The following is a 60,948-nucleotide window of genomic DNA, read 5'->3' as shown; positions in this document are numbered from 1 at the left end:
ATACAAAACATGACACAATGTCATCCTATCTCCGATAGAGCGGCTGGTCTGAGTTGAACGAACACATCGGGAGGAGAATGAATGAATGAAATGAACCTGATGTAAACAAGACAAAAGTCTTTCTCTGGTCTGCATCGAAGCAGGCACCACTGCTGTTGTAATTGTCTGGTAATAGCTGTTTCGAGTGTTGATTATTGGGTTGTTGTCGTCGCAGACTCTCTGCATGTTCAATTTGCGGCTCTGTCTTCATATCTCACGGCCGGCAGTCAAGTGAAAGTCCATGCCGCGCGGCAACACACAGGGCAGCGGCAGCAGCAGCGGTGGATAGGGGGGCGCGTCACGTGGGCCCGGGGTCGCGGCCAATCAGAGGAACCCGGAAACCGAAATCCGAGTAAATCCGTTGCGGAAGTGATACACGCAGGCGGGACAGTTTCCCCCCACGCTGCAGTTGCGTAGCAACAACAGACAGGAAATTGACTTCGAGAATCGGTTATGCTTAGAGTGTATCTTTAGAGCAGGGTGATGGACCACCAGCCCTGATTCCAAACTCTAAGCAAAACAGACTTCGAAAGTGGGCGACTTCGAAAGAGGTTCGAAACAAGGCGGACATTAATAAAATGTTCAATCAATCAATCCAATAACACACGCTCACTTAAAACAGCGCACCTCCGAGCTGCTTCTATAGAAAGTAGGTTTGTACCCAAAGCTGTAAAGGAATGTAAATCACTACCCACCTTCAAAAACACTCTCAAAGAACACCTACGGGAGACTGCAATTCAAAACTGGCCCCTACAAATGTCCTAACCCAGTTGTACAATAAAGACCAAGCATGGCTTTGTCAGTATTCCAATGTACTACAGCCCCACCCAACCCAACACCTACCCAACCTCCTCCAATGTACAGTTTCCATGTCAAATGTATGTCAGTATTCCAATGTACAGTGTCCCCCCCCCCCTACCTCCAATGTACAGCCCCACCCCACCTACCCAACCTCCCCCAATGCACAGTTTCTATGTCAAATGTATATACTCTTCTTCTGGATTTTTTTTAGTATCACAAACAGTACTGTATTTGAAAATCTGGTATGTCATAAATGTATAGATGTAGCAGTACTGTCTATCTGTATGTCATGTATGTCATATGATGAATTGAAAATGGGGGACCCTGATGGAAACAAGACGAAAGTCTTTCTCAGGTCTGCATCCTCTTAACAATTGTGTGTATTGAGCTGTACTGTACTGTACCCATTCTGCAATCTGTTAATAAACTTTTCAATCAATCAATCAATCGTGGCTGCCACAGGCTTGCCCAGTGAGAGGATACTCCGGCGCTGCAGCTGGACCCTATTGCTGGGATTCAGAACCCGGAAGTGTCGCGGTAGTCTGTCGCCGTTCGGCACGCATGCGCACTGTAACCACATAAGGAGCTGCGTCATCATTCCTCCTCTAGGACCGCGGCCTGCGGACCTACACTCCTTTACCATCACTTATCTTTTATCAAACTGGATAATGCCAGGTAGGCAATGTTTTAAAATGTCTTACACCTTTTACAAGTGATGCTATACTGGTGTTTCTGCTGTATTGACATAACTGGTAACACGCCACGCACGCGCGCGGGTACGTGCATGCGCACAGAACAGATTTTTTTCTTTTGAAATAGCGAAGCTGAAAAAGGTAGCAGGAACATTTAAAACGGAGAACATTAGAACATATACAATTAGTCAACTGAATGCTTTGTATCTTGTTTGCTAATTCAGGTTAAAGACAGCCGATTTAACCAGCATATGAGCATGTCTTATCTGGTGTATGTTACGATGAATTGAAAATGGGGGACCCTGATGTAAACAAGAAAGTCTTTCTCTGGTCTGCATCCCCTTAACAATTGTATGCATGTATTGAGCTGTACTGTACTGTACCCGGGCGTTGGAGGTCGTGCAGGTATAGCGAAACTAAGTTTGCTTTGGATAAGCTGAAGCTGCAACTTTCTTCTCTTGGGGAGCGGCGGTGGCATTGATTGATTGATTGATTGATTGAAAAGTTTATTAACAGATTGCAGAATGGGTACAGTACAGTACAGCTCAATACATACAATTGTTAAGAGGATGCAGACCTGAGAGACTTTCGTCTTGTTTCCATCAGGGTCCTCCATTTTCAATTCATCATATGACACACACGGCATACAGATAGACAGTACTGCTACATCTATACATTTATGACATACCAGATTTTCAAATACAGTACTGTTTGTGATACTAAAAAAAATCCAGAAAAAGAGTGTATATACATTTGACATAGAAACTGTGCATTGGGGGAGGTTGGGTAGGTGGGGTGGGGCTGTACATTGGAGGTGGGGGGGGGGGGGGGGGGGTTGGGTAGGGGGGGAGGACACACTGTACATTGGAATACTGACCTACATTTGACATAGAAACTGTACATTGGAGGAGGTTGGGTAGGTGGGGTGGGGTTGGGTGGGGCTGTACATTGGAGGGGGGGGGGGTTGGGTACATTGGAATACTGACAAAGCCATGCTTGGTCTTTATTGTACAACTGGGTTAGGACATTTGTAGGGGCCAGTTTTGAATTGCAGTCTCCCGTAGGTGTTCTTTGAGTGTTTTTGAAGGTGGGTAGTGATTCACATTCCTTTACAGCTTTGGGTAGGGCGTTCCACATTGTTGTGGCATAATTGCGAAACGTGTTTAGTCCCTTGTTTGAGCCGAATCTGGGTTTTACATGATTTGTGGAACTCCCTCTGGTGTTGTGATCGTGGTATTCACTGACCTTTGGGAAGTATTTTGACATGTACATGGGTACCTTGGTCGTGTAGTGTATCTTGTAGACCAGGCCCATTGCAAGTTGCTGTACTCTGTCGTCTACTCTAAGCCATCCTAGGTTGGCAAAGTGTGCAGGGGTGAGGTGGGTTCTAGGAGTCAGGTCAAGCAGTAGTCTGACTAGTTTGTTTTGAGATGTTTGTAATTTGGTTTTTAGTGCCTTTGAGGTGCTTTGGTACCATGAGGTGCAAGCATAGTCGTAGTACCCTTGAATGAGTGCTCCTGCCAGAGTCTTCTTCAGGGTATTCTTGTTTACCAGGGAGGAGATCCGGTACAAGAATCAAGTTCGTTGATTGACTTTTTTTATTACATTGGATGCCATTTTGTCACAGGAAAGATTAGCCTCTAGGATGGAACCCAGGTAGGTAATTTCATCTTTCCTTGTGACAATATTGTCACCCACTGTAACTGAGAAGCCGTCGGTCTTGCTGAGTTTGTTATTTGAACCGAAGAGAATGGACTCTGTTTTGCCCATGTGTAATGATAGTTTGTTGTCGGCGAGCCATATGCAGATTTTGCCTAGTTCCGAGCTGAGGGTTTTTTCAACCTGTAACTTGTTCTTGTCAGAGACCAGCAGGGCTGAGTCGTCCGCAAACAGGAACAAGTTGCAGTCACAAGCTGACGACATGTCATTTGCATAAATTAGGAACAGTAGTGGTCCTAGTATGCTTCCTTGTGGAACACGACAGTTTACTGTGAGGGGGGGGGGGGATAGGGTACCGTTTACCTCTTCCAGTCCGTTACCATTTCCAGTTTGAAATCGTCTTTGTGGACGCCTAGGTTCTTGTAGTATGCTACTATGTGTTCTACCCCATACTGCCCTGAGTGGGAGGGTAGTTTGTTTACCAGTGTTGTGGCTATGTTTGTGAAGAAAGTGTTTAAGTAATTGGCTACATCCAGTTTGTCTGTGATGAGCGTGTTGTCCGTCTTTATGTTTATGTTTGAGAACCTGGTTTTAAGTTTTTTACTGCAGCCTAGTTGATTATTGAGTAATTTCCAAAGTTCACGTGGTTTATTTTTGTTTTCCTCAGTTTTGTCATTGATATTTTTTTTTGCAGTTTTTATCATGAAGTTTACGTCATTTCTTAGTCTGTTTCTTTCTAGTTTGAGTTCAGTCACGTGGGCTTGGAGTTCACTGCTCGTGCTTTTGGTAAGCTTTGACTGACTTTTACGAAATTCAGATAATTTTTTGTCTCTTTGTCCCTGGCATCGTTGGTTCAGGTTGCGTTGCAGGTAGGAACATGATACTGTTGTCAAATGATCTGTTTATATCTGTTTGTATTTGCGGGCAGGGGCGTGGTTGAAGACGCGCTTTTGTTATGGGTGGCCACTGGCCGGGTACTTAGCGCACAACGAATGGATAGAGCGCATCTTTGTGTGCGCGTACACACGAGTACACATCCGTGTGCGATCGCGCGTACTTCTGCCTCAGTGATCTAATAATACACCGTGTAACCGTGTGTGTGCACGACTGCACCCCTGACTACGTGTTGGTGGTGTTTAGGCTTTGGGTGATAGTTGTTAGCTTCAACAAATATGAGGTACTTTGAAATACCCAGTAACTAATAATCTATCACGAACCGATGCAAGTTGTAGAGTTTCCTGTTCCTTCGCTCTCCATGTTCAATGTAGAGGGTTCTGTTTCTTCGTCATCAGTGTTTGTTCAATGTAGAGGGTTCTGTTTCTTCGTCATCACGACTCATATCTTATCATGTATTTATCCACACAAAGAACGCCCAATCCGTTTTGTTTATTTTATGTGAATAGTTTATTTACAATAAGTGAACCAAACCACTGACAGCTAACTGATGACAGCTGACAGCTAGGTATACGTGCTCGGCTTCCCGCCACTGCGTCATACCGTCATGTCTTTACGTACTGCAAGTACAAAACACAAGACTTAGAATAGAGTTGCACCACATTTCCAATACAACACATGCATATGAACGTACTATAGCAGGGGTGGCCAACCAGTCAGAGACTAAGAGCCACAAAAAAATGACTGTGGTACCACAAAGAGCCACACCATATACCAGCGTTTCTCAACCTTTTTTTTCTGTCACGGCACCCTTCATGTGTTTATAGGTCTCACCCTCTGGCCTCTGAAGTTGCTAATGTCTTTTTTATTTGGGCCTCACAGGGTTAAAAGTACCCTGTGAGACCCACGGTTGCAAAATTACAAAATCACTTTTAGCCATTTAAAAAAATAATGTTTATTTAAAAAATGTTAAAGGGGAACTATTTTACTATTTCTTTCACTATTTGGGCACTTTTACACAATTCCTGTGAGTCTATGGAACACCTAGGTTTTTTTCAAAAAAAATGCATTGTTTTGTATTTCTAATCAAGTACTAAAAACCGCATTTTTCTACCTCAAGATCTTAAGCCGTTTTGAGGCTGGGCTCCAACCACTGTGTGGCCTGGTGCCAACTGCCACATCAACTGCCACATTATTATGCAGCTGAGAAATCTCTGACATCACAGATATGCACATTTTCAGATGACTCAGTTCAGTGAGGGTGAATATTGTGAGAGGAGAATTGGAAGAATTCGTCAATATGAGAATTAGAGACATATATCCTATTAATATAAGTCCACATAGCTAAGAAACAATGGTAAACACTGAAAAAAGCCATTTATAAGATAGTTCCCCTTTAAGCACATGTATAGTCAATTGGTCCTGTTGTTCAGCCTCACAATGCTATTTGATAGTAAATGTGTTTATATGTCCCACCCTCTGGCCTCTGAAGTTGCTAATTTCTTTTTAATTTGGGCCTCACAGGGTTAACCTCTTAAGCCCGAGATATACAGTAAAAGTGTATATTTTCAGCATTATGTTTGTTTACCAATTATTTTAACTGTTATTAGTGAAATATAAGATTATAGAAATCTCAGGGCATTGAGTCGGAAACCGGCGCATATTGACAGGAGGAAGTGGCACAGCCAAAAGTGAGTGTAGTCTTTTGAAGGAAGAGACTCAGGGCTTTCAAATTTCGAAAAACTACCCTACCCAGCTCACACCAGCCCCTGTCAATCATCTGACTTCTGGATTTACTTTTTAATTTCTCTTATTTTTTGGGATTATCTCCCACAAACCTGAACGTTATTGCCATAAAACAGAACGCAGTTAGTTTCTCTACCTTTCTGTGAACGTCTTGCAAAAAACGGTGTTGCAATATGATGAAGAATGGTGGAGAAATTTACATTATAAAAAAGATGGCAGAATTCAGTACTGTATCTACAAAACCTTCTGTTTAATCATCTTCCCTTTATTCATTTGCTTAGATTGTTCAGGTCTGGTCAATTTTAGCATGGTGTTATTTACAGTCAAAGATAATTTTTTTTTTAAATAGAATTGATATTCTCCTTTGGTTCATTACAATTTACTCAAGCCTAGTAACAGACACACTATTTCTGACACTGATCCATATATGTCCCTAGATTCAGATACCAAGAACATGCAAATGGACCATTTAAAAAAAAATTGTAAATGTTTATTCTACGTCCTTATGGAATGAGTGACATAAAAAAAAAAAAGTAAAAAAAAAAAAGGTAATTTTTTTTTTTTTTTTTTTTTTTTATGGATGGAAGAGCCGCACATTGACGGGCAAAGAGCCGCATGCGGCTCGCGAGCCGCGGGTTGGCCACCCCTGTACTATAGGCTACTCACTTTAACACAAAACATAACAACCATAACATACTGTATGATCCCATTTTCAACATATAACATATCAACACCCCCACTTGTTCTCATCATCTCAAGCCGAAAATGACGATACTCATGTTAGTTTCCAAAAAAGAAACTCTTTAATTTATTAAACTTGAACTTAACTACCGGTTTTGTAAGTGTCTGCAGCCATATCTTCTGTTGGGCAGTAAACAATATAAATGTTCCCTTCGGTGACTGCCTCACGAATAAAGTGATACTTTACATCAATGTGTTTGGACCTCTGTCTGTTCACTGGGTTCTTACTGAGTGCAATGGCCCCCTGGTTGTCTTCATGAATCTTTGTACAACGGTAGACTCTCTTATCCATGTCATTTAATAGTTGAGTTAGATACATGCTTTCCTGAGTAGTAGTAGCTAGACTGATGTATTCAGCCTCACATGTTGAGAGTGCTACTGTTGGGTTGTTTCTTTGACTTCCAGGATATTGCAGGGCCTTGTTTAGTCAGGCTAAAACAGTATCCTGTTGTACTTCGTCTATCTTCCACAGAAGATGCCCAGTCAGAATCACTGTAAGGCAAGCTATAAGACTTAAGTCTTCATCTGATTTCTTGAAGCACAACTCGTAGTCACTGGTTCCTTTTAGGTATCTCAAAACATGTTTAGCAGCTACTAAGTTCTCTGTTTTTGGATTTGCCAGTGTTTGTGATAATTTACTAACAATCCAGCTAATATCTGGTCGGGTACAAGTCATTGCATAGATCAAACTGCCTATGATCTCACGGTATTCTTTGGGATTGTTACGTACCCCTGTGGGGAGACGCAACACAAGGCCACAGACGGGGTAGGTGAGGGTGCAGTGACACTAAAACGCATGAGACAATTTGCAAAATAATAATATTTATTTTACAAAGTCAAGATCAGCAACACAGAGAGCACGGAGGACTTACCAGTGAGCACCAAATTAAATATAAAAAAGAAATAAAAACCCACCCCCCCTTACAGGCGCGGACGCCCCAAAGTACAGGTGGTGGTGCTCACTCTAAAGCTGGTGTCTTTAACAGTAGGTCACCTACGTGATGCAAAATGTAGACCCAGGGTATCTTCCTGCCCTCAATGTCCCTGTGTGCGAAACAAAAGGTTAAGAAGAAAAACAATCACCATAGGCTGGGTGGCACAAGGAATAAACAAATACACAAACAGGTTATGGGTAAAACAGAAATGTACAACAAACTAAAGAACACAAACACAATGGAGTGAACCAGAGCTTTCGCCAGCTCTACCAAATGTACCTCTACCTGGACATCTCTACCTGTACATAATAGAGCATTAACTAGCTCACACACCAAACATGAGAGCAATAGAGCATTAACTAGCTCACACACCAAACATGAGAGCAAATAGAGCATTAACTAGCTCAAATATACATACCCCACATACAGTGGCAAATGGCAAAACAGGGCCAACAGTATATATACCCCACACAGGGCCTTTTCCCTGCCATGGCCTGCGCACCGTCAGAGCAAAAGCCCACACAGTTCTCCCATTTCAGTCCATGTTCTGTCAGGTAACTGTCAATAATTTTGAAGAGCTCATCAGCTGTCGCTCTGTTTTTGACATATTTGCAAAACAGCAGATCTTCACTCAGTGACTGGGAATTTACAAAGCGAACATGGAAAATAAGCAAACAGTCTTTATTGCTGTCAGTCTTTGACAAGGCAACACGCATGTCATCCTCAAGGCTCAACTTGGCCCTATATTTTGTTTTCAGAGCTGTCATGGATGAAAAGCCAGCTTCACACATATGTGGTGCTGAATGGTATCAACACCTTAACTGCTGCATCATGAGATACTTGGTACTCAGCACCACACTCTGAAACTAGCTCTCCAGGTGGTATCAGATGAGATTTCAATGAGTTCTTCCAAGAGTTTGGATGGAGATGTGTCAGGAAGCTTTGTCTCAATATTGTCTGTAAAGTTTTCTTTTATCGAGTAACTTGGTGATCCTTTTCTGTGTTTTATTAAATAATGATTTTCAGATTTTGAGAAATTGTCAAACTTATCCAAATATGGTATTTTCATGGAGAACAGTGCAGCTGCAACAGATAGCACTTTAGTGATAATTTTCTGTAATCCAAAAAAGAAAAAGAAAAATTAAATCTCAAGGCCCCCCCTGTCATGCCTCTGCGCCCCCCCTGGGGGGCCCGCTCTAGATGATCATTTAGGAGTTTGTACCAGTTCCTTCCGGACTGTTTCAGACCATAAAGGGATTTCTTTAATTTACATACCAACTTCTTCCCAGTCTCCGATACCTCTTCATAACCAAATCAAAAATTAAAATCAAATCAAAAATAACCCTCAGGTTGTTCTAGGAATATGTCTTCCTCTATAGGAGCATGTAAGTATGCCGTTTTGACGTCCACGACAATGAGGTCATCTTGTACTGCGACCTGCATCAATGCCCTTACTGACGTAAGGTTTGCTGTTGGAGCAAACGTCTCATGGTAGTCTATGCCTTCTGTTTGGTTATAACCCTTAGCAACGTATCTAGCTTTATATATTTAGCCTCTTTCAGCATTTTCTTTAATGGCATAGACCCATCTACCCCCCACTGTGTTCCTGCCCTCAGGCAAAGAGGTCAGTTCAAAAGTGTCATTTTCTTTCAGTGAGTCGATCTCATCGTTCATCGCTTGTTCCCATCTGGGTGACTCTGGTGACCTCAGAGCTTGTCTATAGGTTTGAGGGACTCCACAAACCGCCCTGTAACAGTAATCGGTTACATCATCATCTGTAAAATCTGATACATAGTCGTGTAAGTATTGTGTTTCCTCCTCTCTCTTTTTGGATAGTGGCGTTTTTCACTAGGACTAGGTTTTGGATCTGCATCGTTTTCATCCTGTTGATCTGTATCTGTATTTACAGTCTTGTCGCTCCCCTCTAGAACCTGACTCTGTGTTCTCCTCACCCTGTGGCTGTGGTACATGAGTGCTGTTCTTACTACCAGACTCTCTGCCTTGTGTCAGGAATTCTGTATCATCCTCATCAGTTTGAGTCTGTTGTTCCACACTGTTCTTTCTAATGAATTTTACTAGCCTGTGTTTTGATACCTTTCCTGTATGCGGTTTGTATACTAGGTATGCCGGGCTGTTTTTACTGTATCTCACAAATATCCCCTTTTCACATCTGGGGTCGAGTTTCTTATGATCGTGTTTATATGCATAACACTCGGAGCCGAACACCCACATTTTTGAGAGGTCTGGTTTCTTTCCTGTTAACATGAAGTAAGGGGTATTTTTGGTCCTTTCGTTGTAGCATCTATTTCGCATGTGAGCTGCATTTTGTACAGCATCTTTGGTAATCTCTTTTCTAATAATTGGCACCTTCCCATTTCAAATAAAGTCCTAAACTGTCTCAGCTGTGCCGTTTTGATGAGGGGAATAGGGGCATGATGTCTCATGTCTTATCCCTCTATCTCTCAACAGTAACTGAAAGGAGTTGCTTGTGTATTCCGTACCGTTATCTGACCGTATGGTCTTGACTTGACCATATGGTGCACTATCTGCCAGGAATCTTTCAGTTGCTAATGTTGTTTCACCCTTGTTTTTGAGGAAATAAACAGACACTGCTCCTGAGAAATCATCTGTGAATGCGATTGCATATCTATGTCCATCTTGAGTAGTTGGGTCAATAGGCCCTGCTAAGTCAGTGTGAATTAACTCTAGGGGGGCACTAGCTTTTGCATCAGGTTTCCTATTTCTGTTGTTGGTCAATTTTCCTTCAGTACAGACACTACAGTCTATCTTAGTTATCTTCATACCCTCTACCACCTAGGGGTGGGAATCACCAGTTTCATCACGATACGATACAATATCGATTCTTTGGACAACGATACGATATTTTCTGATATCACAAAGTCTGCCACGATACGATACGATTAGATTCAGGTACCTGCGATCGATATGAGACGATATTATATGCCCATTTAACACAATCCGTAACATTTAAACCAACAAAAAAAAAGGCAATGGAAATATCATTTGACATTTTTATTTTTGATCTCTTCCAGACATTTAAATAAAAAACAATCTATTGTTTTTAATACAAATAGACCTCCTGTTCACTGTTTTTGGTTCGTTTTTCTTTTTTTTCTGATATTAATATCCTATTCAAGGCATATTGGGAGTCAGAAGGTGCAGTACCGGCCAGATCCTGGTAGTGGGGCTATCTCGAGAATGCAGTAACCCCCCTCCTTCCCAGTCCCTAGTGGACCTCTGCTGTTCTCTCTATCGCTCTATCAGCTTAGCTTAGTTAGCTTAAGCTAACGCAGCGTTCATTTCGGTATTTAACGCGACGTGGGCATAAAGGAATGGCGAGGATGGAAAGCATGTTAGATGCATTTGACCCCGTGTGGGGAAAAAAACAACAGGCACTTATTTCGGATCAAAATAGGCGGACTCTGAAGCAATGCTGTCTAACGTCTACACACGCTGAGCTGCGCTGAGCTACTGTTGTTGGTGCAGCCGGGGCGGATATGCTGACAAGGGGATTTTCAAAATAAGAGTATCGCAATATGAATCGATCTTTTTACATTGCATCGATCCTATTTGATGATTGATAATAGATCGATATATCGATCTGGATCGATGTATCGTCCCACCCCTACTACCACCTTTGGTAATTTCAACACATCATCTACGTTACAATGACCCATGATCTCATGCCAAGTTTTTACATCACAAGTTAAGCTCACTTTGTCTCTGGACATCATATCATTAATTGAATGATCAACACATGTTTCATTATTTACCGTTTCCAGGTAGTACAGTCTCTCATGCTGCTCTATGCGGAAAACAGCGCCATCTTTGTTGATGACCAGGTTCTGTCCTTCTTGGAATGTCACCTTGTCTGCTGTGGCTGCTTGTACGGAGAGTATGCTCTGTGGATACGATGGGATGAACAGCGCATTCCTCAGTGTGATTCTGACGCATCTTCCTTCAGAGTCCTGTAGGAATACCTCTGCATCGCCTCGTTTCATTTCCACATTGTTCATCCTGGTCCCGTCAGCTAGTTCCATGTAGTGTGACTTTGGGTCAAATGTCTCGTCAAATCTTGTGAATAGAGCTGCCGCGGTATTGCTGTTTTCCTTACCGCACAAATTTGCAAAATATTTCCTACCGCGCGGTTATTACCGCACGCACACAAAAAAAAAAAAAAAAAAAGTTTGAATGCATTTTTTTTTAGTAGTAGTCTACTCTTTATAGCATATAGCCTGCCTCTAGTCTAAATGTCTATCTTTAGAGGATGACTTTGCAGCATGAATATTGTTTGGGATTCGGCAAGCACGCATTAGTTATTGAAAGTGAAACTCTGGTCGTGCACAGTTCACTCGGTGTCGCGGGCAGGGCTGGTTACCCCCCCGACCCTTTCTTCTTATTATTACTATAAAGTTACTACTTTATAATAAAGGCATTCGTTTTGTGGCATTAACATTATATAGTTATACGTTCAATAACATCAGCGTATTTACCGGACGATAGCAAGGCAAGCAATACTCTATTCATATCTCAGTTCCTTTCTTTGCTCAGAGCGTGCTGAGTTGTCCCATTCTGCGGTCTGTTAATAAAGTTTTCAATCAGACAAGTGTATAGAACGAAGGGCTTTTCGAAGGGCACATTCATCTCCGATATCTTTCCGGTATCACGCTCAGCCAGACTGGGTTGCCCTCTTAGTCCCGGACTATTCGATCTATCATTAGAACCTTTAGCACAATTTATAAGACAATCCCAACACATAGAACCAATAGTAATCAAGGGCACACAACATAAAATTAGTTTATATGCGGACAACGTAATATTGTTCATGCAAAACCCCAACAACACATTGCCGCATATACTCAAGTTGATAGAGAACTTTGGTGATTTATCGGGATTTAAAATAAATTGGCCTAAGTCGGCTTTTCTTCCTCTTAACATCAGTGCAAAAAAAGACACAACCCTCCCAGGTGCGATACCCATGGTCAAACATTTTAGATGCTTGGGTGTGGAAATATTTCCCACCATAAGACAAACGGTGAAGCACAATTACACAAAAATACAGAACAAAATCAAAGACGACCTGGACAGGTGGGCAAAACTTAAAAACTCAGTACAGGCAAGGGTATCAATAGTTAAGATGGATGTATTACCAAGAATCAATTTCTTCAGCTCAATGCTTCCGTTACCTCCTCCAGAGGGCTACTGGAAAAGATTACAAACCTCCACATACAAATTTATTTGGAATAACAAACCACCTCGCATAAAAAGATCCACCGCACAGAGAAATAAAGCAGACGGTGGCATGGCAGTTCCAGATTTTTTACAATATTTTAAGGCCTTCACACAGGGAACAAACTTAACTTTTTGACTCACCAGCCATTTGGCTGGTAGATTTTTAAAAGTACCAGCCGGGCAGATTTTTTACTAGCCAAAAATTATAAATAGCTTTTTAGTATATCGCCATGTGTTATTATTACATATAATACTCTCATATGCTATTTTCAATTAATATCATAAACAACATAAGGAATATTAGCATAATTTTGAGTGAACTGAAGGAATGAGTCAGTGTTAATAGTTTTAAATGCAAATAATTTATTGAAACATAGAAGTGGGGTCGGGACACACATTTTATTTCTATTTTTTAACTGTTTTAACCATGTAGTGTAGCACTTTGGGATCCCAGTGAACAAAAAGTGCATTACAAATCCAATCTATTATTATTATTATTATGTGTGGCTGCCACCCTGGCGGACATCTGTGCAGCGCTCCGTGGGCATAGATGTCCGAGGGCTTGCAGCAAGCCAGAGTTTAACACAGTTTCAATCAATCAATCAATAACAACATTAACCAGACTCTCGTTGCGTCTATTCTGCCAACGCTAACGTTACCTCTCATTGTGTATTCTACCAAGCAAACCCGGGTTTAACGTTACCTCTCTATATCGGCTGACTGTAGTATTAGGCTAATAACAACAACAAACTTAACACATCAGCGATCTTGTTGTGACACTAAACTCTCCGCTCGTGGTAAATTGGGTTGATGTCGGTTGTTTCATCAATAAATAAGGCAGAATACACAGTGAATCCATTCTTTTTTGTTTATTGCACTTGGTTCTGTCGCAAACAAATCCTGAATGAAATGCATCCTTAGCGAGGCAGTAAAGATGGCGGCGCGGCGTTCTGTTCAGAGGCTACAAAGTGTGACGCGTCGAGTAGGGGGTATCTGCAGAGCCGCAGAGCCAGGCTGGACCAATAGGGTCGCTTGGAACCGAGTAGGGTATATCTGCAGAGCCGCAAGCCAACTTTATTATTATGATAAAAAACAGCGGTGACGCGGTATTCAGCCTAACTCTGCGGTGAGCGTGATGCAACAGCGATCGCGGCAGCTCTAGCCGACGCATGCAGTGGATTTTGTTGGCCGCCAGATGGCGCCCAGGCCTTAATTTATGACGGCCAAACATTAAATCTACAAGCCTGTGGCGGTCGGCGTGTGACTAATTTGTACCCTGCCTTCACATTAAGACCATTGAAGATATGGTTTGACCCCCAGGCTTTGGTATCTTGGAGAGAATTAGAAGAAAGCATAGTAGCCCCACAGAGACTGAAAGACATAGCACACACTAAACTTTCAATCAAGCATTGTGAGCGAGAATTTGGCCCAATAATTACCCATGCAATCAGAACATGGCGGGAAACACAAAAGAAATATCCTAACCCTCAAGAATGGCATAATCACACTCCCATATTCAATAACAATGCACTCTTAATGGGAAAACGCCCTATAAGATTCCCTATATGGGAAGAGCAAGGCATACACTCATTAGGGGATATTTTTAATAACCAGGGCCTCTGTAGTTATGTCGAAATATGCACAAAGTTTAACCTCACCGAGTCCACATGGCTTTTTTACATACAGTTACGACTTTGTCTGAGGTCTCACGGTGTTCCATTACTCATACCAATTGAACACCACAGATACCACAAATTTTTCTATGAAAGAGAAACATTGGGAGGTTTTGTATCAGGTTTTTATTATCAATTACTAACGTCCTCGTATGAAACCCTTCAACTAGACACTGTCTGGAGGAGGGATATACCAGACCTGGAAAATGACTTTGATTGGCAAGGAGCCTGGGCAAATGTCCGACTTACATCAAGGAACCCGGATCATCAACAAATCAATCTGAACTATATTCACAGGACATACTTGACTCCTATAAGGCTGTGCAAAATGGGGCTTAAACAAGACTCCAAATGCTCCCAATGTACAAATGGGGACGAAGGAACATTTATGCACATGTATTGGGACTGCCCACCAGTTAAGGCATTCTGGAAAGATGTGTCCCAACAATTATCAATACTCGTATCTTGGAATATACCTGTACACCCCTCGGTATTACTATTGAATGATGTTTTTGAGTTTGCAGTGAATCCACAACTAAAGAGATTGGTTTTATCGGGTATCACAGTAGCTAAAAAACTGATCGCATCACGTTGGTTTCAACCGGAAAAAATGTGCCGAAAAGTGTGGTTTCTTACATATCTCGATGTGATATATCAAGAAATATCTACAGCAAGAATTCTGGGTCTCAATGAATCCAAAATGTCAATGTGGTTAGAAGTGGTGGAGAGAATAAAAGCTAGCTTATAATGGTAGTGTCTGGTTAGGAGTGAGGGATAATGGAGGTACTATCCAAGAGGGGGTCCGGGAGGGGGGGGTTCGAGCTGGAGCATATGTGTGTAGGGTTTTAGAAAATAGGTATTAGGGGTATATTATATACTAACATTTATATAATTGTAATTTCGCTGGATATACACTGTATACGGTTAAAATGTTATTATAGACTATTTTTGTTTTATCTTGTTTCTGTACTTGCATATATTTTAACCACCTTTACTGAAAGTTTCATTATGCATTGTGTGTTGAGTACTGACTTTTAATAATTTTTGTTTTGCAATAATAAAAAAAATATAAAAAAAAAGAACGAAGGGCTTTTATTATAACATTCGTTGCAGACAGTAAAATCATTATGTCTCGTTTAGTACTCCTGAAGAGCGATGGTAGTCCACTCCGGCGGAGAGTTAAAGCTAACGTTATTAGCAGTGTTGTGATGAGCTGACATTCAGGACGTAAAAAACGTGTGACGCGTCTCTCTTCTGACCAATCAGTGGTCTGCAATGTTTCACGTGACTTTTCTGGTACCCAATAGGGTCGCTTGGAACCTCGATAGAGAAGTAGGGTATATCTGCAGAGCCGCAAGCCCAACGAGAGGAGGGTAATTTATTATTATTATTATAAAAAACAGCGGTGACGCGGTATTCAGCCTACTCTGCGGTGGCCGTGATGTAACAGCGATACCGCGGTAATGCGGTAATCGCGGCAGCTCTACTTGTGAACTTGTTTTCCTCTGTTATGATGTGGGATGTAGCTTCGCAGTCTACGATTAGTCCGTTTCTTCTGATAGTGTCTGGGAGGAATCCTTGACTGACTGTGAATACAAATGTATGTTCTTCACGTTCTTGTCTGTCCGCAGTCTGTTTTGCGTCATCTCTCTGCTGGGGTTTTCTCCTGCATGTCTCATCGCTGTGTGTAGAACTTTTATGGTAGTTACACCACTTCGCTACACTGGTTCCTTTTTGCCGACACACTCTTGTTATGTGACCACGGCCTCCGCATCCGTAACACGTCACCGATGATACGTTTACTTTCATCACTGTCTGATTTTTCTTTAGTGTCAAACTTTTCTGTCTCCTCGTAACTCCGTAGTTTCCTTTTGAACTGGGTAAATGTCGGTTCATCACTGCTCTGTGTCGTATGGATGGCAAAAGGCTTATACGTATCTGGAAGTCCTTTTAGAATCATGGCTATAATTAGCCCGTCACTAATAACTTCCTTTGCATTTCTTAGGGAAGTTACTGCCTTTTCAGCTCGAATTATATAATCTGTCACCGTTTCAACAGACTCTTTCTTCAGTGACGTTAGTTCTGTGTACAGGGCAATAATTCTTGGCTTACCCTGACTTGCGTAATGACTTCGTAGTATTTCGAGTGCTTTGTTGCCATCATCTGTCGCCTCTCTCATAGAGCCATATGAAATCCGCGATCACGGAATCGCGGACGGAATCGCGGAATTGAGCAATAAAAATGGAATCAACAAAAAAATATATATATATATATATATATTTTTTTTTAATGTGAGACTTGTACAGCACTTTGTTCAACTTAGTCAGTGCTGTAAAGTTTAAACCTTTTTAAATCTTAGACAAACAACACTTTGCTTTCATGAAATATTGTAAGCCGTCATTTGAGGCTTTATAAAAGCAGCACAATGAACACAAATCTGTCAGTGCCGAGTCCGACCTCATCTTAAATAACAAACGGCATTGCTTGTTGTAATTAACAAAGAGAGGCAGAGTTGATTTTGCAAAAAAATATATATATATCATATTTTTTAATAATTAAAATTTATTTTCATATTAGAATCCCATGCCCATCGAACGAAGCTTCGAAGTATTTAAGACAGCCCTATTAAATGGACTGTTATATCTTATTAAATTGTGGACATTTATTCATTCCCACTTATTAGACACTATTTCTGATGGTAAAATGAGCGTACAAAGCAAAATACAGAATTCTGAAATATTAAAACGGGAAAAACGGAATTTGGAAAAAAATAAAATGGAATTTGGAAAAAAATAAAACGGATTTCATATGGCTCTACTCTCTCATAACCAACGGTAGACTCCTCACTGGTGCAGAGTATCGTGTCTTTTAGTCCCATCATTCTCATGTGGCCGAGAAACTTCACTTCCCAAAGCTCGTAATTGTTTTCATCTCCGTCTAAAACTAATCTCTGCCATCGTCCTCCTGCGGTACCACCACGCCTGGGCCCATAACCTGTAGAGTTTCCTGTTCCTTCGTTCTCCATGTTCAATGTAGAGGGTTCTGTTTCTTCGTCATCAGTGTTTGTTCAATGTAGAGGGTTCTGTTTCTTCGTCATCACGACTCATCTTATCATATGTATTTATCCACACAAAGAACGCCCGATCCGTTTTGTTTCTTTTATGTGAATAGTTTATTTACAATAAGTGAACCAAACTGCTCCTCCATTACAAACACCACAAACACTCCCAGCTGTGACACACCATTTTCACCCGTGCGCACTGACAGCTAACTGATGACCGCTGACCGGTAGGTATACGTGCTCGGCTTCCCGCCACTGCGTCATACCGTCATGTCTTTACGTACTGCAAGTACAAGAACAAAACACAAGACTTAGAATAGAGTTGCACCACATTTCCAATACAACACATATGAACGTATAGGCTACTCACTTTAACACAAAACATAACATATGATCCCATTTTCAACATATGAGAACATATATCTCAACACAAGTTCATGTTCAGGGATTTCCTAAATAGGCCAGTGGACCAGTAAGTTAAAAGCGTGCAACGATTGTTGTCGAAATTGATAAAGTAAGCGACGATAGACATTTACGATACGTAAATTAACATAAGTACATATAAGTTAATTATCTTATATATCTGTGATCGCCGATCGGTACATAGAACTATCCTACATTGATTGAAAATTGTATTCAGATTGCAGAATGGGTACAATACAGTACAGCTCAATACACACAATTGTTAAGGGGATTAAGTTTAAGTTTATTTGGATCCCCATTAGCCACAGCAGTGCTGGGGCTATTCTTCCTGGGGTCCATAACACATAAAATACAGTTACAGACTTATACACTCACAACATTTACATGTCATACAGACAATTAAAACAACAATAAAAACCCTAATCAAATTCATAATACAATATAACAATGTATACGCCTTATGAATTCATAATACAATAATACCTACTCATAATTCATTCATAATACAATGCAGCATAATATACTATTTAGCTTTTACATACATTATCTATGTTCATATCAGCCAATTATACAATATTTTAATAATATATCCCTATCAGACACATGCCTTTTCATCCATATACTGTATACCTATCCCTTTATCAGACACATACATTTTCATTTACGTACACACAATCTATTAGGGAATGTCAATTTCTTTGGTTGAAAATGTTGTTTTACCACGATTTTGAAACGACATTTACTATTCTCCTGCTTAACATGTCTGGGAAGAGAGTTCCATTCCTGCATACCACGGAATATGACAGTTCGCTTCATTGCATTCGACCTCACTTTTGGAAGTGTAAAACCTCGTGCAGAAGCATGTCTGGTGGAATGGTTGTGTCTGTCAAGACTTATAGATAAATTGTTATATAAAATTGAGGGGATCTTTGTAACAAGAATATTCCTAGTGAATACAAGGTGTGAGCAGAGTAATTTATGTTTGACAAGTAACCAAGTTAAACAACTGTGCATCGCTGCAACATTAGTTCTGTACTCACAGCGAATCGCTATACGTGCTGATTTGTTTTGTACCATTTGTAATTTTTTCAGTTTATTCGTCGTTACATTCGACCATACAATAGTCAAGATTTGACAACCAGAGCTTGAATGACCTGTTTGATAGAATTTAGTGGTAACAAATGAGCAAATCTTTTAACAACAGAAATCCCTCTTCCCATTTTCACTACTATATTGTTTATATGGTGTGACCATGACAATTTACTGTCTAATGTTACCCCTAGGAGTTTAGTCTCCTGGACTTGATTAATTACCACATCACTTATCAAAAGTGGAAGCAGACCAGAGAAAGACTTTGGACTTGTTTACATCAGGGTCCCCCATTTTCAATTCATCATAACATATGACTTACCAGATTTACAAATACAGTACTGTTTGTGATACAAAGTCTAAAAAAATAGAGTATATTTGACAAAGAAACTGTACACTGGAGGAGGTTGGGTAGGTTGGGGGGGGTTGGGTAGGCGGGGGGTGGGTGGGTAACTGTACATTGGATTATCGACGAAACCTTACTTGGTCCCAAGAATTATTGTATTATTGGGTTAGGACATTTACTGTACATTGGAGGGGGTTGGGTTAGGTCATTTACAGGGTCCAGTTTCGAATTGCAGTCTCTCGTAGGTGCTCTTTGAGAGTGGTTTTGAAAGTGGGTAGTGATTCACATTCCTTTACAGCTGTGGGTAGGGTGTTCCACATTCTGTGGCATAATTACGAAACGTGTTTAGTCCCTTGTTTGAGTCGAATCTGGGTTTAACATGATTTGTGGAGCTCCCTCTGGTGTTGTGGTTGTGGTATTCACTGACCTTTGGGAAGTATTTTGACATGTACATGGGTACCTTAGTCGTGTAGTGTATCTTGTAGACCAGGCCCATTGCAAGTTGCTGTACTCTTGTCGTATATTTACCAGAGAGGAGATCCGGTACAAGAATCTAGTTCGTTGGTTGACTTTTTTTATTACATTGGATTAGGGCTGGGCGATATGGCCTAAATATGATATCACGATATTTTCTGACCTTTCGGCGATACACGATACGCATCACGATGTTTTTCTTTTTTTCCCCAAACAATTCATTATGAGGCTTACCAAGACAGTATTTGAGTTTGCAAGCTAACATTAAAGACAAAATAAAATACCCATGCATTTAGCATTTTTATATTATATATTAGATTTAGATTATTGGATTATTAGATTATATATTGCATATATTTAGCAATGAGATATTATATGATTTAGATATGAAATATGATGAATTGAAAATGGGGGACCCTGATGTAAACAAGACGAAAGTCTTTCTCTGGTCTGCATCCCCTTAACAATTGTATGTATTGAGCTGTACTGTACCCATTCTGCAATATGTTAATAAAGTTTTAAATCAATCAATCAATCAATAGGATTTTAGCATTTTTATGAAACTACTGTATATTTGTATGTCTCTAAATGTTTTGATTAATTGAAAATGGAGGACCCTTATGTAAAAAAGCCGAAAGTCTTTTTCTGGTCTTCATCCTCCAGTCAGTCCACTGTTGTTGTATTGAGCTGTACTGTAATGTACCCATTCTGCAATCGTTAATAACGTTTTCATTCATCAATCATTCAGCCGGCAACAGAATAATTTTGATTGACAGTCGAGTCTGCCAATTACGTCACACCGCTTGTACCCGCCCTGCTGTTCTTAGCACCACGGCAAGCGCTATTATTTTTTTACATTCCTGAATGCCCTCCATTGATTTTAACGAGAGCAGCTCAGCTCAACGACAACAACAACAGCTCACCGCGGCGGACGAGTGATTACTAGCGCACCGCAGCATGACAACGAGGCATAATGATTTTACTGCAACAAATGTTATAATAAAAGCCTTTCCATACATCTGTCTGATTGAAAACTTTATTAACAGACCGCAGAATGGGCACGCACAACTCGGCACGGACTGAGATATGAACAGTAACGCTTGCTATCTATGTCGTCATCGGACGTTGCTATGTTTGGGTAAATACGCTGATGTGTAACTATATAACGTGTAACTATATAACGTTAATGCCACAAAACGAATGCCTTTGTTAATCATAAGTACTAACTTTGATGCAGTACTAGTAGTGTGTGTGTGGGAGCGGCGTTGTTTGAACGGGGTGGACCAGATTGACGCGATACAATCCTCTTGGGCAAAACATCACGATATCCACGATACGTTAAGTGTATCGTTAATGAACTGTACCCGATATTTATATAATATCGTCATATCGCCCAGCCCTACATTGGATGCCATTTTGTCACAGGAATGTCTGTCTGTGTCTGATCAGTGTCTGTGATCAGTACATGAAACTATCCTACATGTATGTGGTCAGTACATAGAACTATCCGACATGTCTGTGATCAGTACATAAAACTATCCTACATGTCTGTGATCAGTACATAAAACTATCCTACATGTCTGTGATCAGTACATAGAACTATCCTACATATCTGTTGTCAGTACATGGAACTATCCTACATATCTGTGGTCAGTACATAGAATTATCCACACCTGCCTTTTTCACATCTTGAACGACGCAAAGTTATCTGCTCTTTGGTAAGTCATTATTGTAACATGTCACATATCCAATGTGTTGTTTGCTTAAACCTTGACTAAACCTTCTCAGTTTGTGATTGTTCTGTTCTGTTAGAACAATCATATTTTACATTGCATGGTTTGGAGAGCTACATTAGAAGAGACTCAGGGCTAGATCCACAAAGAATGGATTGCACGGAACAAGTTGCACCCTTACTTAAAATTCATTATGAATTGAAAATGGGGGACCCTGATGTAAACAAGAGGAAAGTCTTTCTCTGGTCTGCATCCCCTTAACAATTGTGTGTATTGAGCCGTACTGTATTGTACCCATTCTGCAATCTGTTAATACAATTTTCAATCAATCACCGTGCAGATTGATTGATTGAATGAACATTTTATTAACAGATTGAAGAATCTTGCTCTGTGCAATCCATTCTTTTTGGATCTAGCCCTCAGAGTTTAGTGTAAAAGTGAAAATAAGACTGACTAAGTAAACACGCTCTAGCCTAAAGCTAACCTTTCCTTTTTTTTTTTTTTTTCAAACCTTTATTTCAACTTGTTAGGAAGTGGATGTTTCCCTCATTTAGATTAGATTAGCTGTCATTATACAGTACAACAAAAATAAATTTGGCAGATTTAGGCTATTTTCGGTTTGATTGATTGATTGAACATTTTAATTAACAGATTGCAGAATGGGTACAGCAGTGTTTCCCACAGGATTTTTGTGAGACTGGTGGGTAAACCTCTGCCCCTCTGGGGCCATGCCCCCCCCCCTCCAAAAATATACTGGATTACTATTACGACTACTACCACTGCCAATACTACTGATGCATCCCTATTGGCAAAAAAATAAAGATTTATTTTTTTCTTTAATTACATAATTTATTTTGGTTCATTATAAAACTGTGGCGCGCCGCCACAGTCTAGGTAATTAATGGGAAACACTGGTACAGTACATTACAGCTCAATACACACAATTGTTAATTAGGACTACATTAGGAGGGGGTGGGAGGGTGTTCGGACATTTACAGAGATCCTAACAGAAAATATATACATACGAGGGAGAGGAGACTGTACATTGGGAGGGGGTGCAAGCATAGGGAGGGGGGGGGGGGGGTTGGGCATTTACAGGGGCCAGTTTCGAATTGCAGCCTCCCGTACATAAGGCTGTCAAAGTTAGCACGTCATTAACTTATTTAATCCTACCCCTTTTCCACTACTCAAATGAGTGTACTAATTTAAACCCTTACAAAACAAATATATACAGTATATTTATGCAAAAAAATAAAAAAAAATCAGATGTAAAACATGAAAAAAAAAATATGTAAACACCCGTTAATGTCAAATCCCTTCCTCATCCCTGTACCTCGTGAAAATAATTTCCTTATAATTCAGTTTGAATTGTCTCATGTTTGGACATTGCTTTAGCACCACACTCAGACCGTTCCACAGTTTCACTCCACATATGGCAATGCAGTGTCCACATATGTAAATTAGCCATTGTTTTTGGTTCTGGCCCACCATATAATGGCTTGGAAAAAATTTGGCCCAAGGCCAAACTTAATTGCAGACCCCTGATATAAGTCAACATATAGGACACTCAATCAATGATCAAATGAAAAACATATAAGTCAACATATAGGACACTCAATCAATGATAAAATAAAAACAAGTCAACTCTGTAGAACGCCTTCAGGATCTTGGGTGTCATGCCGAACTTCTTCAGCCTCCTCAGGTGGTAGAGGCGTTGTTGGGCCTTCTTTACCACATGGTTAGTGTGGACGTCCCAGGTGAGTTTGTCAGTGATGTGAACACAGAGGAACTTAAAGCTGCTGACTCTCCAGCTTCTCTCCCCCTCTCCTGTAGTCTATGACCAGCTCGTTGGTCTCGTCCACGTAGAGAGAGAGAGAGAGAGAGAGTTTGTTCTCCTGGCACCACTTTGCCAGGTTGTCAACCTCCCTGTTTTGTCTGTAGGCGTATTGGTGTTTGTCCAGGCTGAGCGGTAGGTTGCTGTTGAGCAGTATCTTGATGTGCTTCTCAAAGCATTTGCTCAGTATGGGGGTGAGAGCAACTGGGCGCCAGTCGTTGAGGCCTGTTACCTTGCTCTTCTTTGCTACTGGCACAATGTGGGCTGATTTGAAGCAGGAGGGGACTCCACTCAAGGAGAGGGACGAGTTGAATATGTCTGTGAACACCCCCGCCAGCTCCGCTGCACATGCTCTGATAACCCGGCCTGGGATTTGTAGAGCCATATGAAATCCGTTTTATTATTTTCCAAATTCCATTAAATTTTTTCCCAAATTCTGTTTTTCCCGTTTTTAATATTTCAGAATTCTGTATTTTGCTTTTTATGCTCATTTTACCATCAGAAATAGTGTCTAATAAGTGGGAATGAATAAATGTCCACAATTGAATAAGATATAACAGTCCATTTAATGTTTTTAAGTGCTGCAAAAGAAATACAGTTACATTTTACACAATTTTTCAAATAATATTGTGACAAAATAAAAATACACATTTCAAGTGTAAACAATAGATACAGCTAGCTACTACTGACATTATCACATTGACAATGTCAGTAGCCTAGCTATAGTATATTGTGATGCAATATAGTAATTTCCTAATTTAGGCACCTTTAGTTTATTTCGTTTATAAAGGACGGTGTATAATGACAATCGTTTGCATTAAACAAATGGATGGGTGCACTAGATTTAGCTATAAGCTATCATTTCCATCTAATAGTCCTATGTACTGTAACGTTTAGGGCTGTCTTAAATACTTCGAAGCTTCGAACATTAAAAAAAAATCGAAGTAAAAAAAAAATCAAACTTTTTTTATTTTTTTTTACTTCTGTGTGTGTGTGTGCATGGGGCCATTGGGTGGAGCCGGGGGACAAATACACTGGAGGAAAGTAACCCAGCTCAGCACTGCCCAAATTATATCATCACTATTGCCTGTTTGAAGGATATCATCCTCAAACACATATACACCACCTACACGCCTATTCTCAGTCCTTGCCCCACAATGGTGGAATGAACTACCCACCCCAGTTAGGACAGCCGAATCCCGTCCAATCTTTCGCCGTCGACTAAAGACTCACTTCTTCAACCATTATCTTAAAAAAAAAAAAAAAAAAAAATCTAACCCTAACTAACCTTACTGTCATGCACTTGTCCTAATAAACTAACCTACACTGTAACACGCAACACTTTGATTAATATTGTTACTCAGCTGATAGGTCATCAGGAAGGATACAACTCTGTCGTACAGAACTTGTAAGTCGCTTTGGATAAAAGCGTCAGCTAAATGACTAAATGTAAATGTGAATGTAAATGCCTTGTAGAATTCCACACATAAGAAAGAAAGATACTGGGATGAATAAACAAAATAGGAAATAAAATGTAGAAATGCATGCAATACATAAATAAATATGAATCTCCATATATGAAATAGAACATTTAGATAAGGTGCTACTGAGATGTTTTGGTGAGTTCTTTGTTTTTTTGTGGAAGTAGCCCTTCTTAAAAATGCATGAACATTCACTGATAATTGGTCTGTAGTGGAGTCTACAAGGTCTACATTGCCGGACCATGTAGAATCCGGACCTTGTAGACTGACATAATTCTGTGCATAGTTTAGTCTACACAGGCCATATTTCAAATAATCAAAATCTTACTTCATTCATCTTAAACATTCTTGATTTGGGGGATTGGTAGTTCCCATGAAATCTGAAGTTGTTCAAACGACAACAGCGATCCACCTTGAATTAAATCACACAGCCGTGTTGGCTGCGTCACAGTCATGAAAGGGGCTACATAATTCATTAATCCAATCCACTTTATTTATAGAGCACATTTAAAAACAACAAAGTTTACGAAAGTGCTGTACAAGTCCCACAACATAAGATAAAAATAATAATAATAATAATAATAATAATAAAAAAAAAAAAAATGAATTCGAAGCTTCGAATTGAAATCGAAGCTCGGCCCCCCGAAGCTTCGATTGCCAAAAAAAATTCGAAGGTCATCCCTAGTAACGTTACATCGATATTTAAGTTTATTTCGTTTATAAAGGGCAGTGTATTTGACAATTGTTTGCATTAAAGGGGAACTATTTTACTATTTCTTTCACTATTTGGGCACTTTTACACAATTCCTGTGAGTCTATGGAACACCTCTGTAATATATATATTTTTTTTATTCATTGTTTTGTATTTCTAATCAAGTCCTCAAAAACAGCATTTTTCTACCTCAAGATCTCGAGCCGTTTTGAGCCTGGGCTCCAGGTCCAGCCACTGTGTGCAGCTCATCTTGTATCTCAACATTAACATGCAGCGGTGTCTTTCTGACATCACAAATCATCACATTTTCAAATGACTCAGTTCAGTGAGGGTGAATATTGTGAGAGGAGAATTGGAAGAATGCGCCAATATGAGAATTTTGAGACATAGATCATATTAATATAAGTTCACATAGCTAGGAAACAATGCTAAACACTCAAAGGCCATTTATAAGATAGTTCCCCTTTAAACAAATGGATGGGTGCACTAGATTTAGCTAGAAGCTATCATTTCCATCTATAGTCCTGTGTACTGTAACGTTACATAGCTATTTAAGTTTATTTAGTTTATAAAGGACAGTGTGTAATGACAATCGTTTGCATTAAACAAATGGATGTGTGCACCAGATTTAGCTAGAAGCTATCATTTCCATCCTATGTCCTAACGTTACATAGCTATTTAATCACAATAGTGTTGCACATGTTTTTGCGGGTCCAGTCCACGGAACGTTGACAGAATTAGCAAAACACCTTATCGCTGGAGGCATACATGTCATTAGGATACTGTTCTGCTCTGAATTGAGGGCTTATTGCGGAATTTCTTAGCTTCTTGACGATGTTAACATCAAAGCAGCCAGACGCTTGAGCACTGCTGCGTGTTGTGTGTAACCCGCTGTAGCGTCCCCGCCTCCCCGGTCGTGTTTGCTTTGCACCAAACGTTCCACCCAAAATCGGAATTTCAGTCCAGATTAGGCCAAATTCTGCAATATTCCACGTTTTGCAATTGATTCCATTTCTATTGTCCAATTCCGCGATTCCGTGAACGCGGATTTCATATGGCTCTAGATTTGATCTGGCCCGGCTGCTTTCCTGGTGTTGATGCGCTTAAGGCGAGACACCCCATACCAGGTGAATAGGCAAATATACTTTTTTTTGTTGATTTTGAGATTTTGTTATTTTGCTTCCTAAACATGTTGTAGTGAAGCTCTTGGTGGTTAGGAAATGTAGTCAACAACACGGGGTGTCTAGTCAGGACACGGGAGGCAGGAACATTCTTTGATGAGTTTTATTATCAATGGTCAGACAGATGCACAGGCAATTTCTACTTCTATTTCCCATTAACACGGTGGGAGTATGTGAGAGTGTGTGTGTGTGTGTGGTTCTAAATGGGGAGGAAACAAAGACATCAGCGTTACTAGTACTCATTAATCAGTCTGTTATATACTATACAATATACTGTTGCTACAAGTAACATAAACCTCACGAGTGGAACTACCAATGGGGATAAGGCAAGCAGTGCTTTACCTATACTAGTTACAGGGGTAAACTGTGCTAAACAGATACTAGATACTATAATCAACAACATAGATTATACCCAATAGGCTAGATTATCACTATAAACATACTGGTAAATTGCTTCCTAAACAGCTGGTAGAATTATAACATTAGTATAGAAATAAAATAAAATAAATAAATAAAATAAATCACCAACAATAACTAAGCGTCCTCATCATACACATATTTAACACTTACTTGTGATCAGGGACACATGAACTGAAGGAATCTCTAAGCCCACTAGTATATATGGATGCTGGCTATCGACAGACATGTCTAGACATGTCTGAGGCATCCTGCTGCAGAACAGCAGAGCAGCCCCCCACAGCCTTTATGTCTGACTGAGAGGCGTCCCACAGCAGAACAGCAGCACAGCACCCCACAGTCCTTATGTCTGCCCAGTCCTTGGGCCTTTTGTACAGCCGCCCCCTAATCCACGGTGTGGATTAGTTCATGGAAAGGCTCAACTGTCTTCTGGAGTCGTTGTCGGGGCGTCCTCTGGGATGGCTGGTAACTCAATAAGCTTGGCCACTGGTCTGGTGTAGGTCCTATCGTCCACCTGCACCTCTGCAGACCGCACTTTCCCGTCTGCACTCCTGATGGTCTTCGTGACCCGTCCTACAGGCCACAGTGCTCTAGGTAGCCTCTGGTCAATCACCATCACCACCGTGCCGACAGTGAGGTTCTCTGTGTCCTTCACCCATTTCTGCCTGGACTGCAAGGAGGGTAAGTAGTTATGCAGGAAGTGGGTCCAGAACTGGTCGGCTAACACCTGACTGTGTCGCCATCTTTTCCGGCTGAGGATTTTGGATTCAGGGTACACCACTGGAGGGAGTGAGGAGTCGGGCCGCCCCATGAGGAAGTAGCACTGTGAGAGGCTGACTGTTCGGGGCTGTGGGAGCTCTTATTCCCCTGTGGTCCAGGGTTGCAGGAGATCGGCAGGTAAGTGTGGGTCATCCCAGTCGCGGTCTGTGTCCCACAGTTTCTGGACCAGAACTTTGGCCCTTGTGGTGAAGGGCAGGATGCGACCCAGGGGGTCGTACTGGCTTGCTAGTATCTTTCTCATAGTTGTCTGGCTTGGGGCAACTGGGCGATGTCTGTAGTGGAGCGTGTCCTCCATGAAGTGCCAACTGAGTCCTAGTGTCATTTCGTGAGCTTCCCCATGGGTCTGGGAGACCCATCTCTCACTGCTATCTGCCTTGGCCTCTTTGGGCAGGTTGCCGATCACCTCTGGCTGGTTGCTGGCCCACTGGCGGATCTCGAAGCCGCCTGTGGCTAGGAGGGCTCTCAGCTTGTTCACGAGGCTGCTTGCCTCTTCTTTGGTGGGCAGACCTGAATTTCCCCAAGGGGATCAATAAAGGAATATCTTATCTTAGACTCTGCAGACAGTTATCCACATAGAAACACTGTTCTACACTGTGGCGAACATCCTCTGCTGGTTGGCTAGACTCGATGACATGTTTCTGGAGGGCAAAGGTTGCACAGCAGGGGCTGCATGTTGTCCCGAAGGGCAGGACCTCCCACTGGTACACTGATGGAGGTTCGTCTGTCTTTAGGTTCCTCCAGAGGAACCTCAGTAGGGGCTTGTCTCTGTCCAACAGGCGAACCTGATGGAACATTCCCTTGATGTCCCCACTTATGGCGACTCGATGCTCTCTGAATCGCAGGAGGACTCCAAGGAGTGAGGGTCCCAGTGTTGGCAGGGCTGTACGCTAAGCTTTTTCACTAGGGGCACACTTGCCCCTAAATGAGAAATTTAGGGGCAAAAAATTTTTTTTAGGGGCAAATTTTTTAATAACAATTTTACCATTATTAAAAAAAAATATGTTCCTCCTGCCTCATTACTGTGGTCCTTTTATTTAACATTTAAGTGCGTTTGTTTTCAGGTTTGTATCTTTTATAATGAACCAACTGAGAGTGTGTAAATCACTAATAGAACAAAAACAACAAACTGTGTGTGTGTGTGCGCACGCTTGTGTAGTGCTCCTTGAATGAGATCATCACAACACACACACACACCATTAATCAGGAGGAGAAGAAACTCTGCATACATTTGTTTCACAATGAAAAGTGCTTTAGAAATCAAATGATTTATTATTATTGTAAATAACCTCATGAAAGGTTTATTATTTGTATGGGTAATTACCTGCTTCATATTTGTGATGTTACTGGTTTCAGTGTGTGCCTAAAGTGATCAATGTGTTGGGCCGTTTATAGAGATCTATGCCAATTAATGTTTATGTATATCCGGGACTTTTTTTATATAAGAATTGAGAGGTATTTGTATATATGACCTTTATTTTGAAAACTGTTGCAACGCAACCTTATTTACATTTGCGCTTTTGACAGTGAAATGTTCAGTCCAACTTAGCTCGAAGGAAAGACTAATAAAAAAGGTTTAATTGACCCGTATGAGGCTCTTACGGTAGGACTTTGATTGTTTATAGAAGTGGAATGTAATACTATGCAAAACGAGAAATGAACAGTGATTTTACCAGCAGTCATTTCATTTCATATACGGGGAACCGACTATTATTAGTATTATATTATTTGCATATCGTCTCATTATTAGATAGATAGGTTGATACTTTATTGATCCGCGGTGTCAATTTAAGTAGACAGTATTTCACGTCCTAATAGTGGGGTACTCACGTAATGCATGGCTGATCCTGAACGTTAGAAGTTTCCGTGTCCCCGTCAATCAATCATCACATCATCACGTCAATCATCATCATCTTATCATCTCTCCACATCGGACGTGGTTGTCATAAAATTGACTGATATCCATTATCCACTCCGTTGTTCTTGCGGAGCAAGAGCCATATTATTATTTAAAGGAAGATGCCACATTCAGTTTCGTTTCGCTAGGAATTATGGGATTTGGTGTTGGATGTATAGACTACGCAGATAGGGACATGGTCTTTAATCGCACGATAGACTACAAGTTCCAAGTATATAGCGTGACCCAGATTCACTCCGCGCAAATCTTTTTTTTCACTCAGGCTATCGGTGATCGCAGTAAGTTCATTCATTGCCGACAGATTATTTCATAGCACCACGACATTGTGTCGCACTGACAGCTCGCGTGAGTGGCGTCATCACACGCCTTGGATAATTTAGGAGTGAAATGCGAATGCAAGGCTTGAAAGCACTACTCGCAAGCCCGCCCCCAGATAATATTTACCAATCGCAACGGCCAATTAAAGGGGCAATTCGCGATCATATCATCGCAGTGTACAGGCCTGGTTGGGCCTGGAAGGAGGTAGTTGTTCAGGTTCTGCCCGCCGTACTGGAAACTGCAGTTGAAGACAATCCGGTCTTTGCCGTTGTGCCTGACCATGTGATGGGGCAGGAACCATGACTCTTCAGATGCGTCGGCCTGGCTGGGGTTAATCTTGGTGATGTACCCAGCTATCTCTAGCTTATTGATCTCCTCTTGGTAGGTAGATGCACGCTGTGGATCTTGAGTTAGCCTCTTCTCTGAGTTTCGCAGGTTCTTCATTACAACTTCCTTTGAAACTTGCAGCTTGGGCATGGTTTGGACTAGCAGGAGGGGGGTGGCATACTGCTGCACTCCGTTGACCTCTACACGGGTGGTCTCGGCCTCCAACAGCTCCGCTGAGTACTTGTCCTGTTTGGATCTGTTCACTAACCTCTCGCTCTTGAAAGGCAGTGTATCCAGCTGCCACAGCTGTTCGACTTGGCTGAATAGCTCGGCAGACGGGGAGGAAGCAGCAGTGAATAAGCACTGTGTGGTCTGAAGCTGTTGCTGCATGTACTTTGCTGGGCCTTGGAGTGTCCAGCCGAGGTTAGTCTTGACTGCCGCAGGGCCACCGTGGGGGCCCAGATGCACCGGCTCGATCGGTACGATCAGGTTGGCGTGATCAGATCCAATCAGGAGGGTTGGCTGAGCTCCGTCGATTGGTGGAATCACCAAGCCTCGCAGATGGCGATACTTCTCCTGGAGCTGGGTGACTGGGTAGCTGTACTGAGACAGACCTAGCTGTTCACCGGTGAAGGCACCTTGAATAGGGAACCTTTTCCTTGGTTCGGATACTGGGGCGATGGCGAAGGAGACGCGTGAGCCTGACAGGGTCTTGACGTCTTGGCGGATAGTGCAAAGGGTCAAGTCTTCCGCTTGACCCTGTATTCCCAGGTGGCGTGCTGCTGAAGCGAGCAGGATGGTTCTCTCTGAGCCATCATCCAGCACTGCATAGGTGTTGAAGACTCTGTCCATGTAGTGCAGGTTGACTCTGACGATCTTCAGGAGCACTCGGTTGTATCCGTTTGGCTGATCCAGGTAGTGAGTCTCTGCTGTTGAGGTGATGGTGGGCTCGTTCCCACTCCTCTGGTTAACCTCATGCAGGACGGAGAGGTGTTTGGACTTACAGAGTCGACACGGCTTCTTCAGGTCGCAGGCAGAGGCTAGGTGAGGACGACCGCATCTCAAACACCTTCTCTTGGCTTTGATCCAGTCCACTATCTCCCCTCTGGTCAGCTTAGCGAAGCGTTCGCATTGGCTGAGGTAGTGTTCTGACTCGCAGTAGGGGCAGTATATCTTACCCTTCCCTTGTTTCTGGACAGGTTGATATACCTTGGAGGGCCTTTCGGGTGGAGGATCTTGGGGGTTGTCTGTACCATGCATCACCGTAGTGACCTTTATCTTGGGCTGATACTTGGGGTCTCTCCTGTCGTTCTCACTGTGAGCATGAAGGGAGGGCTCAATGTCCAGGCATCTGACTTCTACCCTCAGCCACTCTGCGAAGTCGGTGAGGGACAGCTTCGTCTTGTCTGGGTTCTTCCTGTACTGTTGACGACGGAACCTCTCTTGTTGGTGTTTGGGAAGCCTGTTGAGGAGGCGCTTCACGTTTGAGCCACAATGGAGTTCCTCGTGACCTTCGCCTTAAAGGGACCTCAGCATCCCGACTAGCGACTGCACTCTGATGGCGAATTCGTCGAGGGCTCTATCGTCTCGAATGGGTGGTAAGCGTTCCATGTCCTCTATCTCCTTCAGAGCGAACTGGTATGGGCGTCCGTATCGCTCGTCCAGTGCCCTCAGAGCTTCCGAGTAGGGCATACTTGACTCTGCGTAAGCCAGCACCAGGCGGTGGGCACGCGGCACCTTTATATGCTTCAGCAGAATGGCATACTTGTAATGCTCGGAATGAGAAGGATTGAGGAGTGTACTGAGGGAAAGGCGTAGATCCACGTATTGGGCTCTATCCTCCTTGTTAAAGTCCGGGAATGTTGGACCTTCTATATTGGGGGGTGCATGCTGGTATACTGTGGAGGGATATGGTTTCGCTATGACTGGGTTCCCTTGGTAGGCGAGGTAGGGCACATACGGAGGTTGATGTGCTGACTGGTGTGCAAACTGAGGCATGTGTTGATGCATGGGTTGCTGCATGACCTGAGGTGTCGCCCAGGTTGGTGGCGGGTAACTCTGCTGAGGCTCGTTCCTTTCCTCGTACTTGCGGCTAGGCGGAGCCACATTGGATGTGCTTCGTGGGTTCGGGTAGGAGGTCGGTGGCCAGTATGAGGGTCCGCTTCTTGCCAGGCCCTCTGATTGCGGCAGGTTCTGGGTTGGCCTATTGGGCTGGCTGGGCTGACGAGAGGAGCCTTGGTTCTGTTGGTTCTCCTGCTTGCAAGCCTGAAGGCCGTGGGGTACTTCAATTGCGCGTTGGAGGGGGTGAGTGGCTCGGCTGAGAGGTGGGGGAAGTGTCCACTCTGGCTCGTGGATACTCAAATCTTCTAGCTGGTCGGTTAGTTCTGCAGCCATACTTAGGTGATCCTCGGCTGGGGAGTAGTGAGGTGCACGGGCAGGGGAGAACTGCGGTTCGCCTACTCTTTCTGGGTGGAGTTGGCGGACTGGAGTCTGTTGCCGTGATGACCTCCTTGACGACTGAGCTGAGGGTCGGGGGGAATGGAGCTGCAGAACAAGCTCCACTGCAGCTATACTTGGGTGATCCTCGGCTGGGGAGTAGTGAGGTGCACGGGCAGGGGAGACCTGCGTTTCGCCTACTCTTTCTGGGTGGAGTTGGCGAACTGGAGTCTGATGCCGTGATTACCTCCTTGATGACTGAGCTGAGGATCGGGAGGAATGGTGCTGCAGAACAAGCTCCAAAAGCTCGGTTTGCTTCTGAGCCGTCTCACTCTGTTGCCGCGCACTGCGTGCATTCTCCAGAGCCGTCTCACTCTGTTGCCGCGCAGTCTCCAGAACTTGGTGCATTATTGCTTCGTGCACATTCTGCATTGGTGGCATGGGGGATGTGCTTCTAGCAGGACTGGGCTGTGCTTTATCCTCTTCATGCTTGCGCAGCTGCTCTATGTCACGCTGGCGTGTACTGTCCACTAGGTAATCGTCTAGCCATCTCGGGCACTGCACGGTGCGTTTGGGGCGCACGGATGGTGAAGCGGGGAGGCTCGTCCCTTCTTGACTGGTTGCCATATCGTTGACTCTATCCGGCTCGAAGGACCATTTTGTAGTGAAGCTCTTGGTGGTTAGGAAATGTAGTCAACAACACGGGGTGTCTAGTCAGGACACGGGAGGCAGGAACGTTCTTTGATGAGTTTTATTATCAATGGTCAGACAGATGCACAGGCAATTTCTACTTCTATTTCCCATTAACACGGTGGGAGTATGTGAGAGTGTGTGTGTGTGGTTCTAAATGGAGAGGAAACAAAGACATCAGCGTTACTAGTACTCATTAATCAGTCTGTTATATACTATACAATATACTGTTGCTACAAGTAACATAAACCTCACGAGTGGAACTACCAATGGGGATAAGCAGTGCTTTACCTATACTAGTTACAGGGGTAAACTGTGCTAAACAGATACTAGATACTATAATCAACAACATAGATTATACCCAATAGGCTAGATTATCACTATAAACATACTGGTAAATTGCTTCCTAAACAGCTGGTAGAATTATAACATTAGTATAGGCCTTAACCATATAAATCACCAACAATAACTAAGCGTCCTCATCATACACATATTTAACACTTACTTGTGATCAGGGACGCACACATGAACTGAAGGAATCTCTAAGCCCACTAGTATATATGGATGCTGGCTATCGACAGACATGTCTAGACATGTCTGAGGCATCCTGCTGCAGAACAGCAGAGCAGCCCCCCACAGCCTTTATGTCTGACTGAGAGGCGTCCCGCTGCAGAACAGCAGAACAGCAGCACAGCACCCCACAGTCCTTATGTCTGCCCAGTCCTTGGGCCTTTTGTACACATGTCTTCTATGAAACTAGTGACAATAAAACGTGAACACACATTTAGTTGTTTATTTTACTTCATTTGGCCTTATTGCATCCATAAATGTGCACATATTTAATGGGGAAGTGCCTCATTTGCATATATAAACATAAAATTCAGAAAACTTGCAATATATTTTTTCTTAGTTTATATGTACATAACAAACTGGGAAAGTTTCATAGTGATATCTATTCAAATATTTTTTTGCCTATTAGGGGGTACTACACTTTACTACTAGAGTTGTTCCGATACCAGTATCGGAAATGCCTCCGATACTGCCTAAAATGCTTGTATCGGTATCGGCGAGTACGCCGAAAGGCTAGCCTCCGATCCCATATGACGTAATTTATCAACAACACGTGCGGTATCCTCCTGAGAGTGAGCATTATAAAACAAATGTGTTTTTAATCGACTGTGAATTAAAGTGTCAATGCTGTTTGTCATTTTAACAGCAGATACTTTCTTAAATGCCATCGTCCCGACAGAGCAGTGTTGACGGGGAGCTCTGATGGGTTCGCTTGCTGGTGTTATTAGCATTAGCTAATTATTAGTTTAGCTTGCCTTAACGTTACCTTGGCTAAAGTTGGGACTATTCATAATCCAGCAATAATGGCTGCAGACCTGCAAGCAAAGTACAGCAAGTTGGCAAAGGAGTATTCCAACTAAGTAAATCACTTTTTCACCAGTAACGTTATTGTCTTGTTTCCATCTAACGTTAGCTCACGCTAACGTCGTCACTGATCTACCTCTCGCACATAATTAATGACATGTTGCGGACAGCCATACCGGTGACAATGTTTAGCTTTTAGTGCTAAATGATAAGAGTCTGAGGCGGAGTCTCAAACGAGAATGTTGAATATTTATTGTGCAAAAATCACAACAGAGCCTCTACTACAGTAGCTTGAAGTTACCGGAGCCTTCTGGAGTGCAACAACATATAACGTCCGTGCGGAATCAATGTCCCAACAACCGTTCCGTGGTTGAACTCATTGAGCATATAATTAATGATACTAATACTAATCTATACAATCACCTGTTGTTTATTAAATACCATTACTTTATAGTTATTACTAAAAAAACATTATATATAAAACAGTAGCTGTACACATTTTCTTTTTTAATTTTAGTTTTATAATTTATACAATATTTTTATGTATGCACTGGTATCGGATCAGTATCGGTATCGGCCGATACCCAAAGCTTAGGTATCGGAATCGGATCGGGAAGGAAAAAATGGTATCGGAACATCTCTAGTTACTACACTGTTTGTAGCCTGTGTAGTTCTGTTCAGTTCAATAACATCATTATTATTATTATTCAGTTATCAGGCATGTGTTTAGGTTGTCAATTACTAATGGTTTGATTAGGTATTGTGTTTGTAAATAGCTGTTTAAAAAAAGATTATGGCATTTTACAATACAGAACTTTGAAGGCGTTTTCCCAAAAATGAGTTTGTATGTGTTTTTCTTACATGCAGGGGTAGACATGTACCATTCCATAGCACCTACACACACACCATACTTTCCACATTCCTTCCTATATATACCCTGCATCTTTTTCCAGAGGAGTTTGTTGATATATCATTCATAGCCTGATTTATAGTACATTTAGACCAAAAACATGGCGAAAATAGATTTTTTTATGACTGTAGTCAGCATTTCCTGATTCATGGGATGATAAAAAGACATATCCACATTAATCCCTTCTGTAAAAAGTTCACTGTGTTATGTGTGAACATAATGATTTTTTTTTTATCTGGCATCATCCAATGTTGGTATTTATACCCAAACGTCATATGCAAATTAGTGCATATTTAATGAGGTAATGCCTATTTTGCATATATAAACATAAGATCTCAGAAAACTTGCAATACATTTTTTCTAAGTTGTTATGTACATAACAAACTGGGAAAGTTTCATAGTGATATCTATTCAAATATTTCGTTTGCCTATTCACCTGGGGTGTCTCACCTTAAACCTGCAAGACACGGATATATTTATACTTGCAAAAAAAACACCTTTCAGATGGTGTTGTAGGAGTACTTTGTAGAGGAAAATAGTGTTGTTTATTTTTTTTTTAAATGTAAGGTTTTATTGAAATGTTGTCATATTACAACTGTGGTTCTATCAGGTAGCAGAATTTCCTATAAGCCATTTTTACTCACTGTCAGAATAGCATGGCAAATGTCTATTTACTTCACTAAAACAACTTAACTCTTTCTCTGCCATGCTGGGAACGGGATATGGCTATGTGCTGCCTGCCACGCATTAAACCAATGGAGTCGGTCACCTTGTTTGCAGGGCTATAACTATATTCTATATATTATAGCTATGGATGCAATACTATGGCCCATTTGACATTGAGTATCTAATCGTTCAAGATGTGAAAAAGAAAAAAATTTCCATCCATACATTCCCGTTTTATACTGTGGTGAATATAAGTATGGTTTTAGAGCGGTTTAGGGTAATTCGGATCCTGGGAGGCTACTACTAGCCTGCGACGTATATTATACTTAATCCATTGGCATTTCGTCCCTATACATGCTACAATAAAAAATTCAAATGCATATGATCGGTATATAATGTCCCATCATGAATGCATGAAAGGGAGGGGGTCGTTTCTGATTAATTGAGACTCATTCCCTATGGTAACACAGGCTCCCTGGATGGATAACTAATGGAAATAGCGAATAAAAGAAATAACGATCAAATAACGTATATATACGTGGTTGGCGTTCAACTATTGGCGGACAAACACGTATAAAATCGTTGTTGGCAGGGAATGAGTTAAGGGTTCATTTATATGGTTATGGTTTATTATTTGGCCAGAGAACAGTAGACATTATGAATAATAACATCAATAAGCCATATCTTTAAGAATTGTGATTTTATTAAGAGGTATTTATTTATGATACATTTTTTATTGATATTTTCAGCATAGACGGTTGTCATAAAAAACACTGAATTATTTAGCTGTTACATTAAACACAATTCTAAGTAGACTAAAAATATAAAATGTTGCCATTATCTAAGACAAAATGTAAAAGATGTAAATAAATGTTTTCCCATTATCTAATCTAAAAAATCCATTTTGCATATCTCAAATATTAGGTACAACAGAGAAGAAGTTCCTTCATACAGCCTCTTCGCTGGATCCCCGCTTTAAAGAACTGCCTTTTCTCACAGAGGAAGGGAAACAGGAGGTCTACAAAGCAGTGACTGAGAAGGCTGCATCCTTGGAGGTAATTTCACCATGTTTCATGTCAAATGTATTCAATTAAAACTTATTTAAACTGTCATATCAATAAAGTAACTAAAGACTGAGAGAAACTGTTATCCTAATAGACGTGAGCTGCTGCATTGATTGAGAAGGAGCTAACGGCTGATTTAATGCTATTTCTTTCTCTCCTCTCCTCCTCTCCTCTCAGACACAAACTGTGAGTGCGAGGACACCCAGGACAGAAGCAGATGAAGCGTCTGGGGGAATCGGCGAAGGAGAAGAAATGCTGCCAGTGGAGGACGAGAGGCCTACATGTCCCTCTGCTCCCAAAAGAAGGGCTTCATCGCTGCTCGTGAGTTTGCTGTGACAATCTTTCACCGACACTGAAGGTACAGTACAAACCAAGACCGCCTCTGCCAGCGCTGAGGAGGACATGGACAGATTCTGTAAAGCCCCATCCCTGGCTCTCACTGAGGAGGACATGGACAGATTCTGTAAAGCCCCATGCCTGGCTCTCACTGAGAGGCCTCTGAACTGGTGGCGTGTCCATGAGGTCACATTTCCTCTCCTCTCCAGGCTGACAAAACGATAATTGTGTATCCCAGGCACAAGCGTGTCTGCAGAGAGGGGTTTCTCCACTGCAGGAAATGTGGTCACTGCAAAAAGAAGCTCTCTCAACCCGGAACATGTGGATCAACTAGTGTTCTTACAAAAGAACCTACACATTACAAAATGCTGAGAAGGGAGCAATTCTGTACTTGCCATATTTCATAGGAGGAGAGAGGAGTGGAGGAGTGAGGGAGAGGAGGAGGGAGGATATGAGATGAGAGGAGGAGAGCGGAAGGGAGGAGGAGAGATGGAGGGAGGATATGAGATGAGCGGAAGGGAGGAGGAGAGATGGAGGGAGGATATGAGGGGAGGAGGGGAGGATATGAGATGAGAGGAGGAGGGAGGAGGGGAGCAGGAGAGAGGGAGGGAGGAGGGGACGAGGAGAAAAATATTTTACCGAACCCCATCATAAAACATGCTTTTGTAACATATCGTCTTGTACCTGCTGACAAAGGTAGCGTCTATTTTACAGAACCGCATCATAAAACATGCTTTTGTAATGATCGCAGCATCGGAAAACGACCCCCCCCCCCCCGACAGGCTTCAGACAGAGAGGTAATGAAACTTTTGTATTATTATATTATAGAATGCAACAATCTATTTAATAAGCAAACGTTTCGTAAAGTTTGTTTGTCAGCGGGGTCTTATAAGGTTTTTGGGCTGTATTTCATGTAAAAACGTTTACCGTTAGTTAGCCATATTAGCATTTAGCTAATATTATGAGACATGATCAATGAATTGGTGTTGTCGCCATCGCGTTTGTTAGACCCCCATATGGACTTGTTTGATAATCAGAAGACATTTTATCATGTTATGCCGATACGTTATGCCTTATTAACGTTTGCTTATTAAATAGATTGTTGCATTCTATAATATAATAATACAAAAGTTTCATTACCTCCTGTCCACAACTCCACAGTCCACATGCATTTCCTTTTGTAAAACGTCAACACATTGACAATACTAACGATAAAAACGAATGGTGAACAGATTAACAATACAAACAAATGTAATTTTTAAACGTAATAAAAAAAGAAAAGTGACTAAAGTTGTTTAATTGACAGGAGAAAAGTTGCTAAAGTCTATGTATTGTGATGGGACCGGAATAAGTCTACACATGGTAGAAGTAACTGGATATGCCGCCCGCACGTTTGTGCAAGTGGAGAATAGCGCACAAACGAAGGTATGTAGAAATAAACAGTTTTGTAAGCCTTTTGGCTTCAAACCTATCCTTTTCACTTGTTTATTTGTAAACATTTTGAAAAATTATTTGTTTATTGTTTATTTATTTGTAAACATTCGAAATAAACAATTCATTAAATAATTCAAAACAGTTTTGTCCCTGTTGGGAGTATAAATAGTGCCTGTCAAATGAGCCATACTATTGTCTCCATAGCTATAATATAGAATACACGATGGGTCCGCAACCATTGTGAAAATGGTCAATAACGCTGGCGCCCAGGGAGTAAAGATGGAAAAACAGTGTGGCAGTCAATGAGTTAACACTTTGGGTGCCACCCACTTTCCCGATCTGTACCGCCTGGCGCCAGCGTTATTGACCATTTTAGCGATGTTTGCAGACCCATCATGTGTTCTGTACTATAGCTATGGAGACAATAGTATGGCTCATTTGACAGGCATTGTTCATAGTCCATCACTGACTAATCAGTTCATTTCTACACACTGTAGTTTGTTTTGCTATTACACGCTAAACATCGCCCCTTTCCAAAATAATCCATTCTTTTTTTCATAGATCGCGAGATATGACGCGGTATATGCATTATGCCCAAATCGTTCTGGTTGATCGCCTGAAACCCCAAATACTCCCAAATCAAAGGTATATACCATGTACATATGTGTCTTCACAAAATCATCAGGGGGGGGGGGGGGTCGTTCTAACTAGAAACTGCGATTGTGTTTGTCGAGCATGTTTTACGTCCTGTAAAACATGACACTGATCGTTACAAAAACATGTTTCAGGTTCGGTAAAATAGACATAGAATATACCTTACCTTAGCCAGAAGGTATTCCAAAAAGAATAATTCCCAGTGATCGCATCGCCATCGCGATTACCCATGTATATGTCTATCCTCGTGTATACGGGAAATAGGCTTTAGGCAAAAAAATATCGAGGCGATCGCTCCGTCTCCAAGGAGGAGGGGCCCTTGCAAAAAAAAAAACCAAACTATTCCAATTCAGAAGGTAGGTGATACTGCCACCTGGTGAGATTCGATCGTCATTGCAATTCCAACATAGGCAGATGAGCCAGGGAGACCTAGAGGGCTCCGGCTGACAGTATAGAATGGGAATCAAAGAAAAAAGATAAAAGGATCAAAACCCGAGAAATCTCGGGTTTTGGCACTCAATGCATGGCGAGATAACCTGACTTATCTCGGATATGACGCCCAATGAGTTAAGGAGATCTGCTTTGATGGCATGCTTGATCTCGTGGATCATGGGTGAGTCTCCGATGGTCTCACACATGTTATGGAGGAGTTGAGCATTTAGTGGAGCGATGAGACAAGCGGTTGGATTGCCCTCTTCGGACATCAGTGTTGTGGCATCCTTCATGGCCTTTAATGCCTTCACACAGTGTCCTCTGCGTTTGAAACATCCATTTCATTCAGAGTACAGAGGTCGGATTCTGTTCTTCTCACCTCAGGAGACAGCAAGGTGGCACATATCGCTGGTTGTTGTTCCAAAAACCTATCCACCATGTCATCATTTATGCGCTATTTCACCTTGTGGTGACGTCAGTTTTCAGTTTATGACAGAACAAGCAGTCTCTGTTTGAGTTGCAGCTGGTGGTTAGCTGTTGTGCTGCGGTGGAAGAATGTGGATATCCTTTGGATTCTGCCCAGAAGCCTGGTGACCGTGGGCACTTTGAGTGCTCGCTGTGATGCAAGATTTAATGTATGGGCATAACATCTTACATGAGAGAATTTTGCGACTTGAGCTGCGACTATCATGTTCGATGCGTTGTCTGTAACCAGCACTACAGATTTATCTTTTAGCTGCCATTCCTCCACAACATTAGAAAGCAGCTCCGCAATATGAGCACCTGTGTCTCTCATAAACGTCTCTCTGATGTAATGTGCAGTTATTGTTAAATACGAGTCCGTCGTAACGGAGGTCCATGCATCACATGTCATAGCTACTCGACTAGCTTTACTCATTGAGTCTATTACCTGGGCGTTGGTTCCGCGGTAGAGAGCTGGTATAGTTGTTTCTGTAAAGTGGCTTCGTGATGGGAGCTTATACCGCGGCTCCAGGGTCTTCAGCAGATGGCGAAACCGGGGGTTCTCTACGACGGAATAAGACCTTAAATCCTTAGCTAGACACTGCTTGGGTGATTCTCTTGCCTCTCTGAGTCGGGTGGCAATGTTGACAGCGTCTCGTCAATTGGTGGCTGGGCTGGGTCTACCGTTTTCTTAATTGGAGCAGACGCTAGCTCCTGGTGAAACCGTAGGGATGGGAATCGAGAACCGGAACCGGTTGGGAACCGGTTCCTAATTGTCAGATTCCTGCAATCGCATGCCTCCGTGACTATCGATTCCTCTTATCAATGCCATGTTTTTCCGACAGTTGCGCATTTTAAAACAATAGCGTTAGCGCTACGCATGCAGCCATAGCAGACTATTTGATTCCTTGACTAGGAAAACCTAAATGAAAACGAATGCTTTCACTGTATAAATATTCTCCCATTTCATCCATTTTAGATGATCACAATAGACTGAGGCTGCAGCTAGTGGTTCTCGCGCACCTCAGGAAAATCCTTTCACGCTATAGCACAACGGGGTCAGGAAAAGGTGAACGAGTGTCACAGAGCAGTCACTAAATTTGTAAGGGCTCGAAATTGTGACCATTTTGGTGGGGACTCAAGAATAAATGACAATCAGAAATGTCAAGTTGCATGTAGGGCTGGGCGATATATCGAGTATACTCGATGTATCACGGCTTGTTCTACATGAGATGTAGTAAATTATTATATCGTGAAACATCGAGTATATGTTGTCGCGGCTGAGATCAGACTTGCTTTAGCGCAGAGCTTTCCTCATTTCATTATACACAGACCAGCGTGGACCTTAAATTACATGCAATTGTAGACAGACCAGAGCGGACCTTTAATGACATGCATTTTAATTGACGCGAGCAATGGGCTAACGTTAGCTGCTAACTAAGTTATCCCACATAACTAAGCTAACTAGCATTAGCTGCTAACCCTGGACACGCTCAAAGCGGACTCCACCACGGCACTAGTTCCATTCGTGAGGAAAGGGGTGGGTTATATTGACGACGCTTGACAACAGAGGTTTAAAGATAACTTCATATTTATTGGTTATTCGTTTCTTTATATTGGGCATCCAGTTTCTATCTCCGTGTTCAACTTCCTGTGTTGACATTCGAGTGTGACATCATCGCATATGGCAGCTTATACGCTCAAAACGCAAACCGTAAACAAAATCCGGGGGGGGGGGGGGGGGGGGCTGGCGGGGGGGGGGGGGGCTGGCTCTCTTGCGCGTTCTCGCCCTTTCTCGTTCTCGCTCTCTCTCTACATTCAATGATTTAAAGTAGCCAAACGTTACAGTATAAATACTAACTGGATAGTTGATGATATAAACATTTAATTTCATTATCTGAAATATTCTAAAATCATTAAGTCTGTTATAAGCCATTATCCCTTTGTGTTTTTATTATTATTTTCTCACAGTAGTGTGTGTATATATGTATATATGTATATATGTGTATATATATATATATATATATATATATATATATATATATACCACACCATAGTCCCCACCAGACTGGTGGACAAGCTGATCGAGCTAGGTCTGAGCTCCGCCCTGAGCGCCTGGGTACTGGACTTTCTGAGCGAAAGACCCCAGGCGGTCAGGGTGGGGGGTCAGACCTCCAACACCATCACCCTGAGCATCGGGTCCCCCCAGGGCTGTGTTCTGAGCCCCCTGCTGTACTCACTCTACACACACGACTGTGTGGCCAAGTTCAGCTCCAACTCCATAGTGAAGTTCGCAGATGACACGGTGGTGGTGGGGCTGATCTCGGACAACGACGAGAAGGCCTACCGGGAGGAGGTTGAGGTACTGGAACGCTGGTGCCAGGACAACAGCCTGCTCCTGAACATTGGCAAAACCAAGGAACTGATCGTGGATTATAGGAGAGGACAGCAGGAGACACACACACCACTGATGATAAACGGGGCTACCGTGGACAGGGTGAGCAGCTTCAAGTACCTGGGGGTCCACATCTCAGAGGACCTGACATGGTCAACACACATAGGCACAGTAGTAAAGAAGGCGAAACAGCGTCTCTACCACCTGAGACAGTTAAGGAAGTTCAGAGTATCGGGGAAGATACTCCAGTCCTTCTACTCAGGAGCTGTAGAGAGCATCCTGACCGGAAACATCACTGCCTGGTATGGAAACAGCACGGCACAGGACAAGAAGGCCCTACAGAAAGTGGTGCGCTCAGCCGAGCGTACCACGGGTATTGCACTACCCCCCCTGCAGGTTCTATACAACAAGAGGTGCAAATCCAGAGCCTGCAGGATAATGAAAGACCCTCACCACCCCAATAACAGCCTGTTTCAGCTGCTGAGGTCAGGCAGACGCCTGCAAATCCCAGCTACTAGGACAGAGCGGCTTAGGCTCAGCTTCTTCCCCCAGGCCATCAGAGCCATGAACAATGTACATTGAGTGCTCAGAACATTGAACTGTCCACACACAAGCACACATGAACACACACACGACACGCACACTGTGCACGCTCACACACGAGCAGCCACTTAACACTTTAACATGAGCGGGCACACACTCATGTCGCACACACGCACACTTATGGCCAAAGGAAAGGACACTTTAAATTAGAATAACAGGAACAGTGTATTGCACTACCAAAGCTAACTAGCATGTCACACATGCGCTGTAAATAACTATGTACAGATACCGAGATGTCACTCCATGTTACCTGCTACCTGTTACTGCACAATGTTGTTTCTTCTTTTGATTCTATTATATGTACCACTGTATTGCACATCGTTGCGGGCAAGACCACCCGCATTTCATTGTATACCTGTATGCCGTGACAATTAAAACTCTTGACTTGACTTGACTATATATATATATGTGTGTGTTTGGCTAAAGTGGATAGAAAACACAGTACTGTGCAAAAGTCTTAGGCACCCAAGAGTTTTTATACAAATTGTCTTAGATGTAAATACTGTTTTTATTAGTGTGTCAGTAGACTACTCTTAGTACATTTTCATTTAATAATTTTTTAATCTTCATGGTTTAATAATGCAAACATATGTTGCAGGGACTTATTATAATCATCATATTGGCGTGACTGTATGCATCAAAGGGTTAAATCAAGCATTTTTAAGTGCTTTAGAGCAGGGGTTCCCAAACTTTTCAGGCCGGGACCCAGAAAAGAAGGCGTCAGAGAGCCGCGGCCCAATGCACATCGTCAGTCTTTTTTTTTTTTTTTTTTTTTGCCAGGCGACCGATTTTTTAAGCCAAATATCACTTCAATCCTATTAAGTTAGTTCAAGTTAGTTATTCATTTATATGTGCTATTTATGAGAGGGCTAACTTGTTGCAAAGTAATAATGATAATAATAATAGCCTCATTAAAATACTATTGTTGCTTCGGTTGTTTTCAGCGTTTTATGTGCATAATCTGTTATTTAGTTTGAAATGTTCGTTGAAATAAGTCGATTTTTCGTTTTTGTTTATTTATTAAGTTAATATAAAACCATAAAGTCACATTTTAGAATACAATAGAATAGAATTTTAGAATACAACTAGAAACACTGTCCTGGCCTGCTTCTAAGTTCAGTGGCCTGACAAAAAAAAAAAAAATGTATTTTTGTATATATATATATATATATATTTTTTTTTTGGGAAATCATCTCGCGGCCCTCCCGTGGCTGCTCGCGGCCCACCTTTGGGTCGCGACCCCGACTTTGGGAACCACTGCTTTAGAGCAGGGGTTCCCAAACTTTTCAGGCCGCGACCCAAAAATAACGGTGTCAGAGAGCCGCGGTACATTTTTTTTTCTTTTTTATAATTTTTTTTTCTTTTTTTTTTCTTTTTTTATAAATGGAAATGTATGGTTGAAACATGCACACGTTCAAACGCACACACGCTAATAAGCATTGGAGGCTTTTAAAATATAGCCCCAGTCAGGCCACTTTTTAAGCAGGGGGTCTGGGGGTCCCCCACCAGGACATTTGTGGTTACAAAGACTTCATTTCCTGCATTCTGGTGCAGGATTTTTTTTTATTTGTACCCTTTAAATGCCAGTGTTTGTGATGGCATCACAAATTATTGTTAAAAAACAGGCTAGCATATGTATGATTAGCAACAACACTGATTTTGATGGATTTTCAGTTTTTTTTGTAATGTCAGATTGAAAATAATACAATCTTTTATTCAAGTCAAGTCAAGAGTTTTATTTGTCACGGCATACGGATATACAATGAAATGCGGGTGGTCTTGCCCGCAACGATGTGCAATTGGTACAACATATAATAGAATCCAATACAAAAAATGTGTGCAATAAAATTGTGCAATAACAGGTAGCAGGTAACAATACATTTGTGCAATAACGGGTAACTGTTAACAGTAGTAGTAATAGTAGTGCAATACACTGTTACTGTTGCTAATACTAATTTAAAGTGGCCTTTCCTTTTGGCAATAAGTGAGGGTGCGTGCGGCCTGAGTGTGTGCCCGCTCATGCTAAAGTGTTACAGTGGTACTCAATGTTCATTGTTCAGGACTCTGATGGCCTGGGGGAAGAAGCTGAGCCTAAGCCTCTCTGTCCTAGTAGCTGGGGTTCGCAGGCGTCTGCCTGACCTCAGCAGCTGAAACAGGCTGTTATTGGGGTGGTGGGGGTCTTTCATTATTCTGCAGGCTCTGGATTTGCACCTCTTGTTGTATAGAACCTGCAGGGGAGGTAGTGCAATACCCGTGGTACGCTCGGCTGAGCGCACCACTCTCTGTAGGGCCTTCTTGTCCTGTGCCGTGCTGTTTCCATACCAGGCAGTGATGTTTCCGGTCAGGATGCTCTCTACAGCTCCTGAGTAGAAGGACTGGAGTATCTTCCCCGATACTCTGAACTTCCTTAACTGTCTCAGGTGGTAGAGGCGCTGTTTCGCCTTCTTTACTACTGTGTCTATGTGTGTTGACCATGTCAGGTCCTCTGAGATGTGGACCCCCAGGTACTTGAAGCTGCTCACCCTGTCCACGGTAGCCCCGTTAATCATCAGTGGTGTGTGCGTCTCCTGCTGTCCTCTCCTATAATCCACGATCAGCTCCTTGGTTTTACCAATGTTCAGGAGCAGGCTGTTGTCCTGGCACCAGCGTTCCAGTACCTCAACCTCCTCCCGGTAGGCCTTCTCGTCGTTGTCCGAGATCAGCCCCACCACCACCGTGTCGTCTGCGAACTTCACTATGGAGTTGGAGCTGAACTTGGCCACACAATCGTGTGTGTAGAGTGAGTACAGCAGGGGGCTCAGAACACAGCCCTGGGGGGACCCGATGCTCAGGGTGATGGTGTTGGAGGTCTGACCCCCCACCCTGACCGCCTGGGGTCTTTCGCTCAGAAAGTCCAGTACCCAGGCGCTCAGGGCGGAGCTCAGACCTAGCTCGATCAGCTTGTCCACCAGTCTGGTGGGGACTATGGTGTTGAACGCTGAGCTGTAGTCAATGAACAACAGTCTCACATAGCCCCCCTTCTGACGGTCAAGGTGCGAGAGGGTGCTGTGCAGTACCTGGGAGACCGTGTCGTCGGTGGACCTGTTTGTCCTGTATGCAAATTGCATAGGGTCCATATCACTGGGGAGGGAGGCACAAATGTTGTCCTTGACCAGCCTCTCGAAACATTTCATGACCACAGAGGTGAGTGCCACCGGTCAGTAGTCATTTGGACATGTTTGGGAGGGTTTCAACTTCAGCCCTGAACATAACACCACATATACATTTTATAATTCTAACCCTTTAAATGCCAGTGTGTGTGATGGCATATATTTGCAATATATCAAATGCAAAGTAGATTTTTCTGGGGTGGATTATTACAGGCTAGCATGTGTCAATGATAAGCAACCACAGTTTTTTTGTAAGGGTCCTGCCTCAGAGAGAGAGAGAGAGAGAGAGAGAGAGAGGGAACTTGTAAGTCGCGTTGGATAAAAGCGTCAGCTAAATGTAAACTCGTGTGAGTTGCAGTGATCTCCTGGTTGTTCCCCACCTAGGTTATCCAACTATTGCGTTGCTGCAACTAGAAACACTGTCCTGGCCTGCTTCTAAGTTCAGTTTTTTTTTGTCAAATGGAAATGTCTAAATACCGCGATATATATCGTGTATCGTGATATGGCCAAAAAATATCGCGATATCATTTAGAGGCCGTATCGCCCAGCCCAAGTTGCATGTTGTTATTCTAACCAGCTTAGTTCTGCTGCATTTCCAATTTATTTATTTAAATTATACATCTATCAGGAATCGATAAGGGAATCGATAAAGAATCGGATCGATAAGCAGAATCTATAATGGAATCGTACCGATAAAATCTCATAAAATCAATTCCCATCCCTATGAAACCGGCTAACGTGGTTTCTCAAATTGGTAGTATTACCAAGTATTTTATTTTTGTACGACACACTTTACACACGGCGTGTTTATTTAATAATTTTTGAGGCGTGCTGTCCTATAAATGCCAAGTAATAGTTGTTTCATGAACCAAGACCACAACAGTCTCCTCTCCTATAGTGTCAAATGTTTTATCTGCTGACGAAGCACAATACCTGTTGGTTTTTAGTTCACTCATTGTTCAGGGAAACACATTTTTTTTTTTTTTTTTATCCACTTTTTCTCCCATTTTCTATATTTTCTCCCATCCCAATTTCGTATCATCCAATTCAACCCTCCCCTGTCACGAACGCTGTTTCTTGCCTCCCACAAGCCGGCTGCAATGTGGACTAAGTCATACATAGCACAAGTCCCCTCCGGTACTTGAGGTAACAGCAGTCGCATCTTTTCACCTGCGCAGCTCGATCTCTCAGTGTCGAGGAGTAACGCGTGGGAGGCTCACGCTGCCCCCGACACTTCCTGATTCTACTGCGCAGGCGCACCAACCGACTTGTAGGAGTCGCTTGTTCACAACGTTCGATCCCCACCCTTCAGTTTTCCCTCCCCGTAATACGGCCAATGTGTATTACTGCGGACGACCAGCTAAACTGAAAACAATGTGGAGAGCTGGATTCGAACACGCGAATCCTAGCGTCTCCACACTGGTGGCGAGTGCCTTGCCCACTACACCACCTAGCCGCCCTAGGGAAACACATTGTTAATGACATTGACGGATTGTGAATTTTGTGATTGACTCAAATTATACTTATTTGGACAAATAAATATAGTCACTTTATTTGAAGAGTCAAAACTGTTCTCTTGGCTTTGTTTTGTTCATAGTAGTAACGCTCATGTCATGATAAATCTGGTTAGGTCAAAACTACAGGAATATACATTAAAAAAAAATTATAATACAATAAATATATATATAGTATCGGTATCGACCATGAGGAGCAGAAAGTTATTGGTATCGATATCGGGGTCAAAAAATCTATATCGTGCACCCCTACTCAAAACGGGTGTAAAAGCTGTTCAGCTGGTCCGGTAAGGAGGCAGCGGTGTTAGCTGTGCTGCTGGAGACCCCTTTCAGGTCTCTTACTGTGTGTAGTGCCTTCTAGGGCTGGGCGATTCTTGCTAAAATGTGAATCACGATTTTTCTCTCTAAGAATTGAGATCACTATTCTCTCGCGATTCTTATTTTTTCAATAAAATCATTTAAAAAGTTAAAGGGGAACTATCTTATAAATGACCTTTTCCAGTGTTTAGGGTTATTTTCTAGCTATGTGGACTTATAGTAATAGGATCTATGTCTCTAATTCTCGATTTGGCGCATTCTTCCAATTCTCCCCTCACAATAATGTCCCTCCCTCAAGTGAGTCATCTGAAAATTTGCCTATATGGGACGTCATATGGTGCATTTGCATAATAACACCCGCCCCCTCTAGCTGCCCGCCGAGCGAGAGAAGCAGAGAACTGTAAACGCTCTGCGTCTCGAGGAAGTCCACCACCGTGCTGCGCTACAGCTCATGCTCCCGAACCGAGAGAGAACTGTAAACGCTCTGCGTGTCTCCCTCTCCCTCTCGAGGAAGTACCACCGTGCTGCGCTACAGCTCATGCTCCCGAACCGAGAGAGAGACAACTGTAACACTCTGCGTTTCTCCCTCTCCCTCTCGAGGAAGTACCACCGTGCTGCGCTACAGCTCATGCTCCCGAACCGAGAGAGAACTGTAAACGAGCTCCCGAACCGAGAGAGAGAGAACTGTAACACTGCGTGTCTTCCCGGCTCCCTCTCCCGGGAGGACACGCAGAGTGTTTACACTCTCTCTCTCTCTCTCTCTCTCTCTCTCTCTCTCTCTCTCTCTCTCTCGCTCTCTCGCTCTCTCGCTCTCTCGCTCTCGCTCTCGCTCTCGCTCTCGCTCTCGCTCTCGCTCTCGCTCTCGCTCTCGCTCTCTCTCTCTCTCTTATATATATAGCAGCAGCAAACTAACACAACGTATAGACATAGGGTGTCTGTCTGTCTACACCCCCTCTCTCACTTTCTCTCTCTCTCATAGCAGCAGCAAACTAACACAACGTATAGACATAGGGTGTCTGTCTACACCCCCTCTCTCTCTCTCTCTCTCTCGACTGACTGTCACTCAAAGTGCTTATGGGCGGAGCCAGGCCATAACAGCCTGATTTCTTGTGGCTGAAAAATGATGGGTTTGAGTACTTGATTAGAAATATAAACCAATGCATTTTTTTTTTTTTTAACGTACAGATGTCTTCAATAGACTGACAGGAATTGTTTAAAGTTGCCCAAATAGTGCTAGGAATAGTAAAATAGTTCCCCTTTAAGTTAAAAACAAAAGTTAAAAAAAGATTTTAATTTATTAATTTAATTAATAAAAAAAAATTTAGAAATGAGATTGCATAGGTCTATGAATCGAGATTGCGATTTTTTTTCCGATTATTTGCCCAGCCCTACACTTTGAGTCATTGCTGCCTAATTGTTCTTCAATCTTGACTCTGTAATCCTTTTTAGCTCCTGTGATCTCACTGCAGAGGTTGTACCTTGTTCTGTTCTCCTCTCTGTCCCCGGATGTGTGTGCTGTGACCCTTTCTGTTAGAGCCACCTCTTCTCCTCCTCTCCTCTCTGCCACCTCTCCTCCTCTCTGTTAGAGCCACCTCTCCTCCTCTCTGGTAGAGCCACCTCTCCTCCTCTCTGTTAGAGCCACCTCTCCTCCTCTCTGTTAGAGCCACCTCTCCTCCTCTCTGTTAGAGCCACCTATCCTCCTCTCTGTTAGAGCCACCTCTCCTCTCTGTTAGAGCCACCTCTCCTCCTCTCTGTTAGAGCCACCTCTCCTCCTCTCTGTTAGAGCCACCTCTCCTCCTCTCTGCTAGAGCCACCTCTCCTCCTCTCTGTTAGAGCCACCTCTCCTCCTCTCTGTTAGAGCCACCTCTCCTCCTCATGCTAGAGCCACCTCTCCTCCTCTCTGTTAGAGCCACCTCTCCTCCTCTCTGTTAGAGCCACCTCTCCTCCTCTCTGTTAGAGCCACCTTTCCTCCTCTCTGTTAGAGCCACCTCTCCTCCTCTCTGTTAGAGCCACCTCTCCTCCTCTCTGTTAGAGCCACCTCTCCTCCTCTCTGTTAGAGCCACCTCTCCAACTCTCTGTTAGAGCCACCTCTCCTCCTCTCTGCTAGAGCCACCTCTCCTCCTCTCTGCTAGAAAGTCTTAAAGTATACATCTATACATAGCCTTAGACTGCCAGTTTATAAACTCTTTATTTGAATGTTTCTGTCTCTCTCTGTTCCCCAGATCCACCCCCTATCCTGCTGCCCAGCAACCAATAGAGACATGGAGGAATTGAGATGTCATTCCTGTGACCAGTGTGGGGAGAGCTTCAAGACAAAGGGAGAGCTTAAACTACACCACATGGTACACACAGGAGAGAAACCTTACTGCTGTGACCAGTGTGGGAAGAGCTTCAAGACAAAGTCAGATCTTAAAAGACACCACATGGTACACACAGGAGAGAAACCTTACTGCTGTGACCAGTGTGAGAAGAGCTTCAAGACGATGACAAAACTTAAACTACACCACATGGTACACACAGGAGAGAAACTTTACTGCTGTGACCAGTGTGGAGAGAGCTTCAAGACAAAGGCATATCTTAAAAGTCATCACATGGTACACACAGGAGAGAAACCTTACTGCTGTGACCAGTGTGGGGAGAGCTTCAAGACAAAGGCATATCTTAAAAAACATCACATGGTACACACAGGAGAGAAACCTTACTGCTGTGACCAGTGTGGGGAGAGCTTCAAGACAAAGGCACACCTTAAAAGACACCACATGGTACACACAAGAGAGAAACCTTACTGCTGTGACCAGTGTGGGAAGAGCTTCAAGACAAAGGCATATCTTAAAAAACACCACATGGTACACGCAGGAGAGAAACCTTACTGCTGTGACCAGTGTGGGGAGAGCTTCCAGACAAAGGAAAACCTTAAACAACACCACATGGCACACGCAGGAGAGAAACCTTACTGCTGTGACCAGTGTGGGAAGAGCTTCAAGACAAAGGCAGAACTTAAACAACACCACATGATACACACAGGAGAGAAACTTTACTGCTGTGACCAGTGTGGGGAGAGCTTCAAGACGATGACAAAACTTAAACTACACCACATGATACACACAGGAGAGAAACTTTACTGCTGTGACCAGTGTGGGGAGAGCTTCAAGACAAAGGCATATCTTAAAAAACATCACATGGTACACACAGGAGAGAAACCTTACTGCTGTGACCAGTGTGGGAAGAGCTTCAAGAGAAAGGAAAACCTTAAACGACACCACATGGCACACGTAGGAGAGAAACCTTACTGCTGTGACCAGTGTGGGAAGAGCTTCCAGACAAAGAGAAATCTTGAAAGACACCACATGGTACACACAGGAGAGAAACCTTACCTCTGTGCCCAGTGTGGGAAGAGCTTCAAGACAAAGTCAGAACTTAAACTACACCACATGGTACACACAGGAGAGAAACCTTACTGCTGTGACCAGTGTGGGAAGAGCTTCCAGACGATGGGAGCACTTAAAAAACACTACAGATGGCAGAGGACACCATGCAAGATGCCAACCTACTTATCGAGAGCAGTTAGGGGTTATGTGTCTAGTTCAAAGACACTTCGACACACTGCCCAGGACGAGTTGGAATCTAACCGGAAACCTTCTGATTACCAGACGACCGCTCTACCTCCTGACCCACTGTTTAAGCAGGTGGTTATATCACTGTAATTATGTGTTTTAATGTAAATCAATATCTGTCGTATTAAGAATAGAAATTGGAATACTAATATTGAAAGGAATATCCGAATGATTAGGAGACAATTCCTAAAGTTCAATAAGATTGTTTATTACAATATGGATTAGGGCTGAACGCTTAATCAATTTTAAAATCGAAATCGTCATTTGAAATTACACGATTAGCAAATCGCAAAGCCTGCAATTTGGGATACGTTATACAGCGAGTCTGATTCAAGGTTTTTTCTTGCGTGCCAGTCATGCTTACCAATCAGAAGTGCAGTGCTCTCATTGCTCACCAATCAGAAGTAGCCCAAGGTAGCTACGTATACGCCCAACAACAACAGCTGGTGAAACGCCTGTGTGTGAAGACGTTACAGCAGGGCTCCAGAGTGTGCCTATTTGTTCGTATTTTGCAACCCAAAATAAGTCTCTGCTTTTTTCCCTGCACTGTTTCTATGTGCAATGAAAACTCCAATGCATCTAACAAGCTTTGCATCCTCGTCATTCCTGATGCCCACGTCGGGGTAAACTAACGTTAGCCGTGGCGCTAGCTAACCCTGCTCACAGACGGAAAACAGCGGAGTTTCAATAGTAGGGAAAGGGGGGCGGGGCTGAGCCCATCTCCCTCTCTCCCTCCCTCTCTACTGTATGTTCAATTAACGTTTAAGCAGCAAAACTTTACACTAAAAACGAACTAGATAGTAGTTAAACATTTTACTTCATTAGCTGAAATATTCTAAAATCATTTGGTCTCATTCCCCAATATTTTCCAAAGAGTTCTCTTGGAAGACTTATCTTGGAACTGACTGAGACCGAATCAATGACAAGTTCACTCTGAGTCCTCAACACGCTGGTAATATGTCTTAAGTGTCTCAAACGATCACACCTGTGATATCTGCGTTGGGGAATGGCATTATGTCTCAAACGAGAAAGCGTGTCCCCGTTCAGGTCATTTGCATACAAAACAACGGCTCCAGAGCTCCTTATAAGGCAACTAATGATGCAGCCGCGTGAAAATGGAATGGCGGAAGCGCTTTGCGAGTCTTGCGACCCATCAAAATTAGATTAGATTAATGTATTGGCATCATATATAGTACAGCTCGTGGCACACCTGCCGCATCGCGTGCGCGCACACGCACGCAGTACTGTATATGAATGAGAACTTTATTTAACAGATTGCAGAATGGGTACAATACAGTACGGCTCAATACACACAATTGTTAAGGGGATGCAGACCAGATAAAGACGTTTGTCTTGTTTACATAATATATAGCCTACGGCATAATGAATGAACGCAGTATAGGCTTATTATTCCATTAATGACTTGTTTCATTAGGATTTAGTAGATACTATATATATGCTCTGCCCTACGTACAGTATAGATACAGTCTGTATACATACAGACTGTACTTGTACTGTACGTAGGGCAGAGCATATATATAGTATCTACTAAATCCTAATGAAACAAGTAACTAGAATATATTTAGCCTATACTGTTCATTCATTAGACACGTAGGCCATACTGGCGCACACAAGACTTGTTATGGAATATTAATGCAGTCTATTTCCAAGTGATTAGCTTTAGTTCTTATTTATTTATTTATCCACTGTCATTTCAGTGTTGGTGTATAGGCTATATAGTGTATTTCAATATAAGTTTAATTGATTAATGATTATATTCGAAGGAATGCAGGTTTATAGCTATATCAAACAAAGGTCTGTCCCATTGTATACCATCAATGGGATATATTGCATGTTGACCTGCATTCCTTCAAATGTATAATTAATCATTAAAACAGATATGTAAAAAATAAGAAATACAAAATTCCACAGAAGGCATTAAATAATTATTATTTTCAATCATTTCACAATAGTTGCATAATTGTGTTTCAATATCTGAGTAATTAAAGTAATTATACATTTGTCCAAAATAGCTGGTTCAGATATGGTTAATCCAGCTGCCCTGTGATCAGATTAATCCATATTATTTATTTTTCCGACATCAAATGCGTAATTTCTTATTGTACAAATATTGTCATATTTATTTTAATTATGATTAAGTAATTAATTCCAAGGAGGCCTGTAGCGTTGACATGAAGGAATCACTATGAGAACACAGTCTGTCAAGTTAATACAATTTTCAATTAGTCAATCAATCATAAGTGTGCTCCTCAGCACTCTTAAATCTGCTCTCAGCCACGGTCAAATCCGATCTCAGGAAAATTTGGGGAATCGTACTACCAGCCCTAATATGTCTTAAATGGGCAGAAATCTGCCTAAGGGGAAATGTTTGGTCGTAAATCCGTTCGGGAATGAGACCCATTAAGTCTACTATAAGCCATTCTTCCTTTCTGTGTGTGTGCGCAAATTGAATCGCAATTTTTTTATTGAACATTCAAATAAAGAGTTTATAAACTGGCAGTCTAAGGCTATGTATAGATGTATACTTTAAGACTTTCTAGCAGAGAGGAGGAGAGGTGGCTCTAGCAGAGAGGAGGAGAGGTGGCTCTAACAGAGAGTTGGAGAGGTGGCTCTAACAGAGAGGAGGAGAGGTGGCTCTAACAGAGAGGAGGAGAGGTGGCTCTAACAGAGAGGAGAAAAATCGCTATTAGATATTTACCCAAAATCGTGCAGCCCTAATATGGATCCATACAGTTTGTGAAGTAAAAATGCTCTTTTATCAGTAATAGAGTGGGGAAGAAGGGAGGAGAGGATAAAGAGCAGGATAGAAGAGACCGTAACACAGTAATGTTTTAGATCTCTCACAGACGAAGAGTCATATTACTTTATACATATTTAACCTCTTCCACCCGATGGGACCGGTACCAGTCCCGAAATGACATAATGGTCATAAATCAATATTTCTGGACTGTTCTATAAAACTAGCGATTTTAATTTCAAACATATTCAAGTATAAACATCATGAACATGTCAACAGCATTCAGAATGTATATTATCATCAATACATTAGTTTAGGAATAGGTTAAAGTGCTATATAGATAGATTTTCCTCTTTGGAATGTCTGTATAATCCGAGAGAGGCGACCATTTTGCAAAACCTTGAACCATGGGAATTGTAGTTTTTTGCGGCCATTTTGTAACAGAGATCCATAGGTCTGGATCTGCGTTGGAATTTTGGAAAACTACACTTCCTATAGTTCTATGGGGTTCAGAGTTCTCTATGAATTATTTCAATAACTGTTATTATTCAGGATAATTCTACCACAAAAGGTAACGTTTTTGACATTTGAAAAGGCAGTTAGTTTCTTTTCCCTATTGTTAGCATTCAGCAACAATTAGATTTGAAAATAGTTTCAAAATGGTGCCACCCTGATCAAAATAAAAAAGCGACTGTACATTCAGTAGATTTCATTATCTGTTCTCATGCACGCCTGGTGATACTAAATCAAAATTGAACTCGGGCATTTGAAAGATAATATATGTATATATTAGTGCTGTCAATCGATTAAAATATTTAACTCTATTAATCGCATGATTGTCCATAGTTAACTCGTGATTAATCGCACATTAATCGATTTTTTTCCCTACCTTAAACGGATCTTTTTCAAGTTCCAAGTTTTAATACTCTTATCAACATGCGAGTCAACAAATGCTTGCTTTATGCAGCCATTTAACACAAAAGGATGACCCTCATGCATTGCAAATTTGCATCAAATTCAAAACAGAGTGATGCACAAAATAACTTATAAGAAAATTATAATTTAAAACGATGAATAAAGTGTGCATGAAATAATAGGGGAAAGAAAACGTTAGGAACTTGTTACATTCACACACACAAGGGCTGAGTAATCACACCCCCCCCTCTCTCTCACACACACTCTCCCAGCTCTCTTTCTCTCTTGCCCCTTCCTCATCTCTCTCACCCCCCTCTCTCTCTATATCTCACACACACACACACACACACTTCAGAAAGAAACATAGTATCAATGAGAGCATCAATAATACACCTGAGTGAAGTCTAGTTAAAAAAATAGTGGCGTTAATAGAATTGGGCAATAACGCGTTAATACCGTGTTAACTTTGACAGCCTTAGTATATATATATATATGTGCGAATTGGCTATAATAAGGTAATTTATAAGCCTCCTATTCTATATTCTATAATAATATTGCAAATAGCATTGGTCGGATGGGAGAATTCAGTACTGTATACAGAACCTTCTGTTTAATCATCTTCCCGTTATTCATTTCCTTAGATTTTCTGTACACATGATCTCAAGAAGGTACTGAACGAGATCAGTGGCAGTTTTTAATGTTTGGTCATTATTAGCATGGTGTTATTCACTGTCAAAAATGCAAAGAAAAATCATAATTCATATTCTCCTTTGTTTCATCACAATTTAAGCAAGCCTAGTAATAGACACAATATTTCTGACACTGTGAATACATTCCCTGAGGTCCATAGATGTCCCTAGATACCAAGAATGTGCAAAAGGACCTTGTAGAAGTGGAGCAATATTCCATTTACCTAGGTATATATTTTAGGCAGATTTTCAGAAAATATTCCACGGGTGGAAGATGTAAATTCTGACATGTACTTTCTCATGATGCATATACTGTGTCTCTTCTATGTCCATATTGGTCCATAAGGTACATCTCCCATTGCTGATTATATATCATAGGCTGTTTACATTATAGTGTCAGAAGCAGATACTGAGCAGAGACAGGAGTCCATTTATGGCTATAGAGTGACTGAGAACATGTACAGAATATGTTCATGTAAGGATGTGTGAATAATTTTTCCTCCTTACAATCACATTGTAGGAGTCATACGGTAGGTCCATATCATATAAACATCAGTAGCTATTCTCTATATTTACTAACTGCAATTAAATCTGTTTATTATCTATATTTACAAACCAGTCAAATCTGACTTTTCTCTATTTACTAACTGAGGTTAAATATGACTATTCTCAATATTTACTAACTGCAATTAAATCCGACTATTCTCTAGTATATATAGATGTTGAGTAGTTTCCTGTGATATATCATATTCACTCTCCAAGTGAGTTAGCCTCTTAACAGGCGCCCCAAAAAGTGGCCATTTTAGTTTTCGTTTTTGAGGACTGCATACTCTTTTTTTGCCAAACCAAAATACTATACTTTATACTTATATCACATGCATAAGCCTAGTCTCTTTTGAAAGATAACATTCTGAAGTTTTAGATACACTAAAAGGTCACATTTAGTGCTAATGAAATAGAGTAACATAGGTCTGAACTTGAGTTGAACTTTAACTTGTGTACGTTTTTCTGTAGTAGTTGCAATATCCAAAAGTATACTTCCCAAAAAATTGGTATGGCTTAAAAAACACCCTGGGTTATGTAGTATATGTCCAACGGATTTAAAAAAAAATCCATTCAGAAATGAGTGATACTGTGTAAAAACTAAAAAAGCTGCAGTTTTCAGTTTTCTCATAGACTTCAATGCATTCAGCGTTTTTTTCTCTTCCTGTTTTCACTTGTGACTTTTCACATAGATCCCTGATTCGCAACCCACAACCCTGTCCAACATTTTTTGAGATCGCCAAATTATTTGACTGAGCTAGAGCCCCGGGAGTCGGGTGGTAATCTGACTCTGCCGTGTACTTTGGCACACGCCTCACATATCGGCATGTAACTCGAGAACTGCTGAACGGATATTGTCGCCTGAAACGGCAATGGACAGGCAACAAATAGGGCTTTAATTCTATATATATATATATATATATATTGTATTAAAAATATGCACACCCGAGCCGCTAGAGGTCGGCAAAGTGGCAGGTCGCAAATCGTGAATCATCCTCAAGAGAACTGCAAATATACCCTACCTGCAGTATTTTAGCCTGGTATCACCCTCAGTGCCTGCAGTATTTTAGCCTGGTATCACCCTCAGTGCCTGCAGTATTTTAGCCTGGTATCACCCTCAGTGCCTGCAGTATTTTAGCCTGGTATCACCCTCCAGTACCTGCAGTATTTTAGCCTGGTATCTGTTCGGATCTTTCAAGAATGTTCTATTTGAATCCCTCCGAAAGGGCTGACAGGCACCACACAATGGATGACTCAATGGTTAGTCATTAGAGTTTGTTTATTTAAACAAACTAGTTGAGATGTTTTCTCCACAATACAACCTTTATAATTCCCACAGTTGACCACAGGCTTACCATAGGTCAAAAACCAATGGGCGATGTGATCCTGTCAATTATAGTGAGAAGTGACAGCCCGCCACCATTTGAAAGGCAGCTGCGCGAACTGCGCATGCTCAGTCCCAATCACAAACACCTGTTAACTTATTTAGACCCCTTTACACATCTGATCCTTATATTAAATAAACCAAAAGTCTTGACACCTCCCACTTGGCCGACTGATACAATCCAAGGAGGCCACTAAAATACAGGCCACTATAAATACAAGTCACTAGAGTGTTAATGGGCATCTCAGCCTTAAATCAAACTGTTGTAAGTATCTACATTAAAGTGCTTTTAACTAAAGTGTCCTTCAAAGGTAAGTCGGACATTGTGAACACAACCCGCATCATGAACACAAACTAACTAAGGAGGTGGGCCCCACCACCTTTCCTCCTACTGAGTGTAGGTTTGCCCTTGAACCACTCAGTTGCCTCACAGGGTTACCCGCTAACTAAACAAAAGGGTCACAAAGTCTTTTGGGTACCCGATGGTGAGGACTTCTTCTGCTGGTCTTCAACCGGAATCAGGACCACCAGCCTCCGCACATCCCTGCGAAGGACGATGGTTGTGGGCAGGGTAAAGTCCTTTCCCCGGGGCCTGGATACATGGGGGGCAGGAAACCCTATGCAGGTTGTGACGTCCGCGTCACGGACTACCCCCTTCTTGTCTGGATACGTGAAGACGATCCGGCCGAGCCGGAACTGTCCTCTTAAGGCATTCTGGTCTGCGATCCAGACCACATCTCCAACCTTGACACTCCTCTCTGCTCGGTGGCACTTATGCCGGATGAACAGGTTTGGACCTGCCAGTTCGCTCCATTTCGACCAAAACTTGTCCACCCCAGCCTGGACAGCCCTCAGCCTGCGCCACGGATGAGTTTCCACATCAATCCCTTGCATGTCTCCTCCTTGTCCGGTGCGCCCGAGGATAAGGGAGTTAGGAGTTAGGTACTCGACTGTGTCCTCTTGTTCCTGTGCCTTGGCGTCGATGGGTCGTTCGTTGGTTAAGTTGGCTGCCGAGTAGAGGAGGGTCTGGAACTCCCCCCAGGTGTAGCAACCGGTGGTTCCGTCGAGGCTGTTGAGAGCTCTTTTTATGAGCTTAACAGCTGCCTCTGCTGCTCCGTTCCTGTGGGGCGAATCCGCAGGATGGAAGTCCCACTGCCACTCAGTGCCATTCTTGGCGGCTGCGTTCTCGACCGATGCCTTCTGCACACATGCTAGGTGCCTGTGCAACTCTCTCAAGGCAGGCTTGGCGCCTACAAAGTTTGAGCCTCTGTCCGACCATAACCTCCTGGGATGCCCCCTTAGAGCAGTGAATCGGGAGTAGGCCTCAAGAAAGCTCTCTGAAGACTGGTCGTCGACAAGGTCAGCGTGGACGGCCCTGGAAGCCATGCAGCAATACACGACTCCCCATACCTTCTTCCTGGTTCTTTTCTTGACGGCGTCCCTCACCTCAAAGGGGCCGAAAAGGTCCAGTGTGGTATTCTCAAATGGGTTTGCCCTGCTGGTACGCTCCGGAGGGAGTTTTCCCATCACTTGCCGGCATAGCTTGGCTCTCTGCTTCTTGCAAGGGACGCACTCATTGACCACCCTTTTGACAGTTCTCCGGCCTTGTACTACCCAAGACTTTCTTCTTGTGCGCAGCAGTGTGGCTGCAATGCCTTCATGACTGGCCTCATGAGCTTCTCTGGCCAGCAAGGTCCCCAGCCATGATTTGTAAGGGATTAACGGTACAGCTGTTCCGTCTTCACTCCACGATTGGACTCTACCGCCACAAAGCAAGAGTCCTGTGTTGTCATCTCTGGTCACAACAAGGCGGTTCAGGGTTGTGTCCTGAAAGTTTACGCCGTCTTGGGCTGCAAGGGCCAAGTCTTGGAAGGCCACCATTCTCTCTTGCAGAGAGCTCTGGTCCCCTTGCCTCCCACTTTGCTGAATCTGAGGCTTGGTATTTAGCGCTCAGCCAGGATTCCGCAGCTCGTCGGACCCAGGCGACAGTTCCACCTAGCTTTGTCAAGCTACTGAACCGTTTGCGCTTGGCAAGGCTCACGAGAGCAACACCCCAGAGTGGTTTCCTCTTTGGCCTGTTTGCT

General features: G+C 42.4%; 1 protein-coding gene across 1 annotated transcript; it reads left to right on the top strand.

Moving 5' to 3' along the window:
- Window positions 1–1,455: 1,455 nt before the first annotated feature.
- LOC311241651 (uncharacterized protein) lies at window positions 1,456–51,878 on the top strand (the record flags this gene model as incomplete). The annotated part of the gene is made up of 5 exons (XM_084330527.1): window positions 1,456–1,515; window positions 37,525–37,655; window positions 37,842–37,985; window positions 51,184–51,676; window positions 51,844–51,878. The coding sequence occupies exons 1-5, from the start codon at window positions 1,509–1,511 to the stop codon at window positions 51,876–51,878; spliced, it is 810 nt and encodes a 269-aa protein (XP_084186653.1). The 5' UTR covers window positions 1,456–1,508.
- Window positions 51,879–60,948: the final 9,070 nt, after the last annotated feature.

This window comes from Notolepis coatsorum, assembly GCF_963971535.1.
Source record: "Notolepis coatsorum genome assembly, chromosome: 15".
Taxonomy (NCBI): Eukaryota; Metazoa; Chordata; class Actinopteri; order Aulopiformes; family Paralepididae; genus Notolepis; species Notolepis coatsorum.
The sequence above is the reverse complement of the archived record's forward strand: the minus strand, read 5'-3'. Positions and strand labels throughout refer to the sequence as shown.